The 72,089-nt window shown below is 46.3% G+C and overlaps 1 protein-coding gene across 1 annotated transcript; it reads left to right on the top strand.

Annotated features, from left to right (window-relative positions):
• Positions 1–31,059: 31,059 nt before the first annotated feature.
• Positions 31,060–48,850, top strand: HSPA5 (heat shock protein family A (Hsp70) member 5). Its single transcript, XM_085613785.1, has 9 exons — positions 31,060–31,426; positions 33,464–33,613; positions 35,091–35,322; positions 35,572–35,706; positions 44,761–44,873; positions 44,970–45,360; positions 45,668–45,905; positions 46,724–46,891; positions 47,912–48,850. Exons 2-9 carry the CDS (start codon positions 33,489–33,491, stop codon positions 48,472–48,474), a joined length of 1,965 nt encoding a protein of 654 aa, XP_085469911.1. The 5' UTR covers positions 31,060–31,426; positions 33,464–33,488; the 3' UTR covers positions 48,475–48,850.
• The last annotated feature ends 23,239 nt before the right edge of the window (positions 48,851–72,089 follow it).

The raw sequence follows: 72,089 nt of genomic DNA, 5'->3' as shown, positions 1-72,089 counted from the left end.
GCTGTCGGATATTGTGTTTACACCGACGTACCTGCTTCGTGAAGAGCAGTGTTCCGGAGTGGTGCTCCAGTAAGGCAAGAACGGAGGTAGGTCGAGTCGTTACTCCCTGGGCCGTGTCTTGCCCCATCGTCACCTGTGAAGGACCCGGAAGCTCTACCGGTCAACCATTGAGCTTCGCTTTTTGACTCGGCTGAGTCCAAGCGCAGTGGCGCTTTTGCTGGTTGGAGTCGTAACTCCCAGCCCGACCAGAGACACAGGGACTGCCAGCTGTAACGCACACCAGGAGGTGTTTGCCGCGTTACAGACTCGGAAGTCCACAGGATCGATCGAGCGGCTGCTCTCGGTTCAGTCTTCTTGCTTGTGATTGGGGAATCGGTGACGCATCACCAGGAGGTGACTCCGCGTCCCGGTGCAGTCTGAGGAAGAGGTTGAGCGGCTGCTCCCTTCAGGTAGAGACCCCGGCTGGGTGTTTCCCTGACTCCTCGATTCTCCCCAACACTCTTCGTGCCCCTCACAGCCTACCGATTGGCATTGTCGGCCATTTCATTTCTGCCCTCTGTTGGCATACGCCGGGATCGGCGTATATGCAGAGGACGGTTAGGACCATCCGTGCTGTGGGCTGGTAACGTACTTAGCCTGGAGGATTCCAGTGACTATAACTTTTGTTTGTTCTTTGTATTTTATTTGCCTTCATTAAAAGAACTAACCCTTCACAAGTGGTTGCGTCCTCATTGTCGTGTCTGTTAAACGATCCTGAGACGTTCAGGGCGTTACATAGCCATCCCTGGACACGTGTTTCGAGGTAGTTGCCTCTCGTCAGCAGGGAGTAGGTGAGTGTATAGGGTTGCTGCGTAGGGTGCCAAAATAAGTTTTCTCAGGTAAAGTACCCCTCGTGGCGCGCAGGTGCGTATCCATGAGCTCGACAGCTCCACCGGCTCGAGGGAGCCTGAATATTAACAAAAGTCTAATTGGCCGCACTCTGCTCGTCCTACCAGCGTGTTACCCCAAAGCGGTGTGGTACATGTAGTCAGCGTCGGCGGGTACGCCTCTGCCCAAGTCTTGAGTGAAAGTATGTGTTGCGTTAGCCATCCCTGGACACGTGTTTCGAGGTAGTTGCCTCTCGTCAGCAGGGAGTAGGTGAGTGTATAGGGTTGCTGCGTAGGCTGCCAAAATAAGTTTTCTCAGGTAAAGTACCCCTCGTGGCGCGCAGGTGCGTGTCCATGAGCTCGTCAGCTCCACCGGCTCGAGGGAGCCTGAATATTAACAAAAGTCTAATTGGCGGCACTCTGCTCGTCCTACCAGCGTGTTACCCCAAAGCGTTGTGGTCCATGTAGTCAGCGTCGGCGGGTACGCCTCTGCCCAAGTCTTGAGTGAAAGTATGTGTTGCGTTAGCCATCCCTGGACACGTGTTTCGAGGTAGTTGCCTCTCGTCAGCAGGGAGTAGGTGAGTGTATAGGGTTGCTGCGTAGGCTGCCAAAATAAGTTTTCTCAGGTAAAGTACCCCTCGTGGCGCGCAGGTGCGTATCCATGAGCTCGACAGCTCCACCGGCTCGAGGGAGCCTGAATATTAACAAAAGTCTAATTGGCCGCACTCTGCTCGTCCTACCAGCGTGTTACCCCAAAGCGGTGTGGTACATGTAGTCAGCGTCGGCGGGTACGCCTCTGCCCAAGTCTTGAGTGAAAGTATGTGTTGCGTTAGCCATCCCTGGACACGTGTTTCGAGGTAGTTGCCTCTCGTCAGCAGGGAGTAGGTGAGTGTATAGGGTTGCTGCGTAGGCTGCCAAAATAAGTTTTCTCAGGTAAAGTACCCCTTGTGGCGCGCAGGTGCGTGTCCATGAGCTCGTCAGCTTCACCGGCTCGAGGGAGCCTGAATATTAACAAAAGTCTAATTGGCCGCACTCTGCTCGTCCTACCAGCGTGTTACCCCAAAGCGTTGTGGTACATGTAGTCAGCGTCGGCGGGTACGCCTCTGCCCAAGTCTTGAGTGAAAGTATGTGTTGCGTTAGCCATCCCTGGACACGTGTTTCGAGGTAGTTGCCTCTCGTCAGCAGGGAGTAGGTGAGTGTATAGGGTTGCTGCGTAGGCTGCCAAAATAAGTTTTCTCAGGTGAAGTACCCCTCGTGGCGCGCAGGTGCGTATCCATGAGCTCGTCAGCTCCACCGGCTCGAGGGAGCCTGAATATTAACAAAAGTCTAATTGGCCGCACTCTGCTCGTCCTACCAGCGTGTTACCCCAAAGCGTTGTGGTCCATGTAGTCAGCGTCGGCGGGTACGCCTCTGCCCAAGTCTTGAGTGAAAGTATGTGTTGCGTTAGCCATCCCTGGACACGTGTTTCGAGGTAGTTGCCTCTCGTCAGCAGGGAGTAGGTGAGTGTATAGGGTTGCTGCGTAGGCTGCCAAAATAAGTTTTCTCAGGTAAAGTACCCCTCGTGGCGCGCAGGTGCGTATCCATGAGCTCGTCAGCTCCACCGGCTCGAGGGAGCCTGAATATTAACAAAAGTCTAATTGGCCGCACTCTGCTCGTCCTACCAGCGTGTTACCCCAAAGCGTTGTGGTACATGTAGTCAGCGTCGGCGGGTACGCCTCTGCCCAAGTCTTGAGTGAAAGTATGTGTTGCGTTAGCCATCCCTGGACACGTGTTTCGAGGTAGTTGCCTCTCGTCAGCAGGGAGTAGGTGAGTGTATAGGGTTGCTGCGTAGGCTGCCAAAATAAGTTTTCTCAGGTGAAGTACCCCTCGTGGTGCGCAGGTGCGTATCCATGAGCTCGTCAGCTCCACCGGCTCGAGGGAGCCTGAATATTAACAAAAGTCTAATTGGTCGCACTCTGCTCGTCCTACCAGCGTGTTACCCCAAAGCGTTGTGGTACATGTAGTCAGCGTCGGCGGGTATGCCTCTGCCCAAGTCTTGAGTGAAAGTATGTGTTGCGTTAGCCATCCCTGGACACGTGTTTCGAGGTAGTTGCCTCTCGTCAGCAGGGAGTAGGTGAGTGCATAGGGTTGCTGCGTAGGCTGCCAAAATAAGTTTTCTCAGGTGAAGTACCCCTCGTGGTGCGCAGGTGCGTATCCATGAGCTCGTCAGCTCCACCGGCTCGAGGGAGCCTGAATATTAACAAAAGTCTAATTGGCCGCACTCTGCTCGTCCTACCAGCGTGTTACCCCAAAGCGTTGTGGTCCATGTAGTCAGCGTCGGCGGGTACGCCTCTGCCCAAGTCTTGAGTGAAAGTATGTGTTGCGTTAGCCATCCCTGGACACGTGTTTCGAGGTAGTTGCCTCTCGTCAGCAGGGAGAAGGTGAGTGTATAGGGTTGCTGCGTAGGCTGCCAAAATAAGTTTTCTCAGGTGAAGTACCCCTCGTGGCGCGCAGGTGCGTATCCATGAGCTCGTCAACTCCACCGGCTCGAGGGAGCCTGAATATTAACAAAAGTCTAATTGGCCGCACTCTGCTCGTCCTACCAGCGTGTTACCCCAAAGCGTTGTGGTCCATGTAGTCAGCGTCGGAGGGTACGCCTCTGCCCAAGTCTTGAGTGAAAGTATGTGTTGCGTTAGCCATCCCTGGACACGTGTTTCGAGGTAGTTGCCTCTCGTCAGCAGGGAGTAGGTGAGTGTATAGGGTTGCTGCGTAGGCTGCCAAAATAAGTTTTCTCAGGTAAAGTACCCCTCATGGCGCGCAGGTGCGTATCCATGAGCTCGACAGCTCCACCGGCTCGAGGGAGCCTGAATATTAACAAAAGTCTAATTGGCCGCACTCTGCTCGTCCTACCAGCGTGTTACCCCAAAGCGTTGTGGTCCATGTAGTCAGTGTTGGCGGGTACGCCTCTGCCCAAGTCTTGAGTGAAAGTATGTGTTGCGTTAGCCATCCCTGGACACGTGTTTCGAGGTAGTTGCCTCTCGTCAGCAGGGAGTAGGTGAGTGTATAGGGTTGCTGCGTAGGCTGCCAAAATAAGTTTTCTCAGGTAAAGTACCCCTCGTGGCGCGCAGGTGCGTATCCATGAGCTCGTCAGCTCCACCGGCTCGAGGGAGCCTGAATATTAACAAAAGTCTAATTGGCCGCACTCTGCTCGTCCTACCAGCGTGTTACCCCAAAGCGTTGTGGTACATGTAGTTAGCGTCGGCGGGTACGCCTCTGCCCAAGTCTTGAGTGAAAGTATGTGTTGCGTTAGCCATCCCTGGACACGTGTTTCGAGGTAGTTGCCTCTCGTCAGCAGGGAGTAGGTGAGTGTATAGGGTTGCTGCGTAGGCTGCCAAAATAAGTTTTCTCAGGTGAAGTACCCCTCGTGGCGCGCAGGTGCGTATCCATGAGCTCGTCAGCTCCACCGGCTCGAGGGAGCCTGAATATTAACAAAAGTCTAATTGGCCGCACTCTGCTCGTCCTACCAGCGTGTTACCCCAAAGCGTTGTGGTACATGTAGTCAGCGTCGGCGGGTACGCCTCTGCCCAAGTCTTGAGTGAAAGTATGTGTTGCGTTAGCCATCCCTGGACACGTGTTTCGAGGTAGTTGCCTCTCGTCAGCAGGGAGTAGGTGAGTGTATAGGGTTGCTGCGTAGGCTGCCAAAATAAGTTTTCTCAGGTGAAGTACCCCTCGTGGCGCGCAGGTGCGTATCCATGAGCTCGTCAGCTCCACCGGCTCGAGGGAGCCTGAATATTAACAAAAGTCTAATTGGCCGCACTCTGCTCGTCCTACCAGCGTGTTTCCCCAAAGCGTTGTGGTCCATGTAGTCAGCGTCGGCGGGTACGCCTCTGCACAAGTCTTGAGTGAAAGTATGTGTTGCGTTAGCCATCCCTGGACACGTGTTTCGAGGTAGTTGCCTCTCGTCAGCAGGGAGTAGGTGAGTGTATAGGGTTGCTGCATAGGCTGCCAAAATAAGTTTTCTCAGGTGAAGTACCCCTCGTGGCGCGCAGGTGCGTATCCATGAGCTCGTCAGCTCCACCGGCTCGAGGGAGCCTGAATATTAACAAAAGTCTAATTGGCCGCACTCTGCTCGTCCTACCAGCGTGTTACCCCAAAGCGTTGTGGTACATGTAGTCAGCGTCGGCGGGTACGCCTCTGCCCAAGTCTTGAGTGAAAGTATGTGTTGCGTTAGCCATCCCTGGACACGTGTTTCGAGGTAGTTGCCTCTCGTCAGCAGGGAGTAGGTGAGTGTATAGGGTTGCTGCGTAGGCTGCCAAAATAAGTTTTCTCAGGTGAAGTACCCCTCGTGGCGCGCAGGTGCGTATCCATGAGCTCGTCAGCTCCACTGGCTCGAGGGAGCCTGAATATTAACAAAAGTCTAATTGGCCGCACTCTGCTCGTCCTACCAGCGTGTTACCCCAAAGCGTTGTGGTCCATGTAGTCAGCGTCGGCGGGTACGCCTCTGCACAAGTCTTGAGTGAAAGTATGTGTTGCGTTAGCCATCCCTGGACACGTGTTTCGAGGTAGTTGCCTCTCGTCAGCAGGGAGTAGGTGAGTGCATAGGGTTGCTGCGTAGGCTGCCAAAATAAGTTTTCTCAGGTGAAGTACCCCTCGTGGCGCGCAGGTGTGTATCCATGAGCTCGTCAGCTCCACCGGCTCGAGGGAGCCTGAATATTAACAAAAGTCTAATTGGCCGCACTCTGCTCGTCCTACCAGCGTGTTATCCCAAAGCGTTGTGGTCCATGTAGTCAGCGTCGGCGGGTACGCCTCTGCCCAAGTCTTGAGTGAAAGTATGTGTTGCCTTAGCCATCCCTGGACACGTGTTTTGAGGTAGTTGCCTCTCGTCAGCAGGGCGTAGGTGAGTGTATAGGGTTGCTGCGTAGGCTGCCAAAATAAGGTTTCTCAGGTGAAGTACCCCTCGTGGCGCGCAGGTGCGTATCCATGAGCTCGTCAGCTCCACCGGCTCGAGGGAGCCTGAATATTAACAAAAGTCTAATTGGCGGCACTCTGCTCGTCCTACCAGCGTGTTACCCCAAAGCGTTGTGGTCCATGTAGTCAGCGTCGGCGGGTACGCCTCTGCCCAAGTCTTGAGTGAAAGTATGTGTTGCGTTAGCCATCCCTGGACACGTGTTTCGAGGTAGTTGCCTCTCGTCAGCAGGGAGTAGGTGAGTGTATAGGGTTGCTGCGTAGGCTGCCAAAATAGGTTTTCTCAGGTGAAGTACTTTTGGCATAGGCGTACCCGCCGACGCTACTTCATGGACCACAATTCTTTGGGGCAACACGCTGGTAGGACTAGCAGAGTGCGGCCAATCGGATTTTTGTTTATATTCAGGCTCCCTTGAGCCGGTGGGGCTGACGAGCCCTTGGCTACGCACCCGCGCCTTGAGTGGTACTTTACCTGAGAATATTTTTGGCAGCCTACTCAGCAACCCCACACACATACCTACTCCCTGCTGACGAGAGGCAACTACCTCGAAACACGTGTCCAGGGATGGCTAACGCGACACTCATTTTCATTTTAAACTTTTGGCATAGGCGTACCCGCCGACGCTACTTCATGGACCACAATTCTTTGGGGCAACACGCTGGTAGGACTAGCAGAGTGCAGCCAATCGGATATTTGTTTATATTCAGGCTCCCTTGAGCCGGTGGGGCTGACGAGCCCTTGGCTACGCACCTGCGCGCCTTGAGTGGTACTTTACCTGAGAATATTTTTTGGCAGCCTACTCAGCAACCCCACACACATACCTACTCCCTGCTGATGAGAGGTAACTACCTCGAAACACGTGTCCAGGGATGGCTAACGCGACACTCATTTTCATTTTAAACTTTTGGCATAGGCGTACCCGCCGACGCTACTTCATGGACCACAATTCTTTGAGCAACACGCTGGTAGGACTAGCAGAGTGCGGCGAATCGGATTTTTGTTTATATTCAGGCTCCCTTGAGCCGGTGGGGCTGATGAGACCTTGGCTACGCACCTGCGCGCCTTGAGTGGTACTTTACCTGAGAATATTTTTGGCAGCCTACTCAGCAACCCCACACACATACCTACTCCCTGCTGACGAGAGGCAACTACCTCGAAACACGTGTCCAGGGATGGCTAACGCGACACTCATTTTCATTTTAAACTTTTGGCATAGGCATACCCGCCAACGCTACTTCATGGACCGCAATTCTTTGGGGGAACACGCTGGTAGGACTAGCAGAGTGCGGCCAATCGGATTTTTGTTTATATTCAGGCTCCCTTGAGCCGGTGGGGCTGACGAGCCCTTGGCTACGCACCTGCGCGCCTTGAGTGGTACTTTACCTGAGAATATTTTTTGGCAGCCTACTCAGCAACCCCACACACATACCTACTCCCTGCTGACGAGAGGCAACTACCTCGAAACACGTGTCCAGGGATGGCTAACGCGACACTCATTTTCATTTTAAACTTTTGGCATAGGCGTACCCGCCGACGCTACTTCATGGACCACAATTCTTTGGGGCAACACGCTGGTAGGACTACAGAGTGCGGCCAATCGGATTTTTGTTTATATTCAGGCTCCCGTGAGCCGGTGGGGCTGACGAGTCCTTGGCTACGCACCTGCGCGCCTTGAGTGGTACTTTACCTGAGAATATTTTTTGGCAGCCTACTCAGCAACCCCACACACATACCTACTCCCTGCTGACGAGAGGTAACTACTTCGAAACACGTGTCCAGGGATGGCTAACGCGACACTCATTTTCATTTTAAACTTTTGGCATAGGCGTACCCGCCGACGCTACTTCATGGACCACAATTCTTTGGGGCAACACGCTGGTAGGATTAGCAGAGTGCGGCCAATCGGATTTTTATGTCTAGTTTGTGTTTTGCCAGGCATCGAGTGTTTAGATATATGATTGTTAGTTCCGGTGTCCCAAGGTTATCCCGTCTCTGGGAGCGAGTTCTGTGAAGGAAACCCTAGTTTCCATGATCCCCAACCAAGTCAGTCTGGGGCCAATAGAGGGATTGAGAGGGTAGTTTTTTTAGTGTAATAACTTGAGATCTGACAGTGTAGTTTGAAATTTGGGCATAGTGGCTGGCCACGGATGGGCGCAGACGGGCATGCCATTGGCGCACCTGCTGCGCACGTCTGCTGCGCTCCCACCCTGCGACAAGCATTAAATGGGCGGCTGCAGCCTTAGCTCCTCCCCCACCCACTGTGATTGGACGCCCTAATAGCATAAAAGCATTAGTAGTTTAAAAGCAATTCTCCCAGGGCAGCGGCAGAGTCCTATGTAGCCCGCTACCAAGCTGCGACCCAACAAACAAATGATGGACGGAATGCTGACAATGCAGACATTCTCCCCCACTCAAGAGATCTGGGTTAAATCCATCGTTCTTTTGCCCACTACGCCACCCCAGTTCAGACATGGCCATATGCAAATCAGTCTTGACCCTGTGCCTCATGGGAACAGTCCAGCCCGAACTGCCAAGCCATGTCTTCCCTGGACCGGAATCTAGCATCCTAGGACCGGTTTCTGGCTATCAGCCGTCATCAGCCAGGATAGCTTGACTCCAGTGGCATAGTGAGCACGGGTCCCACGTCTGGGAATACCCATCCCACTTAGGGCGAAAAGCGTTACAACAAACAAATGATGGACGGAATGCTGACAATGCAGACATTCTCCCCCACTCAAGAGATCTGGGTTAAATCCATCGTTCTTTTGCCCACTACGCCACCCCAGTTCAGACATGGCCATATGCAAATCAGTCTTGACCCTGTGCCTCATGGGAACAGTCCAGCCCGAACTGCCAAGCCATGTCTTCCCTGGACCGGAATCAAGCATCCTAGGACCGGTTTCTGGCTATCAGCCGTCATCAGCCAGGATAGCTTGACTCCAGTGGCATAGTGAGCATGGGTCCCACGTCTGGGAATACCCATCCCACTTAGGGCGAAAAGCGTTACAACAAACAAATGATGGACGGAATGCTGACAATGCAGACATTCTCCCCCACTCAAGAGATCTGGGTTAAATCCATTGTTCTTTTGCCCACTACGCCACCCCAGTTCAGACATGGCCATATGCAAATCAGTCTTGACCCTGTGCCTCATGGGAACAGTCCAGCCCGAACTGCCAAGCCATGTCTTCCCTGGACCGGAATCAAGCATCCTAGGACCGGTTTCTGGCTATCAGCCGTCATCAGCCAGGATAGCTTGACTCCAGTGGCATAGTGAGCACGGGTCCCACGTCTGGGAATACCCATCCCACTTAGGGCGAAAAGCGTTACAACAAACAAATGATGGACGGAATGCTGACAATGCAGACATTCTCCCCCACTCAAGAGATCTGGGTTAAATCCATCGTTCTTTTGCCCACTACGCCACCCCAGTTCAGACATGGCCATATGCAAATCAGTCTTGACCCTGTGCCTCATGGGAACAGTCCAGCCCGAACTGCCAAGCCATGTCTTCCCTGGACCGGAATCAAGCATCCTAGGACCGGTTTCTGGCTATCAGCCGTCATCAGCCAGGATAGCTTGACTCCAGTGGCATAGTGAGCACGGGTCCCACGTCTGGGAATACCCATCCCACTTAGGGCGAAAAGCGTTACAACAAACAAATGATGGACGGAATGCTGACAATGCAGACATTCTCCCCCACTCAAGAGATCTGGGTTAAATCCATGTTCTTTTGCCCACTACGCCACCCCAGTTCAGACATGGCCATATGCAAATCAGTCTTGACCCTGTGCCTCATGGGAACAGTCCAGCCCGAACTGCCAAGCCATGTCTTCCCTGGACCGGAATCAAGCATCCTAGGACCGGTTTCTGGCTATCAGCCGTCATCAGCCAGGATAGCTTGACTCCAGTGGCATAGTGAGCACGGGTCCCACGTCTGGGAATACCCATCCCACTTAGGGCGAAAAGCGTTACAACAAACAAATGATGGACGGAATGCTGACAATGCAGACATTCTCCCCCACTCAAGAGATCTGGGTTAAATCCATCGTTCTTTTGCCCACTACGCCACCCCAGTTCAGACATGGCCATATGCAAATCAGTCTTGACCCTGTGCCTCATGGGAACAGTCCAGCCCGAACTGCCAAGCCATGTCTTCCCTGGACCGGAATCAAGCATCCTAGGACCGGTTTCTGGCTATCAGCCGTCATCAGCTGCGACCAGCATTAAATGGCCGGCTGCAGCCTTAGCTCCTCCCCAGCCCTCTGTGATTGTACGCCCCTAATTGGCGTTCACCAGGCAGTGAATCAGCACTTTCAGCGTCACAGGATCAACAAATGATGGTACGTTTTAGAGGCAAATATTTTAAAAGCACATTCAGATTCAATAGAATAGCACAATAGCATAAAAGTGTGAGTAGTTTAAAAGTAATTCGCCCGGGGCAGCGGCAGAGTCCTATGACATCCTTGTAAGATTTCACAATCTTTGTTTATAAATGACATGACCCCTGATGCTGCTACCTTGTTTGTTCCAGAGATGACCAAGAAGTCCAGATTAGCAGCAACGCCCACTAGCCATTATAGTCGGTCTGTGTCCTCCGAATGTTACGGTATTTATGTGTGTCTCGTGAAAGGTGCTATTGAGATGAAGTACACCATTTCTGACTTTTATGAATGCTATAATATTAGCTGCTATATTACTTCTGGCAGTATTTGGGTGCTTACCACGCTACACGAAAACTAACAAAGTTGTTTAAACAAAGGTTTGACTGAATGAGCAGCACAACACAATATCATTTAAACATTGTTATAGCAACAAGTATTGCAACAGCACTTGACTGAAAACTGGTTTGGCAGTAACCATCTTCCTCTGGGAGATGACAGGAATGTCTAAATACAACAATTGCCGGGCACCCAATTTAGATACTAGTAAAACTGGATGTTGAGGTAATGGTGCACTACAGTAATTGAGTTAATGCTGCATTAGGCTTCAAATCTGACTTTACAATGGCAGACTCTAGGATGCATCCCCTTCTAATGCACAAACCCTTCAAAGGCATTTTAAACATGTGTATGTAGCACTGCCTCACCCACTTACCACACATCATTGCCTCGACACAGCATGGTTTGTGTTTTCGTTTAATGGTGGACCTTTTACTTCCGAGGTTTCATTTTCCTTTCAGCACCCTGGTATGTTCAAGTCTAGTTCTCTGGTGGTCCATTCTCAGTTTTGCTTTTTTTATACAATGAGGGACGCACTAGGTTTGGATTTACGTTTTTCCAATTTGTGATAGTTCTGTTGCATGTGTTTACGTTCATGACATGGTAGGATGATGTTCAGCACTCTTTTGCTTCCTGTAAATGTCAGATTTTTTTGACCAATGGCCTCAGGAAAACATTGCAAAACTGTGAGAGAGACTCCAAAATAGACCCAATCCCAGAGACTATAGGTCTCCAGGGAAGGGGGGACATATTTTTATACACTTTGGGAATAGTGTAGAAGTAGGCAAATTGAGATTGTTTTTGGATAAGAAAGTCTGCCTCATGTTTTGTTATCCATCCATTCTCTAAGCCCTCATTAACTTTGTAAGCTACTTATTCTTAAACTTCACTTGAGGGGTCTTTTTAGAGTCGTTTGTAGAGGCGCGACTCATTAAGCCGTCTCATAACCTTGTTCCGATACATATCCCTTGGGAGAATCACTGTTACTCCCCCTTTAGCTGCAGATTTAGTTACAATGGAATCATCTGCTGCCAGTGTTTTTAAGGCTTTTCTTTCCCCTTTGCTCATGCTGCAGAACCTTGTGTGTTTACTGTGTGCCAGGCTGTCTATCCCTCTATTTATGGCTTTTTTTTTTAAACCAGCACCTCTGGAGGCATTGCAGGGGTGGGGGGAATGAATGTGGATTTTGGTCATAACCCTTTGTTTCTCTTGATCATTGAGGGGTATACCCTGGAAAAAAACGTTTAATCTGATGTTGGCAAGAAATCTGATGTTTCCATTATGAGTTTGAGAATGTCCTCGAAGTAGCCTATGAAACTGCTGTGCGCTAGGAAGTTTCCCCGCTTCAAAAGACTAAGCAAACACCTGAGCAAAAGGTATGGGGACAGTTTCCTTCAAGCAAATAAAATGTACAACTGGGACCTTTAGTGCAGCAAAGAAACCTTTATATCATTCGCCAGATAAGCATCCTTCCCTTCGGATGAGTTCTGATAACCCCATTATTTCCTCATCGGTAAATGGAGAAGGTGGAGTGAATCTTCTGGAGAAAGCCAGAGGATGTTCAGTTCTTCAAGAAAACAATGAATCATAGGGTCATGTGGCTGATTATCTGCGTGATAAGTCTCATAAGCCTGGGAAATTGGCTCATTATAAGAGGATAACTCAGCAGTTGACCAGAGGGAAGACCCCTTAGAGAAAATCAGAGTTCTATGTCAGGATCGGAGGCTCCGATTATGCTTCTCAATTTTCTTTACTGAAAATTCTCAGCAGCCAATCAGATAAAGTAAAAACAAATACACTATAATACCCATAAACACTACTGGGTATCACATGACAATCATAGAGTAGACCCCTATATAAGGAGCACAAGAGAATACCACATCCTCTTTCTTTGCTGCTCCGCAGCCAGTTAAGTGCATTACCTTATTTGCATTACTTGCTTTGTAGTTCATTGCGCTTTGTTTACATATATGCACTTTGCCTTTCTCACCTATTTGATGGTTTATTTGCTTTTCGTTCCGCGCTGCTCGCGCTCTGCCGCTTGCTCCCATTTAGCCACTAGCGCTGTTAGTGCGCTCGTCTGCTTTGTCATCGCCGCGATTGTTAGCATTTCACTTTCTTTTCCTTTCGCGCTGCTCGCGCTTTTTCTCTGGCCCGTGTTGGTGGCGGTTGGGGAGCGCTGTTCGCCTCCCGGACCGGGCGCTTTGTGCCCGCGTTCATTTCTGTGGAGCGGAAGACGAGGGTGAGGATGCGCATCTTTCCGGCGCGTAGTCCTCTTTCTGGCACGATTGTCTGGCCGTTCTGCGCATGTGCGGTGGCCATCTTTTACCCGATTTCTGCCGGTTTTTTGGGTTTCAGTGAGCGCAGGGGCAGCGCGAGGAATTGCTCTTTACCCACCAGTCTGTGCCACCCTCAATTGACGCTCAGGTCTTCATTTTGGGACTTGGGCTGTATAATGCATAGGCTTTGCCTAGAGTGGTGTTACTAGGCAAGCCCTCCCTCCACATTTAATTCTTTCTGCACACAGTGGGTCTAACGTCCGTGTGTTGCTTTGGCTTGCCTGGGGTTCGCCACTCCCCCTTATTATATCACTGTCCATCCCTCAAATTTACAGTAAAGTTCATATTTTCTGCGCAGACAGTGCATATTTGCTCCATTTTTCCTCTGGTGGGTATATCAGTCACTTCTACGTGGCATTATGTCTGACTACTACTATGATGAGGATTACTTTGATAAGGGCCTTTCTGGGTCATTGGAGCACGAGCTGGTCGAGGCTCTTGATGTGGGAGTCCAGCACTCTGTAAATAAAGCCATGGTCAGGGCTATTGAACCCTTAAAGCGACATTTGTGTAACTATGCCCTGCAACAGGGCTGGCTTTCCGGGCCTACGTCCCGTTCTGCTTCTGGCGGACAGGGTTACAAAAATCCGCATTCTTTGGACTTTGCCAAATTGGCAAAAACCTTCTCTTCTGACCACTCTTATGGCTCTACCACTAAAGACACTTCTTCTAGTTCGCCTCTCAGAGATGATGGTAATACCTCCTCTGATTCGGCGTCTGAGCCGGAGGTTTCTCCTCCCCCAGCTAAGAAGCAACGCAAAGAACGTTTTGTTGATGCTCCTACCCATCCTTATTTACTTACTTTTGATCTCACTGCGATTGTCCACCCTAACTCCTCCTCTTGGCTTCCCTCTACGGAGGTTGCTGAGTATGTGCAGTTGCATCTGCATCAAGCCTTTCCTCAGGATGTCAGAGTGCGATTGCACTCGGAATGCCCCAGACCCGATTTGGCGGACAAAGTGGCAGACACTCCGGAAGTGGATCCATCCATGCTCACCTATCTAAAGAAATATACGAAGGATCCTAAAAAAGGACTCGATCATGCATGGAGGTCCTGCCAGGACAAACTACTTGATTTGACCGGTCCCCTTACCAAAATTTTGGATTTGGGTTTCAAATCTAAGGCTTCAGGGCAGATTATTGATCCTGATGATCTGATCGAATGGGCTCAGTGAGCCATCTGTCAGTTGGGCAATGCCAATTGTGCCATGTCCTGCGAGCGCCGCCGCTCTATTCTTTTGAAGCTCGATCCTAAGTTGGCAGAATTATCTATCTCTGAGGCAGGCCCTTTGGCACAAGGTCTTCTTTCTGGGCAGCCTTTTCTGAAGGAACTGACTAGGTTTGTCGCAACTTTCAGTGGCCTTGACAAGGCGCAGGGTTCCCTAAAGCGGGCTTTTCGCCCGGTTTTTGGCTGGGCGTCATCGGGGGCAGTCGTTCGGCCGTGGTTACCAGCAAGGCGCCAAGCGGAGTTATAACTCCCAACGTGGGAAATATCAGGACTCCAACTCCTCCTCCTCCTTCTATCCAACACGTGGATCCCGCAATAACAACAGGAAAGGCCGTTATGGAGGAAACCAGGGAGATCAACGTGATGCTGCAACTTCAAGTGAGCCTGCTGCCCATTTCCGAAGTTCAATTGAGGGGCCGAATCCAGTTTTTTCTCCACAATTGGCAAAAGATCTCGCAGGATGCGTGGATCCTGGATTCGGTGCAGGGTTACAAAATAGAGTTTTTCCCCCACTCAGACTCTCCCTCCTCGCCCGATGCTTTTTTCCCTTCAGGATCAGGTGTTCATTTCCAGAGAGATTGTGTCTCTGCTTCAAAAAGGGGCCATAGGGCGGACGTCTCGTAATCCTCAGGGTTTCATCAGCAATGTTTTCCTAGTTCAGAAGAAGGGGGGTGGATCCAGGCTTGTTTTAAATCTCAAGGAGTTCAATGGATGGGTTGTATATCATCACTTCAAGATGGAGGGTATCCATCTTCTTCGCGATCTTCTTCAGGAAGGGGACTGGATGGTCCGCCTGGATCTGAAAGATGCTTATCTGTCAGTGCCCATTTACAGACCTAATCGTCGTTTTCTTCAATTCCAATGGCAGGGAGTCTGGTACGAGTACAAAGTCCTTCCTTTTGGCCTCTCGTCAGCACCTTGGTGCTTCACGAAACTTCTGAGGCCTGTGGTTGAACTTCTTTGAGCCCGAGGGTTTCGCCTCATAATTTATTAGGACGATATTCTCATCATGGGTCAGTGTCCTCGCCTGGTCATGGAACATCTTGCTTGGACCGTAGATCTGTTGCAGAATCTGGGCTTCTTGGTCAAGCCTCAGAAATCGGTGTTGGTTCCGTCTCAGTCTGTCGAGTTCCTGGATTTTCTAGTAGACTCCCTCACTTGTCAACTCCTCTTGCCCAATCAGAAGATCAGATCTATCAAGAGAGAGTTGAGATTGATTTTTCACAAGCAGATTGTGTCCTTGAGGTCTGTAGCCCGGATCGTCGGCTTGTTAGCTTCCTCTATCCAAGCGATGTTCCCGGTTCCCCTTCATTATCGAGCGCTTCAAAGGCTCAAGATACGCCATCTCCAGAAAGGCCTCCGGTATTCCGATCAGATTTCTCTCACGGAAGAGGCGAGGTGGGAGATGATGTGGTGGCTGGAGCATATGGAGTCGTGGAACGGTCGAGCCCTATTCGGCACCACTCTGGAGGTGGTGATCGAATCCGATGCCAGTCGGTGGGGTTGGGGAGCCCCTTGCGGTCAAGTGTCCACGGGCGGCCGTTGGTCTCCGGAGGAATTGAATCTCCACATCAATTGCCTGGAACTTCTGGCGGGTTCCTTTGCAATTCGCTGCCTCTCGCCCCGTCAAACGAATTGTTGCATTCTTCTCCGCATGGACGTGTCAGCGGTTCGTTATGTAGACAAGTTGGGCAGGACACGGCCCCGACTTCTAGCGGAGATTGCCAAGGATTTTTGGCACTTTTGCCTTCAAAACAAACTGTTTGTAGTGGCAGAGAATCTTCCAGGGTGCAGCAACCAGGTTGCCGATTGGAATTCCCGACATCTCTGGAATTTCAGCGATTGGAGGCTCCACCCTCGAGTGTTCCGATTGTTGAACCAAACATGGGGCCCTTGTCAGATCGATCTGTTTGCCTCCCGTCTCAACAAACAGATTCCAGTATTCTTCAGCTGGCGTCCGGATCCGGAGGCTCTTGCCACTGATGCTTTTCTTCAAGAGTGGCCTCCAACTCTCTGTTATGCCTTTCCTCCGTTTGTAATGATTCCCAGAGTCCTGGCCCGGATCAAATGTTATCAGTCGGAGTTGATTCTGGTCACTCCTCTTTGTGGAGCTCAAGTGTGGTTCCCAGTACTTCTGGAAATGTTATGTGCGGTTCCAATTCTTCTTCCCCTACTGTGGAATCTGTTGCTGGACCCTCTTAACTCCCCTCATCCATTGATAACATCAGGCCAACTCATGCTGGTCGCTTGGGGAATTTCGGGGATCGCTGAGAAATCCCAGGCCTTTCGCGAGACGCTATCAGATTTATCAGTGAGGCTTGGTCACCCAACACAGACAAGCGTTATGCCACAGCCTGGAAACGATGGTGTGATTGGTGCTCTCAATGGGAGGTAGATCCCTCTACAGCGGATGTCTCCTTGGTAGCGAATTTTCTTGCATCCATTGCTGCTTCGGGCCTTGCCTATCGCACTGTCAATAATTTCCGGTCAGCCATCTGTTCTGCTTGGGTTTTCGGATCAGATAGAACCCGCTCATCAGAGCCTCACTAACCCAGCCAGAACGTTACCCCCTCCCTAGAACCTATTTAGAATCCTACAACCACATATATCTATCACCTAAGGACAGGGGATTCCTACTATGCATACCAAGATCTCATAAGTGGCGGCCTCGCGGTCCCATACGAACCCAGACCTCTCTGCCCATACGACAGTATCACAAGTGGCGGCCTCGCGGTCCCATACGAACCCAGACCTCTCTGCCCATACGACAGTATCAGCACAATCGGCGGCCTCGCGATCCCCTACGAATCCAGACCTCTCTGCCCATACGACAGTATCACAAGTGGCGGCCTCGCGGTCCCATACGAACCCAGACCTCTCTGCCCATACGACAGTATCACAAGTGGCGGCCTCGCGGTCCCATACGAACCCAGACCTCTCTACCCAGACGGCAGTCTCAGCACAATCGGCGGCCTCGCGATCCCATACGGATCCAGACCTCTCTGCCCATACGACAGTATCACAAGTGGCGGCCTCGCGGTCCCATACGAACCCAGACCTCTCTACCCAGACGGCAGTCTCAGCACAATCGGCGGCCTCGCGATTTCATACGGATCCAGACCTCTCTGCCCATACGACAGTATCACAAGTGGCGGCCTCGCGGTCCCATACGAACCCAGACCTCTCTACCCAGACGGCAGTCTCAGCACAATCGGCGGCCTCGCGATCCCATACGGATCCAGACCTCTCTGCCCATACGACAGTATCACAAGTGGCGGCCTCGCGGTCCCATACGAACCCAGACCTCTCTACCCAGACGGCAGTCTCAGCACAATCGGCGGCCTCGCGATCCCATACGGATCCAGACCTCTCTACCTAGACGGCAGTCTCATACGACAGTTCATCCTATGATCACCATAACATACAAAAAGGGAATCAGTCTCACTATTCATCAGATCACACAAGGATTGCCAGTTCGAGCATAGCCTGTTCTCAGGTTCGAGGGGCTCCTCTTTCCCTTATTCAGTTACCACTTACCTGATCAGGGTTAACATCTGTTCATGTAGCCGCAGCTGACTAGAAGAATAGGCTACCCTCTTATACAAGAACACACAGCATATGTTGGTTCACTACAAACTGGATACTTTATTACTCATTGCACATACAATCACATAACATTACGATATAACACATAACCTGCAAAGAAAAGTGAAAGATTAAGTTGTACACTCTAATAAGAAAGGGTCGACATCACCTTAGTAGTATGTAGCCTGCACTCAGTGGTCATCTAGGCTCCCTTCTCGTCTGTGCCTCGGCTCGCCTGGAATCACCCTTCTCCGAGTCACTGGGACCTCTTCCTTATCGGCTACTCTCTCCTCTCTGGTTATTCTGTTAGGAAAGCATCCGTCTCTCAGTTCTTCTCCGCCTTCAAGATGGCGTCTGTCTTCCCTGGAATAAGTAGTAGCTCTACTGCTAACGGCTAGATGCCGCCTACGGACTGAACATGTAACTGCCTCAAACTTTCACTAATATAGAGGTGCATTTCCTCATGGAAAATTCCGGCCCGTAACCTGCCGCCCACCAAATTCTTGTACCTCCCCGTACCAAGGACACGTTCCCAGCCGGCCGGCCTGATGTAGTGTCTTCGGCATGAAGAAAAATACAATCCTTCGATAAGGGCCGGCCTGAACCGGTTCTCTCCAAGCGAATAACACCTCATAACTAAAACATTGCATTTGACCTAGAAGAATCCCAAGCTGCCGGAGCAGAAAGAAAGATGGAGTCCCTCCCGTTTGAGGCCTACCAGGCCTGAATTCAGCACGGCTCCATGAAATACCCTCACTACAGGACAGGTTATCCCTAATACTAACGAATCTATCCCCTAGGCTATGTGTGCAAGCCCTGATCTATGGGGAAGAGCACAGGATCATATCGAAGTGCCTAGTAAATAGGCTCCATTCACTACTCTAACCCTTAGACTTGAATGGTAAGAGACTGAAGTCATATTCAATCACTTGTTAACACAAGAAGGCCAGGAAAATCGAGCAGAACATTTCACCCTTGACTTCAGTCTATTATACATTCATTAAACAGAACTAACATCTGTAGAAGAATAATATGAAACAAAACTAACTGATCTACGTCTAGTACCAAGTGTGCAGAATTGAAGTAGTGAAGGAATACACTGAATAAAGCAACAGATGGAAATCAAAATGGCGATAGAAATCAGAATACCTCCTAATATCTGACGTAAGAAATGCAAATCAGGTAACCAATTAAAGAGCCAGTCAAACCAGCCCTGGTCAATGTGTTTTCTAACTTCTTCTGTTAAGTCATGTAGCTTATTAATGTGAGCTTGAATGGATTGTGTATGATCAGACAAGTTAAAACAACAAAGACCCTCAAAATCAGAACAATCGTGTCCATGTTTAAGCAAAAGATAATCAATGGCCGCTCTATTTTGCAAGATAGCCCTACGTTCACCCTGGGCGTCTAATAGCATGTCAGACAGGACTGTAGAAGTATTATTAATGGATTTCACCATCCAGCAGGCCATTTTCTCAATAGATTTTGCATTATAAACTGCCAAAGCAGGAACACCAATAATTGAAATAGCCAGGCTAAGGTATTCGGACTTAGAATATAAATGCAAAGATGAGTCACAATCCTCCTGTAACCTCACTGTATCTCGAATCACACGAGAGTTGGCATTCGGATGTGATGAAAACATGAGCAAGCTTAGTCTAGTAATAGCACAAGGGCCTCCAGAAATATTTGCGGGGACATATGGCCAGGAAGTATTACCACATGAGAAAAGCCATCCAGCAGGTAGTAACATCGTGCGATAGTGACTGGGGGTAACTACCATACTCTTACAAGTCATGTTGTTCTGAACAGAAGTACATGTTTTCGGTGTCCTTTGAAAGCACAAAGTCCGTTCATGAGTGGTGAATGAGGTGGCACCTTTCAATTTTAAACGCATACATTCCGAAATTGCACTAGGATTACACGTAAGGAAGAAACACAAATCACCTTGTGTGATATTATAAGTTACTATTTGGGACTGGATGGGGGGTAGCGGATCTGACAGTTCAGTACACAAGGGGCAATATTGATGGGTAGCGAAATCGCCCAGAAGAACATTGGGGCGAGCGGTTGATATATTGAAAATATGAGTCAAAGTCTCCAACGATGCAGGGACAGCAACCAAACAAGTTGCAAAAATGTCGTTTACTGATCTCATCGGTGTCAAGCAGAAATGAGGGGCGCTAGTCACCCGTTTCGCTAGTGAAGTCCAAAAGTTCGATGACGAATCCCACGCAGCAAAGGAACGCGACACTCGGGTTTTCAACTCATCCCGGGTTGATGGGATCCCTCCTCTCTCGTCGCACCAGCCCGAAAACAGTCCGACGCTGACACATCCTGCAGCAACAGTCCAAAGAATGATCTGAAAGAGAATCAAATACAGGCATTATTCATTCTCGTAAGTAACATTTGTCAGCCGGGACTGCTTCCCAGCTATCTTTCCCTGGTCTCATAACTAAAATGGTATTATCTTGACCGGTTGCAATGACCTCTGCTTGTTCAGGGGGATTCTTAGGCGACTGCACCCAAACTCTGGCCCCAGGATTATCTGTGGAGCCAAAACCTTTCTGGCCTCGTACAGTTAGCAACGTTGGGGCAGTGCCTTTTACCATCTCACCACTGAAGACAGGCATTATTAGCAATTGAGCCACTCGGTCAGTTTTATGTATCAGTAAGTCAACCTCACTGCTATTCAGCAGGAGCACCTTAATCTCTCCCTGATAATCACTATCAATGATTCCTCCAAGCACCTGAATACCTTTTACAGCCAGCCCCGATCTAGGGGCAATTAATCCGAAATTTCCAGGTGGTATCTGAACACCAACACCTGTCTCAATGATGACTCGATCTTTACTTTTTATAATGGTGTCATCCATGGCATGCAAGTCTAAACCTGCCGACCCTGGGGTCGCTCTGCATGGAGCCAAAGCTCCGGGAGTAATCTCCCAGTACATCACAGTCTCTCTGATCTCGTTAGGTTTAGCATCAACATTCGGAGGAAACAAACGCATAAGTGGGGATTCAGCATTTAGAAAAGGACGGTTATTCAAAATCAATAGCGCTTGAGGCAAAAAATCTCGCCAATTCTTATACTTGTCATCTGTTAATTTGCGAAGTTGGTCTTTTAGCAGGCCATTCAACCTCTCCACAAGACCCGAGGCCTGTGGATAATATGGAATATGAAATACCCATTCAATATTGTTTTCCACACAGAATTCCTGTACCAATCTTCCACGAAAATGGGATGCATTATCAGATTGAATTTGGAATGGCACACCATAATACATCATAATCAATTCCAATGTTTTAATAGTATTCAATTGGGTAGCTTGCTTACAGGGAAGGGCCACCAACAGGCCACTGTATGTATTAACAATGGTGCAAACATATTGACAATTCCTACTCATAGGAAGTGGACCAATGTAATCAATCTGCCAAATTTGAGCGGGCAATTTCCCGCGATGTAAATGACCTTTAACAATTTGGGGCACTTTGCGCTGCCTGATATGCTGACAAATGGGACAATGTAGAATAACATTTTTAATTAAATCTAGGGGAATATAAATTCCTCGATCAGCAGCCCACCTGCTAGTGGCTTTCTCTCCAAAGTGTCCTGCTTTCTGGTGGGCCCATTTCGCCAATCCCGCAATATCAGAATCTTGCGTGTCCACCACTGCCTCAGCAATTTTAGATTTCTCATCTGCAATATTATGAAAGAATTTGTCAAGAGAGTCTATCGGGGTATGAGCATCCACATGGAAGATTGTAACAGTACTCTGTGGGAGCATTTCCCAAATCTCCTGCCATAATTCTTTTCCCCACAATTCCTTAGAATGGATTTTCCAACTATGGGAATGCCAAGTCGGTAACCAAACTGCCAGTCCATTGGCAGTAGACCAAGAATCGGTGAAAATATGACATGTGCCAGGTAACTCTTGTTTCAGAACTTGATAAACAGCATAGAGTTCAGCAAATTGACTGCTCTTACCCTCACCAGTTGTACTCAGCAATTTTTGTGTGATCGGATTATAGGACACTGCCTTCCAATGCCATTTCGTCCCTATGAACCTTGCTGAACCATCCGTAAACCAGACATGGTTTCTGTCCTCTGCAGACAAATCATCAAAAGGTTTACCCCACTTAACAGGAGACTCCTGTACTAAGGGTACGGAACATTCACTCTCAGTTTCAGTTGATGGCGCCCGTGCCACCTGCTCATGCAAAGATGCAACTCCTTTTTGTCCCACACGTGCCCTGTCTTGTATATACCATTTCCATTTAATCACACTCGCCTCTTGAGCGTGTCCAATTCGGTGAGTTTTCGGCGAACTCATAACCCACTGCATGATAGGAATTTCAGGTCGCAAAACTATATCATGTCCCAAAGTCAATTGCTCGGTATCCACCAGAGCCCAATAACATGCAAGTAGCTGTTTCTCAAAAGGTGTATAACGCTCACCAGCATCAGGTAACTTTTTGGTCCAGAAACCTAACGGTACTCTACTCTTACCTTGTTTCTGCCACAAACTCCAATTCGCATAAAGGCCTTGTACAGACACATTCAAATCCACATCACCATCACATACAGGCCACAAATCCAGAGCATGCTGAATTGCTTCTTTTGCCAGACTGAACGCATCTTGCTGTGGTTTACCCCATTCAAATGCATTCTTTTTACGAGTGACCTGGTACAAAGGGGCCAATATTTGACTCAAATGAGGAATATGCTGGCGCCAAAATCCAAACAAACCAATGAAGCTTTGGGCTTCTTTCCTATTTCTCGGAACTGCAAAATCAAGAATTTTCTGTTTAACCTGAGGGATCACTTCTCGGTGCCCTTCATGCCAATTAATACCCAAAAATTTCACAGCCTGGGACGGACCTTGTAATTTATCCGGGTTGATTTCCCAACCTTTCTCACGCAAGCACTCAATGACTCTATCCAATTGGGTCTGAACTTCCTCTTGTGATTCACCTTGGATCAAAATATCATCAATATACTGACATATCTGAATTTGTGGATGAACTGGTACCTCAGCCAGATGCTCTGCCACCAGCCGGTGACATATCGTAGGACTATGCACATAGCCCTGAGGAAGACTTCTAAACGTCATTTGACGCCCGTTCCACGTAAAACTGAATTGTTCCTGACACTCAGGGGCAATCGGAATCGAAAAGAAAGCATTAGCAATATCAATGTACCTGGATGTTTTTGGATTCTTTCAATTAGGGTAATAACATCCGGTACTGCAACAGTCAAAGAGGGTGTGTGTCTATTCAATTCTCGATAATCAACAGTCATGCGCCAAGAATTATCACTCTTACGTACAGGCCAAACAGGATTATTCCAAGCAGAAGTAACTGGGGTTATAACTCCTGCATCCACCAACTCCTGAATAGTGGTACTAATCTCTTCATGACCACCTGGAATACGATACTGCTTCTGACGAATCACTTTTGTCGCCTGAGGAACTTTTATGGGGGGCATTCTTAAACGACCAACCCGTACAGGCCTGGACGATATATAATGTTTAGTTCCAAATTGGTAACATCCATCATCTAAGTGCAAAGTCATTCCTTTCAAAATATCAATTCCAATTATGAATTCTAAGAGTGGCACCACTAATACAGAGTATTCTTTTCTAGGAATTCTACCTATTCTCATTTCAAGTAAGGTTTGAACTGCGGGAGTTTCCTTTCCACCTAATCCGGTAATTGTAAAAGGCTGACCTTTAAACTTCTTTGATTTTCCATGAATAAGAGTGGCCTCCGCTCCTGTATCTACCAATGCTCGGGTACTTTGGATATTACGATGTCTCCAATAAATATCAATATCTACATAGGGTCTATTATCTCTGTGAGCCCATCTGTGTACTGGAGCTTGACCTATTTCCTAGTCCTTTTTATTGTGTTCTGTGTACCAGGATAAATCAGGATAAAGACTCTCACGGTTCCTAGGTATCGATACCTCCTGTTCATATCCATCTCCATTACGAAATGGATTACTGTTCCCTGCATTGTACTGCGGGTTTCGATCGGCCAATATGTGTCGATCCTCTCTCCTTCTCAACTCAGGGGATTGATCCCTATCATCTCTACATCTGCTGTTAACATAATCATCTCTCCCCCTCTCTCTTTCCCCCTCTCTCTCCCTGTCTCTCTCACGACGGGGGGACAAATCACGCGCATAACGTCGATCATCACGACGATCAGAGCGCCCACGGCGGTCGTCATCACCGCTACCGTCAGAAAAACCACGATCACACTCAGTTGTCCGAACACGCCGGGCACCCTCCTTTCGATCCAAGCCACGTTTGCGAAACATTTCCCACAAACGAGAAGTAGTCTCACCATCAATGTCCTCCTTACGCACACCATCAGCCAGAAGAGCAAGAAACATATCACGTCTAGTAAATTTATTTTCACCAGGAGTACGAGTGTCAGGCCGGGACTGCCGTTCAGGTTTAAACCACTCACCCAACTCACCGAGTTGGCGCACCGATTCCAGCACCACAGATAACATGTTACCAGTCCGATTAATCAATAAAGTCATCATGACCTGCTTATAAGCAACAGGGGAAGAACGAATAATATGATTCCGCACAGAAGATGTCAAGAAAGCATCAAGCAACCGGTCAGCAGTATTCAGAAAAATTGCCGTTTTCATCACCTCCTCTTTGAGACGTTGCGCAGCATCGCGCAAAGTATACCACGGTTTGTCATTCACAGGCCAGTCAGACTCAGTAGGATATTTTTGATTACAACCCTCAGTCGCCAATTGAAGCAAAGAAATTTGACCACCACCATTAAAGTTACGAAAATGATCCTGTACAGTAGAATCCGAACTCAAGGAACAAAACTTCAAACAATCTCCAGCATCCAACATAATGCCAGCAGCGCCCAGTTCATAAAGGCGCACCATCCATGTGAGCAAGGGCTCACCAACTCGTTGCCGAAATCGCTGCAAAATATCACTAATTTCTTGTTGAGTAAAATCCTCCAAAGAGTCTAAAGCAATACCATTCGGAGCACCGGGAGCCTGCTGCACCTTCCGTCGAAAAACTGGATGCGCCGAGACCGCGGGATGAGCATCACAAGGAGCTTGACCAGTACACGTAGAGGAACAATCAGTGGAAGAAGCGTCGACCCCGCTCGAAGGATGAGCGCAATCACGGGGTGCACCATCAGAGGCACAAGAAGCAGATTTACAAGCACGGCCGGAGCGAGAGGACTCGCGCTTGGCAGACTCCTCACCCGAGGAAGGAGAATCACTCGAGTTCCAGATATTACCATCCCATTCATCAGGATTCCAATCCAGTCCGGCTTTCGCCACGACCAGACGCACCTTCCGCGTCGAAACCCGACCACGCCGATTCTTGTATTTATAACGAGCAATTCGCACAGCCGCTCTCTCGGCAATAGTTTGGTACGTCTCAAGTTTGTCAGCAAGCAACTTATTTTGACACCGTAACAAAGTATGAGCATTCTGAATCTCAACAAAGTTCGCTTCCAAATCCTTATGCAAGTTCTGCAACTCCAACAACCTCTCATGGAGAAGCCTGTACGCAGACAGAACAATCCAACCTCTGCGCCCTAAAACGGGAAGCTCATCACCCTTAGATACCGGCGCCTTCTGTAAGCAAGTAATCACATTAGCCGGCTCCGCCAGCTCCAAAAAAGAATTCCAATTCTCACTCAAACCAGTAGAATCAGCCCACTCACGGGCTAAGGCTTCATAAGGCGTTGAATCCCAACCGGGAATATCAACGGGCAACTTAAAAGCAGATTTCGACTTTCTAGAAAACATTTTTGAAAAGAAAGAAAAAGAGAAAAAGAAAAAGAAGAGAAAAGAAAATTATACGCAGGTAGATACAAATAATATACAAACAAAACCACGCACGCGCCAAAGGCAAACACAATACAACCACAACGCACACAGGTTTCGTAAACGGTTCGTGACGCCAAATGTTCTGCTTGGGTTTTCGGATCAGATAGAACCCGCTCATCAGAGCCTCACTAACCCAGCCAGAACGTTACCCCCTCCCTAGAACCTATTTACAATCCTACAACCACATATATCTATCACCTAAGGACAGGGGATTCCTACTATGCATACCAAGATCTCATAAGTGGCGGCCTCGCGGTCCCATACGAACCCAGACCTCTCTGCCCATACGACAGTATCACAAGTGGCGGCCTCGCGGTCCCATACGAACCCAGACCTCTCTGCCCATACGACAGTATCAGCACAATCGGCGGCCTCGCGATCCCCTACGAATCCAGACCTCTCTGCCCATACGACAGTATCACAAGTGGCGGCCTCGCGGTCCCATACGAACCCAGACCTCTCTGCCCATACGACAGTATCACAAGTGGCGGCCTTGCGGTCCCATACGAACCCAGACCTCTCTACCCAGACAGCAGTCTCAGCACAATCGGCGGCCTCGCGATCCCATACGGATCCAGACCTCTCTGCCCATACGACAGTATCACAAGTGGCGGCCTCGCGGTCCCATATGAACCCAGACCTCTCTACCCAGACGGCAGTCTCAGCACAATCGGCGGCCTCGCGATCCCATACGGATCCAGACCTCTCTGCCCATACGACAGTATCACAAGTGGCGGCCTCGCGGTCCCATACGAACCCAGACCTCTCTACCCAGACGGCAGTCTCAGCACAATCGGCGGCCTCGCGATCCCATACGGATCTAGACCTCTCTGCCCATACGACAGTATCACAAGTGGCGGCCTCGCGGTCCCATACGAACCCAGACCTCTCTACCCAGACGGCAGTCTCAGCACAATCGGCGGCCTCGCGATCCCATACGGATCCAGACCTCTCTACCTAGACGGCAGTCTCATACGACAGTTCATCCTATGATCACCATAACATACAAAAAGGGAATCAGTCTCACTATTCATCAGATCACACAAGGATTGCCAGTTCGAGCATAGCCTGTTCTCAGGTTCGAGGGGCTCCTCTTTCCCTTATTCAGTTACCACTTACCTGATCAGGGTTAACATCTGTTCATGTAGCCGCAGCTGACTAGAAGAATAGGCTACCCTCTTATACAAGAACACACAGCATATGTTGGTTCACTACAAACTGGATACTTTATTACTCATTGCACATACAATCACATAACATTACGATATAACACATAACCTGCAAAGAAAAGTGAAAGATTAAGTTGTACACTCTAATAAGAAAGGGTCGACATCACCTTAGTAGTATGTAGCCTGCACTCAGTGGTCATCTAGGCTCCCTTCTCGTCTGTGCCTCGGCTCGCCTGGAATCACCCTTCTCCGAGTCACTGGGACCTCTTCCTTATCGGCTACTCTCTCCTCTCTGGTTATTCTGTTAGGAAAGCATCTGTCTCTCAGTTCTTCTCCGCCTTCAAGATGGCGTCTGTCTTCCCTGGAATAAGTAGTAGCTCTACTGCTAACGGCTAGATGCCGCCTACGGACTGAACATGTAACTGCCTCAAACTTTCACTAATATAGAGGTGCATTTCCTCATGGAAAATTCCGGCCCGTAACCTGCCGCCCACCAAATTCTTGTACCTCCCCGTACCAAGGACACGTTCCCAGCCGGCCGGCCTGATGTAGTGTCTTCGGCATGAAGAAAAATACAATCCTTCGATAAGGGCCGGCCTGAACCGGTTCTCTCCAAGCGAATAACACCTCATAACTAAAACATTGCATTTGACCTAGAAGAATCCCAAGCTGCCGGAGCAGAAAGAAAGATGGAGTCCCTCCCGTTTGAGGGCTACCAGGCCTGAATTCAGCACGGCTCCATGAAATACCCTCACTACAGGACAGGTTATCCCTAATACTAACGAATCTATCCCCTAGGCTATGTGTGCAAGCCCTGATCTATGGGGAAGAGCACAGGATCATATCGAAGTGCCTAGTAAATAGGCTCCATTCACTACTCTAACCCTTAGACTTGAATGGTAAGAGACTGAAGTCATATTCAATCACTTGTTAACACAAGAAGGCCAGGAAAATCGAGCAGAACACCATCTCTGCAGGTCACGTAGCGATTGATGGCAAACCGATTGGTGAACACCCTTTATTGTGTAAGTTGCTCAGAGGTATCCGGTTGGTAAAACCACCTTCTTCTAAGTATTCTGAGCTTTGGGATGATTCCACTGTCTTACGTTTCTTGGACGCCTGGCCGGCTAATCAGTTTCTGTCTCGTAAACAACTTTCTGCTAAGCTAACTTTGCTGCTTTGCCTAGTGTCCTGCAAGCGAGTTTCCGATATCCGCGCTCTTGATCTAGCGGGTCGTAGGTTTTCTCCGGAGGGTGTTACTTTCTTGGTCACCAGACGCACTAAATGTAACATCTCTCCTGTCACCTTTCCTGTGTTTCCTGGTAATCCTAAACTATGTGTAGTACAATGTATCCGGAATTATGAGGTAAGTACTGCAGGCTTTCGCCAGGATATGGGGGGTCAATTGTTGATCACTCTGCAGAAACCTTTTCGCCCAGTGACCCCAGCTACCCTAGCAAGATGGGTGCGTTGGCTCATGGGCGAAGCTGGTATTGATGTTTCCAGATTTGGTACTCATTCTGCTCGTGGTGCCATGGCATCCAAAGCTTTTTCTGTAGGAGTCAGTTTATTGGACATTATGAATGCAGCTGACTGGTCATCTGACTCTACATTTAAAACCTTTTATTATAAACCTATTGTAAATATTGCATGTTGTGGTGGCGCAGCTTTAAACAAGCATAAGCTGAGCCTCCGGTCCTGACATAGAATTCTAAATTTGCGAACATACGTGACAAGAATTTTCAATTCTATTAAGGACACGGAGGCGAGGATTATCCCACCCATAATTCAGTATTGTAATCTCTGATTGACATTGTTTGTATATTGCACTGTGTGATCAGGCTGTTTTTTGCCCTTCCCTTTATACTATGAGTCCCTATTACTGGGAGTGTGGTATTACGGCTGTCTTTCCATTTCAGGTTCTGATCTCACATAAAGTTTGCTGATTTTCATTGTTTGTGGAGTTTTCAAGTCCCTTCATGAGGAAGCTGTTCCGTTGAAGCTGGCTTCAGATCTCGTTGCTGCCCATTGGCCGACGTTTTTTTCCTTCCGTAAATTGGATCTGCTTTCCAGCTGTTTCCGGATGTCAGAATATGTTTATGTTTATTATCGGACTTAACTGTTTATTTTCACAAAAAGAAAGAGGATGTGGTATTCTCTTGTGCTCCTTATATAGGGGTCTACTCTATGGTTGTCATGTGATACCCAGTAGTGTTAATGGGTATTGTAGTGTATTTGTTTTTACTTTATCTGATTGGCTGCTGAGAATTTTCAGTAAAGAAAATTGAGAAGCATAATCCTCGCCTCCGTGTCCTTAATAGAATTGAAAATTCTTGTCACGTATGTTCGCAAATTTTGAATTCAGCACTACCTCGTTCTCCAGAAGTGATTTACTACCATATTTTCCATCCTTGTAAAGTTGCTTTCCACTTATATATAACCTAAGAATGTAGTTCTCAAAATTACACCCTGAAGGCTTCCCTTTAGTCTTTTCCCCTCAATGGAAAGAACTTGAACTGTCAGACTCATATAGTTCAAGGTCTGCAGTCTGCAGCCATGCTCTTAACTTGCTCAACTACAGATTATTTTGTTTAGAAATAACTTTTACATAATCCAAGAACCCTCCAGTGGAACGATGACGTGCAGAACATTTAAAACCTGTTAAAAGCAGCGATGCTTTCTAATGTTGTATGGCGTGACTAATGCTTAAAATAAGAATACGAACTGGTAGAGTAACCGAATTGGTAATTTGAACAAAATATACCCAACCCTTTAAAGATACCCATTTCTCATACTACCAGGTGCCAGAGGTCAATTATGAGCAAAGGTTTGCGCCATGAGGTCGTGGGGATCCTGTAAGCACCCAAACGGAGTCGAGCGCCAGCCTACAGGCACTAGGTCATGGCTCAGCCCTGGCTAGACTGGCACCCAGCACGAGCGAGAAAGGAATTGTGAGGGTAAAAGAAGGGTCACTACTCCTAATGTGAGCCCTACACCACACAAATAAATTGCACTCGTTGCTGAGGTTCGAAAGCAAATAAACCATTCAGTGCAAAAACGAAACCCAACCAGGTCGAAACCCGGGTTCTGCCACTCTGTAAAAATATATCTGTCAGATATAAAACAGAATCGGTGTAAGGAGAGGTGAGAGGATACGTGGGCCAATAAGACAGAGCTGTAAACGACAGCCCTGCAGATCACCGAAGAGGATGCAATAGTGTGCCAGAATGATGACACTAGGGCAGTTGAACGAGCAACGCCAGGAGAGTTCTAGACCTAGCGAACACAGAAGACGGACTATCAAGCGGTTGCACAGCACCGCATACCACGAGCGTCAGGTTAAAAATATCAGAAGCTAGATATAGAAGAAGGACAACGGCAAGTATTTAGTCGAACAGTGCACCTATCTTAGAATGGCATCGAACCCCGTTCAGAATGGGAATGAAGTATTGATCATTTATAAACCGTACAATTAAATAAAAATTCTCAAGTAGTAAGTAGACGATTGAGTTTAGATATTCAAAAATACAATATTATGTGTGTACTGTAAAATATTGTTTGTGTTATATTTAGCATATTTGATTGGACAAAAACAAAAAAAGATAAATATATTTGCATGCAAACGCCCATTGTTTGATGTGTTGTTCAAAATATCGTATAGATTACTAAAAATGTGATTCGACTCCCTACTTTAAAACTGTTGAAGAACATTAGTCAAAGATGGCTACGTCACTGTTGAGTGAAAGAAGGTACAGATTTGAAACTAACTAAAAGTGTGGTTGGTAACAAACCAATAAATATAAGGATAACGTCTATGAGACAAGCGAAGTGGCTTGTTGTTAGTTTAAATGTTGGCATCCAATATTTTATAATAAATATTGTAAAGTGTAGCAGATTTCAAAATTCTGTAAAGATAAAACCTGATATTGATGTAAATCGCTTTGCGATAAACCTGGTAATTGGGATATGGTCAAAACATTTGAATAATCATATTTCTTAAGTATCTGCCGTTATTGTATCTCAAAACTGAGGTATACCACGATGGCAGCCCGCTTCTGAGACAGTTACGTGGGCTGTTTGGGCACTGTTCGCGGCGTAACTCTCCGGAAATAACGACGGCCTGGATGACTGAAGCGACAAGCCACCGCAGGTTCGCACGTCACAAACTATGAATGGCACGGGTAAGAGCACTATCCAATAAGGTTAGGCAGGCTGACGCAAACCTCCAAACTGATTGGACCGCGACTGCAAGACAATGTCTAATGAGCACCCTGGGCGGAGAAGAGTGTCTAACGTCACCGAAATCAGTTACGTGTTCGAATCCAGAACGGCCAGCATATCGGAGTTGGCCAATTGTCTGCTTCCAACGCGAGCCAGTTCAGCCAATGATTGGGCTCCACGACTGGACGGCCGCGCAAGAATATATATGCGAGCGGCGCGCGGAGGCCGGTATCATTCGTCTGACAGACTGACAGAGATAGAAAGAGATCGGTAGAAGCATCTGGAAGCCACCGCCGCCCTGACAGAAAGCGTGACCCAGAGCCTGCCACCCCTAGCGCCATCTACCTGCCTGCGTGGTTTCGGAGCACCCCCACTTGGACAGGGCCACAGGCTGAGATCTCCGTCTGCCTCACTGGATTGTGTATCGCGGCACACAACGGCCGTCCAGAGACCGAGCGCCCCAGGTGAGCCGGGCTTCGAGAGGGAGGGAGTAGGTCGCTGTCCAGCGTCTGACAGCCGAGCCCTCAGGCACCGAGATGTCCTGACAGTGTGTCTCAATGGGTACCGGGAGGCCTCGTGTTCCTCATTTCAGCCGGCTTCTTGAAGGGGAAGTGCGATACCTGTCAGGTGCTCCCCGAGCAGCGGCTTAGGAAGGCTGGCTCCCTGATGGATCGTTCCCCCCCCCCCCCCCGGCTTTCTTCCGCGGGGTGGAGGTCTTCCTGTCGAGCTTATCGGAAGGGGAGTTGGTTGAGGCCTTGTCAAGGTTCTCGAAAAAGGAAGGTGGATGACGAGGCTTTCCTGTCGGCATCGTGGTGCCGGGAGTCTGCCCAGCGGGAGGGTAGTGGTCTGGACCTTCTCGTGGGTCGGGGCCTTCCTTTCAGCACTACGATCCGTGGTGTCCCGGAGGCGGCTGTCCTGGGTGACGGGGAGAGGGGTGATGTGTCCTGGCACTGTGAGGCCTTGTCCGAGAACTGCGAGGGAGGGGGGTCCTTCCCCCACGGGGCTGCATGCCTGATGAGGGCTTCCGTTATGCATCAAGGTGTCCGGGGCATGCCTGATGAGGGCTTCCGTTATGCATCAAGGTGTCCGGGGGCTTCTCTTCTGGGGAGGGGGTGTCTGGAAGAGGGAAGTGTGCTCCATTTGTCCGCTCGAGGGGGGACCGGTGGAGGGATGGCTTGCTCCTTGTTGTGACTGCTCGTTGCCCCCATTTCTGGCCGTGCTGCCAGGGCGTGGTCCTAGGCCTTTCCTCTGCGAGAGCCATTTGATAAGAGGTACCTCTCGGACCTGGGTTTCATTCATCGAGTGCCAGTTGGGGTGATGTTGTCTAGGGCTGGAGGTACCAGGGGTTGGCCCATGTATCGGACAAGTAGGTACACTCTTTCGATTTACGCTCAATTGGGTCTACTTTCTGAACACGTTGTCATGTGTCCATCTGTGACTGTCATCCAGCTCTCACTTGTTGCGGGTGTAAGGTTGTTTTATAACGTTTATACTAGTCCAGCCCACAAGATACGCGTTCCACATCGCTACATTACTTTATACTTGCATGAAAACACACCTAACGAGTTGAGGAATAAATGATGATGCTTTGAGTTGCATGTTTCCTTGTAAGAACAAGGGATTTTAGTGAGGTTGTTGGTTAAAACAAGATGCAGGTCATTTACTGGTCTAATGGCCCTGATCGTATGCCTATAGCCCCCGGGCACCGCCGTGACTCGTGTGTTCGCCCAGAGGCCTTAGAGCACCACTTGTGTTGCTCTAAGGCCTGCGGAGCTTGCTCGGGCGCCTAGTTACGCTTCCTGCCAGACTTGAGTAGAGCTGCTCCGATGCACCTTCCTTGTTGTAGTATCTAGCCACCTCCTTTCTCCTCCTTCTGCAGCAGATAAGGTATCACCGGTCTGCCTGCAGCAGTGTTCGGTGCGCCCCTCCAGTGCTGCGTCTATGTAATCCTGTCCACAGAGGGCTTGTGCACTTACTGAATTCCCTGCTGCAGCCTTCTCATACTAGCTAATGCGCGTTGGTCATGAAATACATAATGTGAGAGGTTGATTGCAATAAGTCTAACCACTGGCAGTGCGCATTAGTGATCACAGATGCACCTTGAACAGTCAGCACTGTTCATAGGCAAGTTTAGGAATGTGTTCAGACCACTAGAGGGGGGCAATTTGTACTGTGGACGGGCGCTTCTTGGTATTTGCTTGTAGTCGCTTTCCTTTCCGTCTCGCATGCAAAGGTGGAAATTGATTTGCGTTTGTTGGTCTTTCTCACGTGTCATGTTTAACTCACTATTGTAACTCAGTTGTACAGTTATGAATCTTCCATACTCGCATTAAATGCCTTGTTAACATAGTACTCGCAAACACCTCGTGCTTGCATATCTCGATTGTTTGCGTGGGTGTGCTGCCGCATAGCATTTGAAAAGTAAAATTATCATTCACCCTAACCTTTCCGTTACATAATTCCTTCAAATGTTGACCTTCTCATTTTTTTTTTTCTTTTAGTTTACACCTACAGAGTTGACGGCACATGACCAGGATGAAGCAGTTTTTTATAGCGCTGCTGGTTGTCACCAGCGTCTTTGCGGATGAAGATGACAAGAAGGAAGAAGTTGGCACTGTGGTTGGAATAGATCTTGGTACCACATATTCATGGTATGTTTTATTTATTGTAAGAAGCGCTTTTTTAATTTTATTTTAATTAAAGGCTGTAAAAACTATGATGAAGGGGATCTTGTGTACTTTGTAGCCGTTGCACCTGCCCCCCTTCTTTAAGACACTGTTTGGCAGTTACTGGAATTGTCAAGTTGTGAATATTAGGAATTAGGATTGGTTTATATAGAGGATGTGGTTCATTTGAAGCCGATTATGGCCTGGATTAGGATATGGGCGAACCCAGAGGCTGAACTAAACAGGCAAATAATTATGGACCGCATCAGTAGGGAAAAAGGGTAGTCCATTCCTTGGTTGAGATATGTAAAGTCCTCTCTTGAGTCTATTGGATGCAAAAACCTTTTTAGTACCCCTATGGTAATTACCCGTTTGGACAGGAAATTGGTGATGAAAAGATATTTTAACTATGTCCAATTGCAGAGAGAAACAAAAGAAGGGGGCAAGAACTCTGTGATAGCTTACAATATGTTGAAAACGGTGGTGGGGATGGAACCGTATTTGACTCTTATGTGTAATGCTCAGGATAGGTTTTTAATCACCCGTTTTTAGGCTCAATCTTTAACATCACTTGTTATCTGTGCCTCATGGTTTTACTGTTTCGGTTGAGCAGAAGGGTCCCTGTGGCTGCGATCTCCTCAGGATACCCTTCATTTTGTACTGTTATGCCCATTTTATTCAGTGCCGAGACGTCGATTTTTAGTTGGTATTTTAAAACCGGCTCAATTCAAGCAGGCCAGGGTCGCCTTGCTACACCTACAAATGGTAAATGACTCTCGGACTCTGTTTTGTGTGGTGAATTTCCTGAAGATGGGCTTAAAAATAAGGAAAACGAGGGGTTTGCTGAAGCAAAAATTAGTACTGTAATTGATGTATATCAGCATGGATTTTAATGAGATTTTTTATTGCTATGTGCTTTTATGGTGTTTTCTAGATGCCGAATAGAGATTTTTGATTGATTTTGAATATTAGTGTGTTTATGTACTTGAACTCCTTACTCTGCTATATATGATAATGTTAGAAAACGGTGGAGGGTAGTGCCTTCTTAGTTGGTCCACGTCAGTGGATAATCGACATCAAGATTGTCGCTTTTCCTCTCACAATCTATACCTGCATTTTTTGTCAAAAAATAAAAACAACACAAGTAATTTCATTTTGAGCAATGTTCTTGATGTCGATTATCCACTGACGTGGACCAACTAAGAAGGCACTACCCTCCACCGTTTTCTAACTTTACCTTCTCAATGGCTCTTGGGTGTAGCCATTCACGAGGATTGTGCCACACATAAAATTGGGCCTTAACAATTGTAGCGCCGCAAGTCCAGAATTTTCCACCCATACAGTGTTTCATATATATGATAATGACCTGCATGTAGGCCTTTAGACTCATTTGTCAGAGATGTTAATTAACACTAGATTTAATTTATTTGGTTTCACATTAACTTCTATTTTTTCCCCCCAGTGTTGGAGTTTTCAAAAATGGACGTGTGGAAATCATTGCCAATGACCAGGGTAATCGCATTACTCCATCCTATGTGGCTTTCACTCCAGAAGGTGAACGGCTTATAGGTGATGCGGCAAAGAACCAGTTGACATCCAATCCTGAGAATACAGTGTTTGACGCTAAACGCCTGATAGGCCGCACATGGAACGATCCCTCCGTTCAGCAAGACATCAAATATTTGCCATTTAAGGTAGGTGATGCATTATCACAGGAAGTTGACTAGGAGTTTGGAAATCGAGAATTGCAAATGTTTTTTTCTGTTGGACTTTAAAGGTGGACATTCTGTTTTCACTTAATGCGCTACATTTGCTAAGTAAATGTAGTAATTAGTTTGAAAAACATCCCATGTAGACATGACAAAAAACGAGATCCAACAAAAATGTCGTTCTGTTCACTCCAATTATTTATTTGAGGTTCATTGTGCACTTCTATTGCATAGGTTATTGAAAAGAAAACCAAGCCATATATTCAAGTTGATATTGCTGATCAGAGCAAGTCATTTGCTCCTGAAGAGATTTCTGCAATGGTCCTGACAAAAATGAAGGAAACAGCTGAAGCCTATCTCGGAAAGAAGGTATGTTTTGAAATGCCCTGTCATGGTGTAACCCTTTCTTAAGGTTTACCTAAAGCTGTGGTATTCAGAATTTTTATGTATGTCATACTGAGGAGTGATCCTGTTGCAGAATTAGGGGGCTGGAGATATATAATGTATTCAAACAGGCAAGCGCTCTTTCCGGGTACCAGGAAACCTGTGGGAGGCGGCGCGCAAACCGGCGGAGCCACCGGTAATAGTCCATAAAATTGAATGTGTCCTCGGCACGCTCTCAAGAACCAAAACCACAAGAAAGCGATACAAAAGGGGATTTAATTCGTTATAAATCCAAACTTCGTGACTCGTTTTTAACCGTCAAGCGGTCTTTCTCACACAAATTAAACTGTCTGAACCCTGTACGTGTATGATTTCTTTAATGCACATTATCGAATGTACTAAAAGTACAATTGTAAAAAAATACCCTCCATATGTGTCTAATCTGTCACGATGGGTGTATACCTTTATTCAACTAGTGGATGTTAGGTAGCCAAGTGACCAGCAGAGATTATAGTAAGTATTTGAAATCATGAATGACTTTCAGATACATATAAAGAATGTATCGACCTGTAAACTATTGAATCAGATTTATGGTATAGGGGTATATTTATTTTGTTTGAAACGGGTGAATAAAACCAGGCAGCAGGGAACCCCTTTTGTGTTCAGGTTTTCTGTGCGGATTACTTTAGTGGCGACTGGCATCTAAAAATATATTTCAGCTCAATCCCCAAATCGCCCACAGCTCAGCCTGTTGAACTGTTGCAAATACGATGGGAGGAATGGATTGTTGGTGCATAAAGGGAGATGGGAGAGAAAAGAATGGAGTTTTAAGTGATATTAAAAAAGGTGCTTTTTATATAACCACTGATAAAAAGTAGTTTAAACAGACAGTGTACTGAGGGGGGTGGGAGGTATTACCACAGACTACTACTTGTGCCCCTGCGAAGGTTGGCATCCGGGGGGGGGGGGGGGGGGGGCAGAGGCATAACAAAACGTGAGAGGGTCCCCCTGCAAGATGTGCTGAAGGGGCCACTCACATCAGTAGGGGCTGAGGGGGGCCCCCTCCACTATCGGTAAGCCTGGGGGGGGCGCTGCAGGGGGGCTTTGTTACGCCACTGTGAAGGGGTTGGGGACCTAGCTGTCCCATACCACATGCGGGCCCTGCTAGTCCGTCTCTTCCATAAACGCTCACATTCAGTATCTCCTTACTGAAATCTCTATCCAATCTTCTGTCTGAAAATCCTCGTCCACTCAGTTTAGAAAAACCTGTCCCATCGCCTATTGAAAGACCAGCTCAGTTCCCCTCTTTACGTGCATGTGCCCATTAAAAAAAAAAAAAAAAAAAACCATCCAGTCCCGAGAACTTGATCTGTATGCCCTCTTGAAATTTCCAACCATTGCAAAGTCTTATCCAGTACTTTCCTTTAAAGCCATAGCGAGTGCCCCTTTTTCAAAGCATAGATGCTAATTTTCCCAGGTCCATGCAAAACTAGCTGTCTCTAGTCCAGGTTTTTCATCTGCGTTCTCAGACTTGTAGTTTTATATTGAACCAAATAAGACTACAATCCCAGAATGCACAGAAGTCTTTGGCGCAGTTACAGGGGTATAGCCATCAATGGTGCAGTGAAACCTGGGTCCAGAGGCCTCAGTGGCACATTAAACTCCAATTATTTCAGTTTTTTTTTTGTTGTTTTTAATAAAACCAAGCAGTCGGGGTGATGGGGGATTAGTTTTCTTGCTTGCTTAAGAGCCCATGATGCCATTACTATGCTACTGACCAGTTATTGTGCATAGATTTGGCAAACTTGACAGGGTTTCAAAGCACCCTCCAGATCACCCTGTAAAAAGCAACATGCGCTCCACTTCAAAGAATGATTTCCCTTCAAGCACCATCCATAGCGGCCACCCTCCCTCTCAAGCCATGCAGACTGCAGCTGTCAATACATTAACACAGTGGCAACATCCCCCACAATGCCAGTGTATGTGTAAGCACTGAAAAGTCTGCAGGCAGCTACAAAAGTATTGGAAAGTGATTTCAAAGCACAATGCTTCAGCCTCCCTGCCAACCTTCCCTTATTTGCCGAGTTTCCATTGATTTTTCAGCAGCAAGCCTTCGAGAGCAAGCCAAATGCAGAACATGCCCCAATACTATTTATAGAATATTCCAAAACCCCACAATGACGATGGATGAAAAACACATCAGTGAACCCTGTGTGTACATTTAAATGTATTGTGATTCAAATGCCATTTGGGTCATGAACTTCTTCCCTTTCCCCGTTTGAAGACCTCTCCTCTGAGGGGATGTCTAACCCACAAATGTTAGTGCATTTTTAACTTCTATCTCCATCTCAATATCCTCTTTTCTTGAAGTTGTTCGTTTACTGTAGATTGACAATCTGTAATGAATTAGTTCCCAAATAATCCCTCGACCCCAGGTCTTTTCTCAGTGCAAGCAGCCGGCCCCTTTCTGGACCTTTTACTGCATGCAAATCGGACATTCTGCTATTTCCTCAGTTTTTTTTTTTTTTTTTTTTTGGAAAAAGTTTTTATTGAACAATAATTCGGTTACAAGTATGGGCCTACAACCACCCGGGCCGGCCGCTAGGTACATAAGGAAATATACACATATCAAGGCTGCAATCCGTTCCCAGGGCACTGCCCCGCAGTGGCTCAAGATAGTCCTCGAAGAACAGCAAGCGTCAGTCCAACAATAACAGAAACAAAAAAGAAAAACAATAAAAACAAAAGGCGAGTTACAGGGGATATCAGTGCGGTTCAGGCTCCCCCCGGGAAACTCCAGTCAGAACATTTGAGCAATCCGCTAAAGAGAGGAGGACCGGGAGGCCGGGAACGGAGGGGGGGGGGAAGGGGGTCAAGGGAGATGAACGTCCATATGTGGTTGTTACAAAAGGCGCTAGGAGCCGTCAAGGGTCAGGGGGACATGGCGATATCAGTGTCTACCAGGGGGGGCGTACAGATGCCTCCGCGATACGCATTCCATTGACCCCAAATTCTACCCCATGCCCCCGGCTTGCCACGGGCCACATACACTGTCTTCTCCCGAAACATACACCAGTCCATATTCTCCTTCCATACTGACACGGTGGGCGGCCGTTGAGCGCCCCAAAGTTGCGCTATATCCCTCTTGGCAATCATGTTCCCTAGGGCCGCCCATCGGGTCTGAGCCGCGTTGTAGTCATTGGGCTCCCACACATTCAGGACACAGCGACGCACCTCCGGCAGCAGCACAACCCCGGTGACCTGTCCCATAACCGTGTGGACCCGGCGCCAGTAGTCCGCCACCTCGCGACACTCCCAAAGGATATGAAGAAAGGTGGCGCTGAGCCCGCAGCCTCGTTTACAGAGTCCGTCGTCAGAGAATCCCATCGCGACCAAGCGCGGACCCGTGACATACACCCGGTGGAGAATCTTGAGCTGTACCAACCGGAGACGAGCCGGAATGGCAACCTCCTTGGGGGACGACAGTGCAGACTGCCAGTCTTCGTCGTCCAATTCAACCCCATCCCCAGTCCAAGCCCCCCGAAGGCGCACCAGGAGATCTGCCCGGTGATTAATCAATTTTTTATAAATTAAAGAAATAGTACTTTCAGGGACATGTCCGTCAAGTACGCGGTCCTCGAGGGGCGAGGAAACAGGGATCTCGGTCCCCTCCCCGAAGACCGAGAGCAGGGCGTGTCGAACCTGGGCGTAGCGGAAGAACTCCCTGTCGGTCAGCTCGTATTCGGCCTGGAGCACCGCGAAAGCCTTGACCGCGCCCTTGTGCCACAGGTCTCCCACTTTGCTGATACCAATCGTGTCCCACTGGTCAAACCCCTTGGTGGTCCACAAGCTGCCCAGGCGGTCGGAGGCAAACAAGGGAGTAGCACATGTCATTCGCTCACTCCAGCCCGTGGCCGCAGTGGCAGCCCTCCAGGTCCGCACAGCAATCTTAGTAGGACCCGTAAGGGTCCGGTCAGCCAGGCGGGAATAAAGTGCCCTGTTGTAGTTCCCGCCGGGAAGCAGGAACTTGTCCATCTCATACGCCGGATTCAAGCCGGGCGCATACGTGGCGTGGTTAATGGCAGATAGCTGCGAGGCCCAATAGTACCTGCGAATGTCAGGAAGCGCGATGCCCCCGTCATACCAGGGGAGAGTGAGCTTGGCAAGAGCAATACGCGCCCGGCCGTTCCACACCAGTCTCCTCTGCAGGCTCTCCACCTCCCGAAAGTAGGCCACTGGGATAACGTCAAAGGAGTTCTGGAGTGCATAGAGGAACCTGGGAAGGGACATCATTTTAAACAGCGCGGCCCGACCCAGCGGGGACAGGGGCAGCCTGCACCACCGGGCCGTGTCCTCCCGCAGCCGCCGAAGTGGACGCAGAAGATTCTGCTCGTAGCGAGCCACCGGGTCCAGCGAAACGTATATCCCCAGGTACTTAAAGCCGCTCAGAGATATTTGAATCGGGAGCCGAGGCGGCAGGAGAGGAGGACCACCAGCGATGGGATAAACGCAGGATTTAGACCAATTGATCGTGAGACCCGAATTGTTCCCAAAGGAGGTCAGAACGTCAAAGAGGACGTTGAGTGACTGCCGCGGTGAGGTGAGGTACAGGAGAATGTCGTCCGCATACAGCGAGACCCGATCTTCAAAGCCCGGGCCCCACCGGATCCCTTTAAGCGAGGGCTCCCAACGGAGCCAGGCAGCGAGTGGCTCCAGGGCGAGAGCAAAAAGCAACGGGGACAACGGGCACCCCTGCCTCGTGCCCCTGCCAAGGGCAAAGGGCCGAGAGACCCGCCCATTCACCACCACTTGAGCCATGGGTCCCGTGTAAAGGAGCCTCACCCAGCCAATAAATCCCTCTCCAAAGCCGAATTTTTCCAAGACGGCCCAGAGGAATGGCCACTCAATAGTGTCAAATGCCATCGTGGCATCCAAAGAAACCAGCACGGCCGGTTCGGGGAGGAACTCCGCCCTGGCGAGGACCCCGTGCAGACGCCGCAAGTTAAGAGCGGTGTTGCGGTGCGGGATAAAGCCGCATTGGTCCGGATGAATAAGGTCGCACACTACACTCAACAATCGATTGGCCAGGACTTTCGCCAGGATTTTAGGCTCCGCATTGAGCAGTGAAATAGGCCGGTAAGAGGTACAGCGGTCACGAGGCTTGCCCTCCTTGGGAATAACGACTATAGTGGCCAAGCGCTGGTCGGCAGGAAGGGAACCCGCCGCAAGAGAGTCGCGGAACATGCGGCCGAGGAAGGGCGCAAGCGTATCAGGACGCAATTTGTATAGTTCAATGGGCAGCCCGTTAGGACCCATAGCCTTGCCCGAGCGAAGGGAACGAATCGCGGTCGCTATTTCATCCGACGATAAGGGGGCGTCCAACCGCTCCCGGTCCTCAACGGACAGGCCGGGCAGAGCAATATCTCTCAGTAGGAGGCGAGAGTCATCCTCGTCCCTGTCAGTCACCGGGGAGTACACCGCCCGGAGGTGATCAGCGAAGCATTCCACAATCTCATCCGGCTCAGTCACACACACACCATCCGCAGCACGCAACTCGGGGACCACACGATTCACTCTCTCTTTTTTTATCCAGCCACGCAATCAACTTACCCGCCTTGTCCCCCGCGTCATACAGTCGGCCCTGCCGCTCCCTATACATAGTTTTGGCCGCGTCAGTGACCAGGGACCTATATTCGAACTGTTTCAGGCTAAGGGCATGTAGTCCGTCCGGAGTAACATTCGCCTCCAGGGCCGACTCCAGCCCCGAGATGTCAGTCTCCAGCCTCACCACCGCCTCGCTCCTAACCTTCTTGGCCACCACTATCTGGGCGAGGGCGTGTCCGCGTAGCACAGTTTTAAAGGCTTCCCAAAGGGACAACGCAGACGACACCGACCCCTCGTTTTCACTGAAGTATTGGTCCATGGCCTTAACCAGGCTGTCACGAGTCACAGGGTCCCGCAGGTACCAGGGGTTAATGGGAGCTATCCGACCTGCGGACCGCGACCCGGTGTCAAAGAGAAGCCACAGCGGAGAATGGTCGGAGATACCACGCGCCAGGTGTCTGACCTCTCGAATCCGACCAGTCTGCGCCGCAGGCATAAGAAAGTAGTCTAACCTGGAGAGACTCCCATGCGCCCCCGAATGAAAGGTGAACTGACACTGGGTCGGATGCAATAGTCTCCAACTATCCACCAAGCCGAAGGTCTCCAACATCCCACCCAGCCATGACTGGGCAGCGGGGAGGGTCCTTGGTGGGTGACGATCCAGTTCACCCGAAACCACAGAATTAAAGTCCCCGCCCATGAGCAGGAGGCCGTCCGGAAGGTCAAGCAGCATTCGACCCAAGTCAGTGAAGGTGGAGTTCTGGAGGCCCGGGGGGACGTAGACTGAAACCAGGGTAAGGGGCTGCCCCTCCCACCTCCCAGTCAAACACACATAGCGCCCCCTGTCATCCGAGACTATCCTCGTGATCTCCACCGGAAGGGAGGTTCGCAGGAGAATGCCCACCCCCCTGGAGCCAGTTGTGAAACCAGAATGGGCTACGAGGCGGTATCCCCCCCTGTTCATCGCATGGCAAACATTGCCGACCAAATGCGTCTCCTGGAGAAACACCACATCAGGAGTCAAACGACGCAAATATTGCAGTACAACACCCCGCTTAATACGGTCCCCCAACCCATTGACGTTCCATGACATAAGCCTCAACCCGTCTCCCCCCATCCCATCCAATAGCTCAAAAGGCCCCCAGCCCGCAGCACCGCTCCCAAATATGGATAAAAATCAATACCTCGCCTTGTAAACAAAAAACACACAACTAAACAACCCCTCTTCCCCCCCAACCCCACCCCAAGTCCAACGCCCCCCACCCTGCACCCCTGCGGGCCAAAGACCCCCCCCAACTTGCAGTGTGCCTGTCGCCCCATTAACCCCATTCTACAAAAAGACCCCGGAGGAGGAAAGGGACCCGTACCCGCCCGCACCCCTCACGGGTCCTGGTTAAGCACAGTATGCAAAAGAAGTAAGACCCAACTGTACAGTGCCAAGCCGCAAAAAGTAAGGACCAAAGGTCAGTCTAAGGGGACCCGTCACCTGCGGTGCCCCCAGAGGGCCCGGGCCGGCCACCCCCGTCCGGCAGCGAGTCCAGCCAGTCACTTGCGGCCACAGGAGAGTCAAAAAAGGCAGTCCGCTCTCCATGCTCCACTCGAAGTTTCGCCGGGTAGATCATTGAGTACTTCAGGCCTAGCTCGCGGAGACGGCGCTTCACCCCTTGGAATCCCATCCGCTGTTTCTGGACCAGTTGCGTGAAGTCCGGATAAAAATTGATGGTCGAGTTCTCGTAGCGGACCGGGCCACGGGTCCGTGAAGCCTGCAGAATAGCATCGCGGTCCCTGTAGTGGAACAGTTTAGCCACGATAGGCCTCGGGGGGGCCCCCGGCCGCGGCCGGCCGCCCGGAACTCGATGGGCCCGCTCCACAGCGAAGAATTTGCTTAGACCAACCGGGGACAGCTGTTGCAGGATAAGTTCCTCGACCACGAGGTCCACCGGGCGGCTGTCGGAGGACTCCGGTACCCCAATGATGCGGATATTGTTGCGTCGGGCCCGTCCCTCGAAGTCCTCCAGCCGCCGGGCCATATGGTCGTTGACCACTCTAATGTCCCCGAGCGCGGCCCGCAGATCCGACACCTCCGCACCCAGGGTGGAGGTCCGTGCATCAAGGGCCTGGACCTTCTCGTTGGTTTTAGAGAGGTCGGCCCGAATCAGGGTGACATCGATCGCGACAGTGTCGATCTTACGGGCCAGGGCCTCATATTGCGTCGCGATAGTTTCCCTGATGCCCTCGATGGCGCCCATAATGTCCTGCAGGGAAGGTTCCGCAGCGACGGTCGTGCCTCCCCCTGCAGCGTCCGGGGAGAGGCCAGCAGCGCCAGGGGACCTCCTGCCCTGGGTATAGCGGTCCATGTTGTTGCTCTGGACCGCACCCCCGCGCAGTGAAGCCTTGGTCTTGCGCCCCTCCGGACCCCCTTTGCCCGCCATGTGAGCGCAGTCACTCAATGGGACCTCCGATCAAGGGGTGCGCGGGTGCCAGCAAAAGGACCACAAACCGTCGGTGTAGGGGCCGGAGGCGTCAGACCCGCCAGTAGCAGATGAAAGCAAACCTCGGGCAGAGGCCCGGGAGGCACCTCGCCACCTTGAGCACGCACGCCAGCTGATCTCCTGAAGGCCAAAACCGAAACCGAAAGTGCTGAATCGGTAACTGGCACCGCGCTGAGGCCGCTGTTGTTCAATTGCAGCCCGGCCCCACGGGTCACCTTCACCCCGGCCACCTCCGTCGGGTGGGTCCCAAAAGTTCCGGCGACGATAACTCAGGATTCCCAGGTCCGATTGGAGTTTTGAAAAGAGATATATGATCAGCTGGTCTTCATCTCCCAGATTCCATACACCAAATCAGGATAGTCTCAGGATATATTCCGAGGAGCAGAAAGGGTCCGGGGAGCCCTGTGCTCACGCGACCATCTTGGATGCGCGCTAGGCTCCTCCTTCCTATTTCCTCAGTTTTAGTTGGATACATTTACGTAAAAGTTTTTACTTGAGTCTTAAACCAGTATTGAAGCAAGTGTATTGAAGCATTGGGTGTTTCTGATTTAAACCCTTTACGCCAAGATTCGTTTAATCTCACAGCAAAAAATGTAATCCCACTTTGCAGACACCCTTGACTGAAACTAGTTTCTGTTCGCTATATTCTTAATACTCTTCTCTGGACCTGTGCACCTTTTCTGCAAATAAAATGGTCCTTTTTCAGATGCCCGAGTTCTAGCTTTGTTTTTTCTGTTCCCTAACCTTTTAACGTTACCTCAAAACTGAGGCCTACAAGAATCCAAATATCAGAACGTGCCGTATTATACTCTGTGTTCAAGGTAGAGTCCTAGTTGTCAGTTAACTAGCCAGTATTCCCAGAAAATGAATTTTTGTTAGCAGCTAATTAAAATGACACCAAGCTAAGTTGTCACATGATGATGTCTTTGCTTGCTTATTTTAGGTTACTCATGCAGTTGTGACTGTACCTGCCTATTTTAATGATGCTCAACGTCAGGCTACCAAAGATGCTGGTACCATTGCTGGATTGAATGTGATGAGAATCATCAATGAACCGTAAGTTCTCGATACCTATTTTTACAGTGTCTTTTATTTGTAGCTGGTTGGGTGTTTGTAGGTAGGCTAAATCATGTGATCACTTTCTTCTTCCAGAACTGCTGCTGCTATTGCATACGGGTTGGATAAGAAAGACGGTGAAAAGAACATCCTTGTGTTTGATTTGGGTGGTGGCACCTTTGATGTATCTCTGCTTACTATCGACAATGGCGTCTTTGAGGTTGTGGCTACAAACGGAGATACTCACTTGGGAGGAGAAGACTTTGACCAGCGTGTTATGGAGCACTTCATTAAACTATACAAGAAAAAGACTGGGAAAGATGTTCGTAAAGACAACCGAGCAGTACAGAAGCTGCGACGAGAGGTTGAGAAAGCCAAGAGGGCCCTGTCGGCACAGCACCAGGCCAGAATTGAAATCGAGTCCTTCTTTGAAGGAGAGGATTTCTCTGAAACACTAACTCGCGCCAAGTTTGAGGAACTAAATATGGTAGGTGTTGTGAGACTCAATAGTCCAGTGTGAACATTCTGTTCATGAAAGCATGTCGTTTTTAAGTGTAGGCCTTGCCCATTAACATGATTTTCCTTTCATTACCTTCCTTAGCAGTGACTGTTTTGTCTTGGGTGGAGTAAGGGACTAGACCACAATTACATAAGGGGCTATACAACGATTGGTCAACCAAAAAGGCATGTCCCCAGCTTAGTTATTAGGTGTCAAACAGTGCTGTCCATGAAAGTGCTTTGATCTTGTCCATAAACTGCTTCTTGTTTCCTAAATGTCAATCACTTCATTTCAGGATCTCTTCCGTTCAACCATGAAGCCTGTACAGAAGGTTTTGGAAGACTCTGACTTGAAGAAGACTGACATTGATGAAATAGTGCTTGTAGGTGGCTCCACTCGAATCCCCAAAATTCAGCAGTTGGTGAAGGAGTTTTTTAATGGGAAGGAGCCTTCACGTGGTATCAACCCAGATGAGGCTGTAGCTTATGGTGCTGCTGTCCAGGCTGGTGTACTTTCAGGAGATCAGGATACCGGTAAGTGTTTTTGTGTAGGTGTTTTTTTTTTTTCTTTTCTTTTCTTCTCCTCTTTCAATCTCCATTTCTCATTAACAAAATGTACTTTCCAGACATAACTGTCTTGTCATCATAGATGTGCTTGTTTGGCTTACTAGCTTTTAGATAGCTCGTTTAATCGCACGTAATGCAGTCATAACCAATCGGGCCTTAATGTCTATTGGATTGAGTGCTGGTGGCTAAGGCCCTGCAAAAAAAAAAACACGGCTGGAGGTTTTAAATTTCGGTGCACCGAATGCCGAGGCTGCGTAGCTTGGATCAACCTCATGGCTCTTCTAGACACTCCCTGTCCCTTTATCTCAGTCTTGCAGATTCCTGCTTTCTCACTTAGCTAAGTTTTTCCCGTTGTGTTTTTCTCTCTTTTGCCATCAATGTCTGCTGAGAGAACTTCACGTGGTCATAACTTATTTTGTACCTTAAACAATCGATAGTGACGTTCTCTTACAGATTTTGGCACTGCTATCCACCTAATTGAATAGAAGCTGAAAAAACATAATAAATGAGAATTTGTGTTCATCTGGAATACCCGTACTGTATACTACCAACCTACTGCATACCTGCGTCCGGTTGTAATATTTGGCCCATGTTCACTTTAACTGTCAGTCCTCTGTTAACGAATGCTAGGACATACCTCTAAACTCTTCAGTCCGCTTACTGTCTGGGAGTTTGCCATAGTATCCTGAGGGGAAACTGATTTTCGAACCCCTCGCAAATAAAGACCTGTTTGAAAATGTCTTCAACCTGATTTACCTAATAACGTTGCCTCTTATCTTCTGTAGGTGACCTTGTTCTCCTTGATGTGTGTCCACTTACACTTGGTATTGAGACTGTTGGAGGTGTTATGACTAAATTGATCCCAAGAAACACTGTTGTGCCCACAAAGAAATCTCAGATCTTCTCCACTGCATCTGATAACCAACCCACTGTCACCATCAAAGTTTACGAAGGTAAGAGTTGACACTTGTATTAAACCCTATAGTGAAAGGATTGTTCCGTAGTCGGTCTAGGATGAATAGGCTGGTTTCAACCCCTAAGCTAGTGTAGCGAGACGCACCTTGTTGCAGTTTTGTTAATGTCTGTAATGGCAGCCATGAGATCCTTTCTCATGGACAATCTGGTTACCTCCCACTTAATTCCTTTCCCCAATTCTTTGGGGTAAAATGTTGCTACGCATTTAGTTTTAAAAGATAGAGGTGCTTCGAATACTTGGGAGACCATGTTATCTATCTAATTCTCGAGCACTTTTAAAGGAACCGTGGCTGCCATTACATGTTTCTGTAATTGAATGGCATTTGTAGCAGTCTCTTACCATTGTGTAGTCTGGATCCCCTTTTCAAAGAACTTCACCGTGTTCTACTAAAGGATTTTACTTCCATGTTAATACCTGGATACTTATTCACGCGCTGTAATTTGTAACTTTTGCTTCATCAGTATTGGTGCTTGGTATGATTTATATGGGTACTTTTGCATTACTGGTGAGGGAGTCAGTAGGCTTCTGGAATCAAAGCTGGTGTTTAGTCTCAAATATTAAGAATTCGGAGTCTTGAGTGGTAACAATCCATCTGGACCTAAGTTGGTATAAATTAACATTCATTCATCTGTGAAGGGAAACGCTTAACTTATCTGCTGTGACTGGTGATTGCCTGGCAAATGGCTGTGTTAAACATAACTTCAGTAATGGAATGTAACTCTATGGTCTGCCCTCAAGGTGACACTGCAACTAGGCACTTACTGCTTCACTATTAGTAGCTTTCTTATGAGGGGTATACGTAAGTCCAGCTTTGATGCAATTAGAGTGTGCAGAATAAGGTGAGGTGATAACTTCCTGAGGAAAGCAGTGGTTTGAGACCAGTGCGACACAAATTTTATTGTTGAGAGAATAGTCTCTGTGGATTTAACTTTTTGACTAAGTTTTGTAAACCATCTTTAACGATTCTTTCTGGAGTTAATCTACTTTTTGTTTTCAGGTGAACGTCCATTGACCAAGGACAACCACTTGTTGGGTACTTTTGATCTGACTGGAATCCCTCCAGCTCCTCGTGGTGTTCCACAAATTGAGGTTACCTTTGAAATCGATGTGAACGGTATTCTTCGTGTATCTGCTGAGGACAAAGGTACTGGAAACAAAAACAGAATCACCATTACCAATGATCAGAACCGCCTCACTCCTGATGAAATCGAAAGGATGGTCAATGATGCAGAGAAGTTCGCAGAGGAAGATAAAAAATTAAAGGAGAGAATCGATACAAGAAACGAGCTGGAAAGTTATGCCTATTCTTTAAAAAATCAGATTGGTGACAAAGAAAAATTAGGTGGTAAATTATCATCTGAAGACAAGGAAACCATAGAAAAAGCAGTTGAAGAGAAGATTGAATGGCTGGAAAGCCACCAGGATGCTGACATAGAAGAATTCAAGGCAAAAAAGAAGGAATTGGAGGAAATTGTACAACCAATAGTCAGCAAGCTGTATGGCAGTGCAGGACCGCCTCCCCCTGGTGGTGAGGAGGAAGCAGAGAAGGATGAGTTGTAGGTCTTCTGGATTCGTTTGAATGCAGTAACATTGTACATATGGACTAAAGAACTTCAGTTGAATATTGAATGGAGAAACTTCTCGAATGTGTGTAATCTTCACTCTTGAGTGGAGTTAAAATGCTAGCCTGGAATGGCTGTTTACTGCTTTTCATTAGCAGTTGTCACTAAAGTCTTGGGTTTATTTTTTTGGGGGGACGGGGTGCCGAAGGGTGGTGGGCGGTGGGTGGCATTGGTAAAGGTGTCTGACCGTTTTTGGAAACATTGTGTTCACATCCCATCAAAAGCATTTCTATTTATTTGAGAATTGGTCATGTTCATCCTGTGTAGAACTTTTTTTCTACCATATTTGACCACAATAAATGTTTGATATTTAACCTGTTTCTGGCAAAATGTTTTTCCAAAGCATGTCCTAAGTGGTGTGGTGGATGGACGTTGGTTAGAAGGGTTTGTGGGTGTATTAGCCCTTCACGGTCATATGATTTCCAGAAAAATATGTATGCGTTATTTCTACAGCATGAACCTAAAAATAAGATCCTACCACTTAGGAGTCAAAGACCACCATAAAGGCAATGAATGATGGGAGCAGAAGCTGTTTTGTGGACTGTTTGTTGTGATTTAGTGTTCTTTAAAGGGTGTCTTCAACTCTTCACTAAATTGGTGTAGTGTGGAGCCTGTGAAGCCCTGGAGTATGGCATTGCCATCATCCAGATGGGGACCGTACAATATTTTGAACGGCAGTTATGAATTCCTCGCTGTTTGCAAGAAAGTTTCTCTTTCTTGAGGAGGGAAGTTGGTCCCAAGGTGTCCTCATCGTTGATTGGCAGTGTTTTTTGAGGGTGAGGTTGGTGTCCAGGGGAATTGAAGTGTCTTGGCGTTCAGTGATTAGGTTCGAAGTAGTGTAGTTTTGTTATTGAGCCAGGTTGGTAGTATTTCTTGTTGGCATATAACATTAATGCTACTTGAACTTCATGCAAGCACTGAACATCCAGGTCTTTTGAATCTCTTAAAGGGATTCTGAGGGGGAATTTAAAACAGACCAGCTGTGGGTAGTAAAGAATAGGGAATGTATTCATGACCAGGAAATTCTCACCCATCTTCAGCTATAGAATAGTGTACAGGTTAAGTGTTGGAGTGGATCTGGATGATGGTATAGAAGGAACTTGATTGGGATAAGAAAGCAGGGGGCACTTCATTGAGCCTCTACAGTTAACTGCAAAAAACTGTAGGCTAGTTGGCTCTTTCCCAACGCGGTGGTGAGACTGCAGTAGGTTTAGTTGCTTGTGTAGCTGGGCTAGCTATGCCCGCTTCAGAGCTAGATTTAAACCTTAATTGTGAAGTGAGCACTCACCCCAAAATCCCAATGAGAATTGCACAAACACCTCCCATGACTACTTTAAATCTTGTGATCAGTGTGTGTAGACCTTGTTTTGGGTATTGCTACTGTCGTTTGCTTGGTGCTGGGATTTGTGGGAGCAGTGGCCTTTGAGAGGTTCTGGTTAGAATTGGGGGACAGCAGGCTACCAGAGATCGTCCACCCTCTAGTTTCTTGGATTCCCTGCCAAGCCCTGTATGCTGAGATTTAACTGCAGACTGGCTGTTGGGTCAGGACTCCCATTCCCACTAGCCACTAGCCATTCTGTACCCCCAGTGCCTACTGCTTCAATGAGGCACCAGCCTGCCAGTCACAAAAGGGGATCAAGAAGTTGAGGCCTAGTTCCTTGACAGAGATACAGTTTTATGGTGGCCTAGTTTGAAATTATGTGGCCTTTATGCACAGTTCAGAACTTTCTCCTTTAACGTTAATTTCTCATCCCATCGTATGGCAAGACCTTCCCTGTGAGGTAAGCAACTATTGCTAGTATATTCTAGGCTTGGTTCTAGAGTAAAGGAAACAATCTTGACTCCCTTGCTCCCGTGGAGAGGCAGGACAAAGAAACCTCATGTTAGAAGGTGAATGTTAAACGATCGACCTTATAAATCCTTAAAGCTACCTTCCAAGAGGGTTAAATCTATATATGAAGATTAACACCTTTCTCGCGAGAACAGTAGTATAGCAAAGTTATTGTCTGTAGCTAGATTCTGGGGTTTGAAAGTAGCAAGATTAGTTTATTTTCAGGCTAGTCAATCTGCACAAGTTTGTTTACATTTCCCTAGCTCAATGTAAAGGAATGGCTACGCTGGGGAGTGTCTGTGCTAGTACCATATATTGATTACCTACTGGTAGCATCAAAGACAAAAGATTGCAAATTGGATAGAACTGCGCTCCTGAACCATCTTGCTGAAAATTGTCAAAGGCTCACCGACCTGATTGCTCTGAGGACTTTGAAAGCCATTAAATCTGGCTCTACAGTAGATCCTTGCCCCCCCTAATTTATTTGCTTCAGAAGCTGCTCTTATTAACCCTGTGGCAAACTTGATACTAAATGCATCAATGGAGACTGCCATGGTTCCCAGCTCTTGGAAGCCGGCAAAAATTCTACCACTAGTGAGAGAACCATTGGCAGATATAACTATTCAAGCTAACTATAGGCTAAGCTCCTTGCTGCCTGCTTTATCCAAAATACTAGAAAAATGTGAATAAACTCTAGCTATCTGGAAGTTAATAAATAAAGTTACTTGCCTTGCTGCTGGACCGTCGCCTTGCGGCGTTCTCTGTGCTTCCTGCAGGAAGCACACCGGTTCCCCTAAGCCAAACCCAACACTGCAATGCAGCATTGTGATTGGTCTGAGCGCCATGGTTCGGCGCTCAGACGGACTAGGAGCCTGTGCATGTTCCTCACCATGTTGTGTATTACAGCCTGGTGGGGAACATGCAAAGTGCGCATGACGGTTTGGCCGGCCCAAGACGGCCAGCCAGTCAGTCATGCGCACTGAAGTGCTCCAACCACTCCTGCCCTGCTGGCAGTGACCGCCAAGCACCTGCCTGTAAACCGGACCAACTGACAACGGGGAAAAATAAAATGATAATAACATAGTGTTACTTTATTTTTCCTTTTTCCACTGCTCAAAATGCAGTGGGGCGGCGCTCCTCCGCCATAGTGGAGGAGCTGCTGCTTATGAAAGCAGATTACCCCGTCCTTCATCAAAGTTCTTAAAGGGGTCTGTTTCAACCCTTCCTACTCCTGATAGTCAGTCCCTTCCTCACTGAAGATCTCAAGACCGGCCATAATCTCCCACTCCTAAAGAAACCTACATTTTATTCTGAGGACCTTGCTAATTATTGGCTCGTTTCTCTCATCCTTCCATCGGCAATATCTTTTAAAAAGCTGTCTGTTCAATTTGACCACGTTTCATGCTATCCATCTCCTGTGCTTCTACCAGTCTGGCTACTGATTAACTGCAGCATGGAGTGTTCTGTCTTGCGCATCGTAGGCCAGTTCCTCTTCGCTACAGATGACGATGACCCCTGCCTTCTGATACTGTTGGACCTCTCAGCTGCCTTTGACACAGTAGAACATCCTATACTGGAGTCTGAATGGGATTAGCCAAAAATGTACTTCACTGGTTCTCTCAACTTAACAAACTACACGAGTTTGTTCACATGGGCGTCTCAAGGTCCCAACAGATCCCCATCACCTGTGGAGTCCCACAGGGTTCCATATTGTCTGTCCTCTCCATCCTGTGCATGAAGGGAAATTGTTGCGTTTTTCACAGGTAACAAACAGAACGAATATTCACCAATCTACAGATGTTCAACTCTGCATTAAAGTTTCTATTGCTTCAGCCATCCAATGCATCAAGGACGGCCTGCACATCACCCAGACCTGGATAGTCATCACCTGCCTGAAGCACAGCCAGTAAAGGATTCCTTTTAGTTATCATGAGCAAGTAGCAGTACAAGCCTGGCTTAATGACCTAAACCTTGTCCCTTAGATTCACTGACACCAACCTCCCTCGGGAAGCATTGCCAAAAAGCAATGGTGGCCTGTGCCACCCCTTCTAAAGAAAGTGCACTATTCTAGGAATCCACTTCAAAACGGCTCTCCTTGTATCCGCTCCTCTGAATGGTGCTACTCCATGGCCTGCCAGAGTCCACAACTGCACCCCTTAGTGCAATCCTACGCAGGACCTAAAAAAATCACATCACTACCATCGTGATGGAACTCCATTGGCACCATTGCCGGCCACACCATTGTCCAACCCAGCTGCATCCTGTACAAAGGATGCACAGGCAGCACCCCAACTTAACTTGCAGAGAAGCTCACACTCCTATAGACCTGTGCCCACCTGCAGCAAGTACACATCTAATTGCCTACTATGAAACGTCAACATGAATACAAGGCAGTGGCCTCTTCCGTGTATGCCCTGTGGATCTAGCACCTCCCTGTACCCATTAGGACTGCTCCAATTTAGGAAACCGTGGTAGATGTAGCTCTTTAAAAAACATGACATCACAGTCCATCAATCAGCTGCTGCTCCTATCACTCGTAAACCTTATCTTGGACTTTGACCATGTACAGAGATCCGCTGCCTTTTGTCTAGGTTTGCGTTAGAAATGCGTATGTTTATTTAATGTGCATCTTCCTTGGAGCCCAGAAAACGAGGGTTCACAACTCCTACTGCTAGGAGGTTACAATCGACCGAAGAATCTACCCCCAAGGCAGTGGACACCATGTTGCACAGCAGTTCTGGCGCTTCAAGAAGCAAAGCTCCGTGTCAAGAGCCTGATTTTTATGCCTTAACTCATGGAGTTGCAAAGGTGAGTAATCCAGGATTCCTCTTGACTCATGGCTTGCGTAACTTGGAAGTATAAGGCCTGTAATCACCAATCCGATATACAAACCTGCATGTGCCTGCTAACTCCTTTTAGGTGGAGTTCAGGTACTTATGAATGCTGCGCTCCCAGTCCTGTGGTTTAACTACTATCCCACCCCCTAAATATCCTACTGACCATCTTTCCAAGATCATCCTGTGATTTGCCAAATTAAATCAACCAATCACCAGAGGCTGCTGTACACGTTTCATGGTAAATCAAGCAACAATGGTCATTTAATAAACCTTGTCTCCTGTCGAGCTACCATAAGGGCTCCCCATGTCTGACTATGCAATATGTTCAAGTCTCGCGATCCTGCTTAGTCCTATAAAACTGAATCAATTCAGTCTGAGGCCCACACCATTGTGCTGGCAGACCGTACCACCATTCCAACAATATACCAAGCCAGTCCACATAGGCCAACCACGACCAGTGAAAATAGCCTGACAAACCTTCCAGTATATAACATGGAACCAGCACCTTTTTCGTCCAAATACCTCCACCGCACAAGAAAGACACTGCAATGGTGCAGTGAATCTGCCATGAACTTGGGAACCACCAGCAAGCGGAGACCCTAAAATCCAGAACGATAACAAGAGCACTCAACTTGAAGAATGAAAGCCTCCTTACCCTTTAATTACTTTGTCCAAATGCTGCGTTACTCAACTAATGCTCTTTTAGTAATGCAATCCAGTAAGCAAGGAGGTGTGCAAACTTTTCAACTGTCTCCACTCCTACATTCAAGTAACAACCAGCATTTGCAATGCAATAAATGGGTCCCCCATTTGTGAGAGTTGGAGCTATTGGCGGCGTAAATGACAATGTCTTTTACCCATGTGTTTTAGTTTGAAGTGGAGTGGACGTTTAAACGAGCATTTGCAATGGGTTTAGCATTTGTGAAAGTGAGTTCTTGGTGTTGAAAATGACTTTTTGAAAATTTTGTTTTTTGTAAGCAGTGGTGTGATATTTGAATCACGTTATTGCCATTCATATGACGATGCAGTTCTGAAGAACATGAAAATGGGAAATAAGTTACGAGGGAGTGGAGACCAGTAATATCCTGGGTGAAAAATAAAAAAAGTAACCGCCTGAACTAGTAAACATTCATAGGGAATGCAAGATTAAGTAAAGCATGTGAAATGTAAGCAGGAACAACATAGTTACTGATGCAGCGCTAAAACCCAGGCAACGGGGAAACCACCCGTACCAGTATCCTCCCTGCGTCAGACCCAACATGACACTAACTCATTCACACATGCAGTCATTGGTGGGGCCCATAACACCAACACTCACACGTTACTTTCACACCGGTCTGTACACACAGGAGGAATGAATGATTCAAGCACTGGACATGTGAGGGGAACACCTTATAACCAACAGGGAAGGAAAAGTCATTTACAAGATATACATTAACACCCTTTTGCCTACAGATCCTTAATCCTAAACATCAAGGCACTCCTTCCACTTCGGTCATTGGACCAACTTAGTTGGATTGGTTGATGGTGATTTAGAACCAGCTAAAACACATTCAAGACTCCAGAATCTGTCCTTTAAATGAAAACTCACAACTCATGAATTCTCATAATTGTTTATGTAAATATCATAATGATTGAATTTGCGTTTGTCTCATCAAAGTATTGGAAAATTTATCACATTTTTGGTAAACGCAGAACGTCATATTTACCTAATCTTGCTATTTGGAGTCCTCTAATTCATTGGCTCTGCATAATCAAATTTGCAGTCAGTCATCCAAAAGCAGGCCAAATCTCATAGTTCTCTGCTCAGCACGCTATAGTCCCAAAGATCGGCAAAGGACCAAAGACGTGCAAGCATCTATCATTGTCCATAGACTTAAGAAAGGTTTGCAGTCAGATAATCGAGTGGCATCCGGACCCTCTAAGATTCAGGAAAACGCAGCGCAGCCTTTCTATTCTACTACGCATTTTTATAATAAAATGAAGCAAAGATGATACATATTAAAAAATTTAGGACAGTCGTGATTGGCTGGTTGAGATCGTCCGATGACAGATTTTTAGGTGTTCAGTTCGAGGGGTGAGGTCACAAGTTAGTTAAGAAGTCAGCTCGTTCCGATTTATTGTGAGGTCGATTGTTCTCGGTCTTGGCTGATTTCCCACTGTGTCCTTGTTCGGGTACATGGTGAACATAGGTCATAACGAGGTTTAGGCGATTTCTTGCGCAAGCTCAGCTCACTCCGCGCCTCGTGGGACAGTGGCCACTTCGTCGTGTAGCGCCAGTGGCCATCTTTGATTTAGGCCCAAACGCCAACTTAAGCGAAACAAACACAAAAGAGTAATATATAGAAATAATAAATCTAATGTTAACCCCTTACTAATCCCTCTATGTGCTTGTATTTATCTAGCGTATAGCAACATTTAAAGCAATTATATTCACCCTTTTGGTCCTTCTCGGGCAACATTACAAAAGCAACCTATATCATGCAGTATTCTAATTTCTACATATACTACTTGTTAGTATGCGTACAGATTTTAGTCAAAGGTTATTTATCCATGCAAAATGCAAATCCCACGTGTAATTCGAATATTAATGTTGATTAATAAACATGCAAACTCATTCAACAATATTATAGTTAATAGATTATTTAATTAGTATTTTCATGCAGAATAGGGGAGGTATACAAAATGTTGTACTATCCGCTCCATCATTACCTTAACATTTTTGCACGTATTATTCAGAAATCATTGAGTCTTTTTACCTGAAAAGTTAAGAACATGACTATAGGGCCGTAAGGGACCTGTTTCAATGTCCATTGCTTATATCCTTACAAAATGTAAGCTGTATGGTTTAAAAAGACCACATCCCTGCACATTTTATAAACTAAAATAAGGAAAACTGCTGATAAGGATTACATTAAACGTTTTCCAATTTACACATCAACCAGGTTTTGAAGTACCTCCAGGAATGGTGTATTCTGCCTCCCCCCGCACCCTACCAGGGAAAACCATGTTAAGTGAAAGAGAGGGTGAGTCATTTGTTGAAGTCCTACTTTTCAGCACGTGAGGAGGAGTGAGACGGACCAGAACAGAGGAAGAAAGAGTGAGGAGGAGCAGCGGCAGATCTGGAGAAGTGAACACTTGTTCAAAGAAAGTAGCGCTTCACTGGCAAACTCTGAAAAGTGGTGCTAATGTGTTTGGTTGTGAATAAAACCAATCTGGCCACTTTTTGTATTTTGAACCTTTTTTTTTTTTTCTCCTTTCCGAGGCTGCATTTTGGAATAGAAAAAGTCCAGAAAAAGATGCCATTTGCAGCAAAGGTGTGTTTTCCTTTTTGGATCCATTTCATGGGGAAACAAATCAAGGAGAGGAAAGAGGTTCAGTGCCGTTTTTTGAAGTAACGGTTTTCAGCAAGTGAGCTGAGGAGCAAACCTAATGTTGGATGTCCTCGTATGTTAGCACGCGAGTTGCCGCTTAAGAACTGGTGCTCACGTAAAGCGCTCCAGTACCTTCCGGTCAGGTTTGCGCTACAACTGCAAAAAAAATAACAGGAAAGCGGTGCAAAGAACAGTCGTGCTGAATATAATACAAATGTCCTCGTTGGAATATGTTAGCACGGTGAGCTGCCACTTTGGAATTGGAGAACTGGTGCTCACTTAAAGCATTGTAGTACTTTCAGGTCGGGTTCACGCTACAGCTTAAAAAAAATAATGACCGGAAAGCGTAGTAACAAGTGAGCGTAGACACCGAAGTGCACTCAACTTTGTAATGGAGGGCCTCAGCAATATTAAAACGGCACTGCAGTGCAAATTATGTGTAAAGTAACCAAAAAAAACTAGCAAAACAGCAGTGACCACGGAGGGTTGGCGGGGGTCTGCGAGTAGTGTTGTGGGAGAGGTGAGGGAGAGGCATGAAGAGAAAAAGCGGCGACAAGCAAATTATGCGACCGTAATTTCATTGCACAAGTAAATAAAACAGTTAACAAGCAGAGTCAGGACCGCTAAAAAAAAAAAAGAATTCTCTCTAAGTATAAATAACCTGAACAGTAAGAACACATGTAAGAGGGCCAGTCCTCATGGTAGGATACAACATTCCAAAAGGAGGGACTTCTAAGTGTATTCTCCAATGAAAAGCCAGCATTTCTAAAGACAGCAACAGGAACCAATGGAAACGATGGGCGTTTGTAATCTGCCAAAAAAGGGGGCCATAGCCATCCGCAGAGCCAAATGAAAAAAGATGGCAAACCGCATTTTATACATGTTGGTCAATCTGGAAATAGTTATGACAAACGTTTTGTGAGTTTGTTGACAGTTTATGGGCTAAAGGTAGCAAAAGTATAGATTTGCTGTATTTGCCACATAATCCGACATCTGCCGTATAATTTGAAGATTTTAACAAAAACCTATTTTTAGCTGAAGTGGTTCAAAAGTTACTGAAGTAGTGCATCTTGTTGCAGTGCAGTGGAAAGCCCTTTGCAAAGGTTGACTGGTCACCTTTCTTTTTTTTATATTTAGATGTTAAAGTACTAATGAGGTACACCCAATGCCCAGACAGTGTTAACAAGCATAAAAATTACATAATGTTAAAGTAATATTATTACAAAATGTGCTGCATTTTGTCACAAATTTGGTTTTTCTTGCCTGGAAATAACTTTGCAAAGAATGGTTTTCGAACATGCAAAATCAGTCAATCAAACATTTGTAGAGCGCACTACATTCCCGTGAGGGTCTCAAGGTGCTGGGTGGCGCTACTGATCGAACAGCCAGGTCTTGAGTAGCCTCCTGAAGGGGTGTTCTCTTGCCTGCTCGTGGTGTCTGTGGTGCCTCCCTGCTGCCGCCGCAATACCACTACTCCTGACTACCCCTGGTGGGACAACGGTGCCAGGGGCAATGTCGCCATCCACGTCTTCACACTCTGGGGTGGACTGCAATCCCCAGAGTGCACTGCTGTACTCCACAGCTGCTGCGAGTGAGGGGGAGGCGGGGCCAACGCGCTTATAGTGCAGCCTCTCCCGCCGCGACACGGGACGCGTGCAGGAGGCCTGGCCGAGCCACCCCTTTGACATCTCTGAATGTTCGTGTTTTGCAGCGCTGAGTGGTAAATTATATCGTCCTCATGTTTGGGGCAGAAACCACCATGGGCAAATGCAATAATACCCCAGCACTGCGTAATACTACATCCATAGATAGTATGCTGGAGAGAGCAGTTAACATTGTTAGCACCGAAATTGCGCTAAAGGAGAGGCGCCTGTCCTTGGGTTTAACAAAACCCCATTTTCCTTTACAAACTGAGAATATTGATAATAGTGACTCTCAACCAAAGTTGACCATACAAGTTGATTACAATTTACATTTGTCGGTCCGAGAAAGCGAACTGGGCGCTGAGGGAATTGTGAACATCGGACGTATTGAGGCAATGGAGGATTCCGCATCTATGGCTTGCTCCAAGGTCACTTTTGCACCAGCAATTGTGAATATCTCCCCGAACCCTGAAGCTACCGGGGCAAAAAGAAAAAGGAAAACAGCTAAGCCGGTCTGCCCGAAACGGAAACAACCCCCACAATTGAATCCCCAACTGCGCTAACTACATGGATTCAGGGTCCGACAGCTCCAGCCGACTTAGTATCTGTTAGTGCTTCTGTTGATCTAACATCCTCCGAGACATTAAAATACTGTGTATATACTCAAACTGAATCAACACCGACACCTTTCCCTAATCTCAGACTGGGGGATACTGCCATTGATATTATCATAGACACAATGTACGAGCGAGTTAAAGAGCTTGTGGACAAGAATTTTGCTGCATTATAGAAGCGTTTAGAATCTCTAACTAATAAATTAAATTCACCTAGTAAGGTATCTAAACAGTCATCTCTACAGGGTTGCACTTCTAAATCACAGACCCTGAGTGATGGAACCCCTAAAGCACAACAGGGGAGTATAATTCCCACGCAGCCTGTTATCTCTTGTGACATCTGTCGTAAAGTCAAAGATTGTATCCCTCTTAAACCTCCCCCCGACTCAGTTAAAACTCAAAATTTAGCCATTACCACTACATTATATCCATCTAGCCAGACTGCGGATCATGTTCTCCCTACAGGTTCTGCCAATACTGTCAGTTACAACGCTAGCGGTTCAGCAGAGACAAGCAAAGATGTTTTAAGTTTACCACAATCAGCCTGTCCGTATGTCCTGATTCTCGCAGGTGTTCCCCCATTAGAGAAGAACAAATCTGAGTTTTGGGACCAATTACGGAATAAAAGCATTGATTGGCTGGCTAAACATAAAGGGTTCAGGAGGCTTAATATAAATGACATTATAATGGTACGCAGGGTTGGTTGGGTTGGACCGTCAGAAAAGACCATTGAGGGAGATTGCATTGTTATCAATTTTCGACGACCCAACGCTTGTTAGATCAATACCGATGGCAAAGGAGATTTATTGCTCTTTACCTACAAATATTGGGGCATTGCCTCTTGGTTTCTTTTAGAAACCAAATTCTGAGCAGCTACCCTCAATTACCCCTCCATACCTGTCTGTAAATAGGTTCTCTGCCTTTTCTGATCTCGACAGCTTAGATTGGCCATCATATATACCAAAATCTACTGAAATCGCCCCTTTGACACCTATGTTGGCCATCTCAGAAAATGACGGTTCTGAGGCTTATGACCCAATGTTACATGTGCTAAGCTGGAATGTCTCTGGCTTGGCTGATTGGGTCATGATGGTAAACAAATATGATATCCTAATGTTTCAAGAGACTTGGGAAATAACAGAGCTTTATCTTGAAGGGTATGTATGCCTCAATATCACCTCACCCCCAAATAAACAAGGCAGACATTCTGGTGGTTTATCCACCTGGGTGAGCAGTTCGTCGGGTGGTGGTGTAAAAACAATCACCAAAAGTGCTAATATCCAAGCCTTGATATATACACAGGGGGTTTCGATTTGTTTTATTAATTTTTATAATAATGATTTTTTAACCACTCCTAACATGAATTTTGTCAACCTTTTTCACGTTATTTTGGATATACCTAATTTTATGGAAAATCAAACACTTGCAGGAATTTGTTTGGGCGGTGATTTTAATGCAAAGATTGCAGGGGGAAACATTTCAACCCCCCTCTATCACCCTCTGGTCAATCCATGCAAAAGGGGGCTCGAGTTATTGGACCATCTATTAAATAGTAGCCTATCAAACGTAATGGATATCGCAGCTACAAACAATGGGGACAGCCCAATACCTACCTATAGAGGTCATGGCTGTGCTTCAACAATAGATTACATTTTTATAACGACCACATTAGAAGACTACTTAGTTAAAGCAGAGGTTAAGCCATCCACTTTTAGGGACCACAACCCAAGATGTGGTCCTAGAAAAGAGATAGGGGCCGGTAACTTAGTATCTTCAACGGACAACTTAGGGGTCGAATAGCAGCGTGTTCCAAAAAATGATAAAAACTTATCGATCACTCTGTGAGACTTTTCTTTCGCCCGCGGATCCTAATCCAGAGGTAGTTTCTGCTTTTGTTCAACTATGTGCAGGTATTAAAAAATTGATCTCAAGACCCACACTTGTACCCAACTCTAACCCTAGGTGGTTTAACAGCACTTGCTTGCGGGCAAACAGAGAGCTTAGAGCTGCCCTCTCAGCTGCCCCTAGGGATTCTAACCTCATCAGATCACTGAGACATGAATACAAAAGAGTTACTAAGCTGAGGAAAGACGAGATCCTAAAAGAACAATGGAACAACTTGGCTTGTGCTGCAAGATTTAACAAATGGCTTTTGTACAGCGGCCAAGTCACTAAGATCATTGGGCAATACACTCACCCCTTTAAGTTGCAATATAATGAGTGAAGCCTGGGTTGCCCACTTTTCCAATATATATGCTGCTACGCCCCAGTGCGAGGATACTGTTGATAATCTCGCTGCCTCCCGAATTCAAATATCATTGTGTGAGGTTGAGGATGCTATTGACCAAAGTCTGGGTAATAAGGCCCCTGGCCCAGACGGGCTTCCTATTGACCTCATAAAATTTAGGTCAGAGTTTTGGGCCCCTCTTTTACTTAACGTTTTTAATAATTTGACAATAACTAAAATTCCCAATACATGGTCTACATCTGTTATTGTTCAAATTTTCAAAAAGGGTGACAGATCCAACCCGAGTTGTTATAGACCAATTTCTTTAATCGACAATACACTTAAGATATTGGGGAGGATATTATATAACAAAATCAGAACCTGGGCCGAGGAGGAAAATATTTTAAACAGATGTCAGCTAGGTTTCAGAAGCAATCTTTGAACGGTGGAACAGTGTCTTAACTTTAATTTGATCATAGGTAAATACACCATAGCTCGACACGGCCCCATCTACCTAGCATTCATGGACCTCACCTCGGCCTTTGATTTTGTTAATAGATCACGGCTCTGGACATGCCTTTTAAACTACGGGTTGGATGAGGGCATAGTGCACTTTTTAGCATATTCACACAGGGACCTAAGGGCACGGGTGAGAATTAGCGCGGACGGGAAAGTTTCAGGGGACATAGTGGTTGGAAAAGGGGTAAGACAAGGGTGCGTCTTAGCCCCACTCTTGTTTATTTTATATATTAATGAGCTACATAATGTGTTGTCTGACCTGACCACAGATGTCCCAATGATTAATGGTAATAAACTGCCCGCCCTTTCATACGCGGACGACACGGTTTTAATGGGCCGCACACCTAATGCACTGCGTATATTAGTTAGGGGTTTCGTTGACTTTATGAATGGCCTAAACCTTTGTACGAATTTTAAGAAATCTTTTTTAATGTGTTGTGGCCCGAAAAAATTTCTTATTAATGCTATTACTTCTGGTTTAGAAACTTTGCTACGCACACGCACTTTCCTATATTTGGGCCTACAATTTTTAGACAATGGATCCTGGGCATCCCATTTGGCATACGGGCAAAGTAAATTTTTAAAGGCAGTTAATTCGATCTTAAATATCCCCCAACCGAAAAGAATTGGGGTAGTGTTGTCCCTACTCAAAACCTATAGAACACAGTGTGTACCCACTATAACATACGGGGCCGAAATCTGGGGCTTTATAAATTCTAAAAGCATCCAGGTTGAAGAAAATAGATTTTGTAGGAGAATTTTGGGGGTGCCTAGCTCCGCTTCATCCTTTGTCTGTCATAACGAGTTAAAATTATCTTATGTAGAAGATTATATTAGGTCCCGCCCTGCCCTGTTTTGGTTGAAGGTCTGGTAAAATCCGGCAGCCTCGCTAACCAGGGAAATTATAGTCGACTGTTTAAAATGCGACACAGGCATATACCGTGGCTTGCAGAAGTAAGGGCAAGTTTAACTAGAGTAAATCCTGGTCACATTTTTCATAACCCAGACCAGTTAGAGGGTATTACAAAAAGACTATCCGAGAAGCTATATATAAATACTATGGGGACATAAGACTCGCACAAGAGCTCTCCAAAGTATCCGTCGCACGTTATATATCAATGGTGGATGACGGAGGCTCCCCCTCCTATTTACCAGTTAGTTATCTTTTAAGAGATATTACCCGCTGGGATCGAAGCTTGCTCTTTCGCCTTAGATCGGGCATATTAAAATATTTTAGCAATCAGTCCTTAGCACACGCCCTTTTCTATCAAACAACAAGTTATTTCGTGTTTCCACAATGACAGTACAAATTCGTAGGTAAAAAAAATAGATTAGTCTCCTCTTATGGGTGGTTCTTTATTCATTAGGTGTCTTCCGTGCGATACACAACATCCAGCCGACACGTGTTTCGTCGCAACAGGGGAAATTAGTCCCGCGACTTTTTCAAGGCTGTGTTACAAAAGAAAATTAAGAACCTATATAGTACATAACTTGAAAACATGTACTTAGTGGCAATGCCAAAGCAACTTGGTGGTGAAACTCAAGAACCGGCTACAAGCGGGTGAGCAAGTCGTCCATTATAAACACTATGCATTGATAAGTTTAACGTTTCTTGTGTACAGAAATCTTAGTAAACATAAACTAAATATGATTCTAATAGGATGGAGAGAGCTGGAAAACCGTGCTGAGGTGGGGAAATACGCTAAAAGAAACTTAAACGGCTCTGATGGTACAGCCTGGCATTAATCAAGTCATGTCCAGAAACCCGAAATGTATACCGGGTGAGCTTTCTACATTGTCCTCACAGCGCGCTGGGTCAAAGTTACTAGTTAACTTAAAACCGCTTGTGTGGCGTGTACTACGCTTACCTTATTAGGCTGAAAAACGAGCCGGAATACTGCCCGTCACTGGTTTCCCTTTCGAAGTGTTCACATGCGAGTGGCTTACCTGGTGATTATATTTCCGGTTTCGGAACGTGAAACGTGATCACGTGACTTGTTTCATTGCGTGCCTCTTCTCATGCAGTGAATGGAAAAGGGACTAAGGTGAAGTGGCTATTAATTCGGCCATCTTGGAGCTATGTTTAGTATCCTAGTATTAACGCTAATACCTATTGCATAGATCTCTCCAGCTATTAAAAACAGTACAAGATGATCAAAAATTCTAGCAAGTAACAGATAATTCAAACATCGTTAAGATAAGGCATATTGTAAATACATCTATAACGTGAATATCCATGGGTAAATTGACATCATGTGTTCCACAACTGTGATCAGAAAAGAACGTTGCAAATTGGAAAAACATACAATTCTAATATAATGTATACAGTAACATATCTATAGATAAATATAACATGTGACATTAATCGTTTGGGTTATTAATACTACTCCTATCCGTGTGTAGTAGTGATGTGGGTAGAATAACCCAATGATTTGTAGTGTAATAAGTCATGGCAAAAAAAAGGAACTATGAATAGGACTGTGTATACGGTAACTAGAATATAAGTACTAAGGGTCTCATCTGCCTAAGAAGTAGTGTAGTTCATGGTCAATGTTAAGACCATGTTCCACACTACGCATTTTTAAAATCCATTGGGCCTCTCTTTGTCTTAGTGTCAGTTCTCTGTTTCCTCCTCTTGGACTAATTGGGACATGTTCTATTCCATAGAATTTGAATATGCGATTGCCTGTTTGTGCATTGCAAGTAGACATGTGCGCTGCTAGTGGGTATCTCATGTCTACTTGTTTGATCGCTCTGGTATGTTCCCCTATGCGGTCCCGCAAGGGTCTAATTGTGCTACCAATGTAGTATTTGTCACATTTGCATTGTATTATATATACAACAAATTTGGTTAGACAGTTAATGTTAGAGTTTATTTTGTATTTTCTTCCCTCTGGTCCCAAAAATTCAGTCTTACGATCATCAGCCCATTTGCATGAGCTACAGTGACCGCATGTGTAGAAGCCACATGAATGTTGGCTAAGCCAATTAGTCTTGCCTACTGTTTTTGGATAGCTAGGACTCAGTAGGTTCCTCAGTGAGACCCCCCTCCTGTATGTTATGGTTGGTTTGTCTGTAATGAACTCCCTGAGGGTATTGTCTGCCTTTAGTAAGTGCCAGTGTCTATTGAGGATCCTTTTTAGAACTACCGACCAGTTGTTGTACCCAGTAATCAATCTAATCCTTTGATCATTAACATCCTGTTTGGGTTTTTCTTTCAATGTTTCTAGTTGGGTCATTTTATCTATTCTTTCTTCCGCTTTTTTAAGTAAGGGTTTACTGTAGCCCTTCCTTTTGAACCTTGATATTATTCCTTTCTTATGTGTATGGAATTCATCATCCCTACTACAATTACGTCTGGTTCTAGTCAGTTCTCCAAATGGAATAGAACGTATCTGGTGATAGGGATGTGCACTGCTGGCGTGCAACAGAGAATTACATGCTGTTGCCTTGCGGTACAGTCTACTCTCAATTTTGCTGTTGTAAATATATAGTTCCACGTCTAGAAATGATATGTGTGTTTTACTGTGTTCCATGGTGAATCTAATATTACAATCATTATTGTTCAGAAATTCAAAGAAACTTAAGAGTTTAGTATTTGTCCCTGTCCAGATCATGATACAGTCGTCAATATAACGACCCCAAAATAAAATAGAGTCGTTATATTCAGCACCCAATGGGCCCCAGATTCTCGTCTCCTCGAACCAACCCATAAAGAGGTTGGCATACGAGGGAGAAAATCTGGAGCCCATCGCTACTCCCTGTGTCTGTCTAAACCATTGTTGTTTGAAAAGAAACACATTGTTGTCCAAAATAAGTTCTATCATCTCAATGAGCATTTCTGTATGGTTCCAGGAGCTTGCTGCCCTTCTGTTCAACATCTTTTTGACAGCTCTAATGCCAATATCCCTTTTTATACTGGTGTACAAAGCGGTTACATCCAGTGTGACCATAGTCATGTTGTCTTCCCAGTTTAGGTCAGCTAAGATACTCAGAATATGTTTAGTGTCCCTTATGTATGAAGCTAAGTTGGTTACTAAAGGCTTCAGAAAGATGTCTACATATTCAGATATCCTTTCTGTCGGCCCACCTATCCCCGATATTATGGGTCTACCAGGTGGGAATGGAAGGTTCTTGTGTACCTTTGGTACAGTATACATACATGGGTATCTTGGTCGATCAACTTTTAGATAAGTGTATTCATTATCATCAAGCAGTCCCTGTTCTTGCCATTTTCTTAGTTGAGTATTGATATACTTCGTTAGCACCCAAATAGGATTACCTATTAGGGCTTCATAGCAATCTGGGTCATCTAGTTGGGTCTGTATTTCTTGTTCATAGTCTGTACTACGCATGACCACCATGTTTCCCCCTTTATCAGCCTCCCTTATGGTTAGGTCCTTGTTGTTGCTGAGTGTTCTGAGTGCTAGTCTTTCTTGTTGTGTGAGGTTATCCTTCTTCATACGGGAGGCCGTGTTCTTGATGTCATGCTTGTCAAGTTCAGCCGTGACCAATTTATAAAATAGGTCTATGTTGTTGCCTGCTGTGAGTGTAGGTGTCCATTTAGATTTTTCTTTTAGTTTACTAGTGATACTGTAATCCGGGGCAATGTTTAGGTCTCTCATTATTATGTCAGTTGAAACTAATTCGTCTTCACAATCAGTTAGAGATAACAACAATCTGGTATCTAGTAGGTCCTGTATTGTTTGTTCATTAGGTAATAATAGACCAAGATTTTGCTGCATGTCTTTATTTGCCACTTTGTTCAATTCAAAATGCTTTTTCAATTTGAGTCGTCTAGTAAACTTAAACAAATCAATTTTGGTTGTGCATATGTCACCAATGCTACTAGGGCAAAAGCTCATCCCTTTAGAAAGTACGGACACCAAATCATTAGTAAGCTCTAAATCTGACAAATTCATAACTGATAAATCATTCATTTCCTCACATTCCAAGATCTGGTCCTCACCCCGGGACGCTCCGTATCTCTTGCCCCCTCGTTTTCCCCTCCTTGTTTTTCCCCCTGATTTGGTCGGCGATTTTCTCTGTTGCCTTTTTTTATGCGTCTGACTTCTAATACTTTTGGGAATCAGGTGATCATACTTTTTAGCAAAAGTAAAAATTCTACCGCTAGCATAGTCCCGTTCATCTCTTTTGATCTTTTGCTAGCGGTAGAATTTTTACTTTTGCTAAAAAGTATGATCACCTGATTCCCAAAACAGTACCCACCAAAACGGGGGAGGGTACATCAGCTCATTCTAGCACCACCTCACTAGATACAGACTAAACTAGTGATAGTGATCCGGAAAGAGCAGATACTACGGGTAATGTCTCCAACGAAACAAGTTTTTTATTAGAAGTCAGACGCATAAAAAAAGGCAACAGAGAAAATCGCAGACCAAATCAGGGGGAAAAACAAGGAGGGGAAAACGAGGGGGCAAGAGATACGGAGCGTCCCGGGGTGAGGACCAGATCTTGGAATGTGAGGAAATGAATGATTTATCAGTTATGAATTTGTCAGATTTAGAGCTTACTAATGATATGGTGTCCGTACTTTCTAAAGGGATGAGCTTTTGCCCTAGTAGCATTGGTGACATATGCACAACCAAAATTGATTTGTTTAAGTTTACTAGACGCCTCAAATTGAAAAAGCATTTTGAATTGAACAAAGTGGCAAATAAAGACATGCAGCAAAATCTTGGTCTATTATTACCTAATGAACAAACAATACAGGACCTACTAGATACCAGATTGTTGTTATCTCTAACTGATTGTGAAGACGAATTAGTTTCAACTGACATAATAATGAGAGACCTAAACATTGCCCCGGATTACAGTATCACTAGTAAACTAAAAGAAAAATCTAAATGGACACCTACACTCACAGCAGGCAACAACATAGACCTATTTTATAAATTGGTCACGGCTGAACTTGACAAGCATGACATCAAGAACACGGCCTCCCGTATGAAGAAGGATAACCTCACACAACAAGAAAGACTAGCACTCAGAACACTCAGCAACAACAAGGACCTAACCATAAGGGAGGCTGATAAAGGGGGAAACATGGTGGTCATGCGTAGTACAGACTATGAACAAGAAATACAGACCCAACTAGATGACCCAGATTGCTATGAAGCCCTAATAGGTAATCCTATTTGGGTGCTAACGAAGTATATCAATACTCAACTAAGAAAATGGCAAGAACAGGGACTGCTTGATGATAATGAATACACTTATCTAAAAGTTGATCGACCAAGATACCCATGTATGTATACTGTACCAAAGGTACACAAGAACCTTCCATTCCCACCTGGTAGACCCATAATATCGGGGATAGGTGGGCCGACAGAAAGGATATCTGAATATGTAGACATCTTTCTGAAGCCTTTAGTAACCAACTTAGCTTCATACATAAGGGACACTAAACATATTCTGAGTATCTTAGCTGACCTAAACTGGGAAGACAACATGACTATGGTCACACTGGATGTAACCGCTTTGTACACCAGTATAAAAAGGGATATTGGCATTAGAGCTGTCAAAAAGATGTTGAACAGAAGGGCAGCAAGCTCCTGGAACCATACAGAAATGCTCATTGAGATGATAGAACTTATTTTGGACAACAATGTGTTTCTTTTCAAACAACAATGGTTTAGACAGACACAGGGAGTAGCGATGGGCTCCAGATTTTCTCCCTCGTATGCCAACCTCTTTATGGGTTGGTTCGAGGAGACGAGAATCTGGGGCCCATTGGGTGCTGAATATAACGACTCTATTTTATTTTGGGGTCGTTATATTGACGACTGTATCATGATCTGGACAGGGACAAATACTAAACTCTTAAGTTTCTTTAAATTTCTGAACAATAATGATTGTAATATTAGATTCACCATGGAACACAGTAAAACACACATATCATTTCTAGACGTGGAACTATATATTTACAACAGCAAAATTGAGAGTAGACTGTACCGCAAGGCAACAGCATGTAATTCTCTGTTGCACGCCAGCAGTGCACATCCCTATCACCAGATACGTTCTATTCCATTTGGAGAACTGACTAGAACCAGACGTAATTGTAGTAGGGATGATGAATTCCATACACATAAGAAAGGAATAATATCAAGGTTCAAAAGGAGGGGCTACAGTAAACCCTTACTTAAAAAAGCGGAAGAAAGAATAGATAAAATGACCCAACTAGAAACATTGAAAGAAAAACCCAAACAGGATGTTAATGATCAAAGGATTAGATTGATTACTGGGTACAACAACTGGTCGGTAGTTCTAAAAAGGATCCTCAATAGACACTGGCACTTACTAAAGGCAGACAATACCCTCAGGGAGTTCATTACAGACAAACCAACCATAACATACAGGAGGGGGGTCTCACTGAGGAACCTACTGAGTCCTAGCTATCCAAAAACAGTAGGCAAGACTAATTGGCTTAGCCAACATTCATGTGGCTTCTACACATGCGGTCACTGTAGCTCATGCAAATGGGCTGATGATCGTAAGACTGAATTTTTGGGACCAGAGGGAAGAAAATACAAAATAAACTCTAACATTAACTGTCTAACCAAATTTGTTGTATATATAATACAATGCAAATGTGACAAATACTACATTGGTAGCACAATTAGACCCTTGCGGGACCGCATAGGGGAACATACCAGAGCGATCAAACAAGTAGACATGAGATACCCACTAGCAGCGCACATGTCTACTTGCAATGCACAAACAGGCAATCGCATATTCAAATTCTATGGAATAGAACATGTCCCAATTAGTCCAAGAGGAGGAAACAGAGAACTGACACTAAGACAAAGAGAGGCCCAATGGATTTTAAAAATGCGTAGTGTGGAACATGGTCTTAACATTGACCATGAACTACACTACTTCTTAGGCAGATGAGACCCTTAGTACTTATATTCTAGTTACCGTATACACAGTCCTATTCATAGTTCCTTTTTTTTTTTTGCCATGACTTATTACACTACAAATCATTGGGTTATTCTACCCACATCACTACTACACACGGATAGGAGTAGTATTAATAACCCAAACGATTAATGTCACATGTTATATTTATCTATAGATATGTTACTGTATACATTATATTAGAATTGTATGTTTTTCCAATTTGCAACGTTCTTTTCTGATCACAGTTGTGGAACACATGATGTCAATTTACCCATGGATATTCACGTTATAGATGTATTTACAATATGCCTTATCTTAACGATGTTTGAATTATCTGTTACTTGCTAGAATTTTTGATCATCTTGTACTGTTTTTAATAGCTGGAGAGATCTATGCAATAGGTATTAGCGTTAATACTAGGATACTAAACATAGCTCCAAGATGGCCGAATTAATAGCCACTTCACCTTAGTCCCTTTTCCATTCACTGCATGAGAAGAGGCACGCAATGAAACAAGTCACGTGATCACGTTTCACGTTCCGAAACCGGAAATATAATCACCAGGTAAGCCACTCGCATGTGAACACTTCGAAAGGGAAACCAGTGACGGGCAGTATTCCGGCTCGTTTTTCAGCCTAATAAGGTAAGCGTAGTACACGCCACACAAGCGGTTTTAAGTTAACTAGTAACTTTGACCCAGCGCGCTGTGAGGACAATGTAGAAAGCTCACCCGGTATACATTTCGGGTTTCTGGACATGACTTGATTAATGCCAGGCTGTACCATCAGAGCCGTTTAAGTTTCTTTTAGCGTATTTCCCCACCTCAGCACGGTTTTCCAGCTCTCTCCATCCTATTAGAATCATATTTAGTTTATGTTTACTAAGATTTCTGTACACAAGAAACGTTAAACTTATCAATGCATAGTGTTTATAATGGACGACTTGCTCACCCGCTTGTAGCCGGTTCTTGAGTTTCACCACCAAGTTGCTTTGGCATTGCCACTAAGTACATGTTTTCAAGTTATGTACTATATAGGTTCTTAATTTTCTTTTGTAACACAGCCTTGAAAAAGTCGCGGGACTAATTTCCCCTGTTGCGACGAAACACGTGTCGGCTGGATGTTGTGTATCGCACGGAAGACACCTAATGAATAAAGAACCACCCATAAGAGGAGACTAATCTATTTTTTTTACCTACGAATTTGTACTGTCATTGTGGAAACACGAAATAACTTGTTGTTTGATAGAAAAGGGCGTGTGCTAAGGACTGATTGCTAAACTGTTTAGAGCCTTGGCTCTCTTTTCTGGGGAGTTGGGCGGTACTTCCCACCTTTTAGCACCGTCATATTACTTAAGCAAATTAGATAATTTATGCTTAGTTTCCCTGTGGCGCCGTTACCTAAACCTAAAACCCCAGCTACAGTGTTTTTATATTAAAATATTTGTTGTGCTTCCCCTTAGGCTTCCAGCCCAATATTGAGAAATTGCCTTGCCCTTGCGGCAACTTAGGTAAGCAATCCATGTTACATTTCCTGTTTTTCTGTAATTTCTATCAAAGGTACAGCAAACAAGTTTTGATTCCCTTCTTTAGGGCCAGTGGAATAGCGGACTTCAAGGTTGCTTACGGGACTATCCTTCAGCTTAATGGGGAAAACTTAACATTCCGTGTCTGTACCTTTTTGAAAATGGCTATTCGGTCACGTGCCTCTATGAACCGCTGATAAGTGGACTTGATTGTATCATATGCACCTCTTGGTTTTACGCTGATAAAGAATATGCTTTTTGTTTCTTGACTTATGTCCAACATTTGTGGAGTTTTATGTATGGGGTTTAATAGCTTATCTTCCCCTGCTGCTACTCCCCCCCCAAAACCATTTGCACTTTGTACTTTATTATATGACGCTGCTATACAACCTGATACATTAGGTACATTAGGTTTATGACGACTCATCGCCCTGTTCTTATATATGTCATAAACTCAGATGATGTTTTTATGTAAATGTTTAAGTGATTAACTTTGTGAGAATTGGTTGTGCTTTTATGGACATTTTATATCTGAATAAAGATTATTGAATTGAATATAGATTTGCTGTATTTGCCACATAATCCGACATCTGCTGTATAATTTGAAGATTTTAACAAAAACATATTTCTAGCTGAAGTGGTTCAAAAGTTACTGAAGTAGTGCATCTTGTTGCAGCGCAGTGGAAAGCCCTTTGCAAAGGTAGACTCGTCACCTTTCTTTTGCTTATTTTTTATATTTATATGTTAAACTGGCACTAATGAGGTACACCCAATGCCCAGACGGTGTTAAGAAGTTTAAAAATTACACAATGATAAAGTAATACTATTACAAAATGTGCTGCATTTTGTCACAAATTTCCCTTTTCTTGCCTGGAAATAACTTTGCAAAGAATGGTTTCCGAACATGCAAAATCAATCAAGCAAACATTTGTAGAACGCACTACATACCCATGAGGGTTTCAAGGCGTTGGAGGGGGGGGCGGGGGGGGCTGCTACTGATCGAACAGCCAGGTCTTGAGTAGCCTCCTGAAGGTCAGCAGGTCTTGGGTCTGTCGTAGGCT

This window comes from Triturus cristatus, chromosome 1_2 (genome assembly GCF_964204655.1).
Source record: "Triturus cristatus chromosome 1_2, aTriCri1.1, whole genome shotgun sequence".
In the NCBI taxonomy this organism is placed as follows: Eukaryota; Metazoa; Chordata; class Amphibia; order Caudata; family Salamandridae; genus Triturus; species Triturus cristatus.
Note: the sequence above shows the minus strand (reverse complement) of the source record. Positions and strands in the feature narration are given on the sequence as shown.

Excerpts from the sequence above, each read along its gene's own strand:
- HSPA5 (XM_085613785.1), top strand. The coding sequence starts at position 33,489 with ATGACCAGGATGAAGCAGTTTTTTATAGCGCTGCTGGTTGTCACCAGC. Across the intron at positions 45,361-45,667 it reads AGTTTGAGGAACTAAATATG|GATCTCTTCCGTTCAACCAT; the intron begins GTAGGTGTTGTG and ends ACTTCATTTCAG. Across the intron at positions 46,892-47,911 it reads CACCATCAAAGTTTACGAAG|GTGAACGTCCATTGACCAAG; the intron begins GTAAGAGTTGAC and ends TTTTGTTTTCAG.